Below are 70,279 nucleotides of genomic sequence, written 5' to 3'. Positions count from 1 at the left end.
AGGTTGTGGAGAGGAGGGAGCTGGGCTCTTCTCCCAAGGGACAGGGGACAGGACGAGAGGGAATGGCCTCAAGCTCCACCAGGGGAGATTCAGGCTGGGCATCAGGAAAAAATATTTCATGGAAATGGTCATTGGGCACTGGAACAGGCTGTGCAGGGAGGGCGTTGAGTCACCTTCCCTGGAGGGGTTTAAGGGATGGGTAGACGAGGTGCTGAGGGACATGGTTTAGTGATTGATGGGAATGGTTGGGCTCAATGATCCAGTGGGTCTTTTCCCACCTGGTGATTCTATGATTCTGTGATTCTATGATAAAGGACGTGAGCTACAGAGACCCAGCTCTGCCCTGAGCCAGGACCAGTAGGACTGGGATGAAATCCTCCCCCTGGGCATATTCTCCCTCCAGCGATGTGAGGCCTCTTAGAAAGAAGCCACTGAGAGAAACCAGGTGGTAAAACACACCTCCATGGTCCCTGCTTCCAAGCCCAGCACATGGATCCCCCACCCAGGGCTTGGTGGTAACCCTGGGGCACGTTCTGCTGGCAGGGGTCAGGAAAGTGAGGTGGATATACAGAAGATGCTCTCTCAGATGCTGGAAATCCAGTGGGAAGTCCCCCAGGAGCCGCTGGGAGACAGAAATCAGTTTCTTCCCAGACAAAAGAAGTTTTCAAGGTGTCCTTTAGGCTTCACAGCGCAAAGCGAGATTGATCTGTGCTCGGCCCCCCAGAGAAAATCACCAGGCTGTATTTTCTCTTTCCTCATACATAAACGGGCAGGAGCTGCCCACACCTCCTCGCCAGTGGAGCAGAAGGGAGCCCGGCAGGTCCAGCGAGGCTCCAGAGCATCCCTACCCCAAGCATCAGAGCCACATCCAGCCCTGCCCCAAAGTGAGGGGTTGATTTCCCCCTCTCCCTCGCTGCCTGTGGACTCCTGACACAGCCCTGGGGTGGAAGCAGAGGAGCAGGAGCATCCCTTCCAGAGACACAGCCCCAGATGGCCCCAAGGAGAGAACTGGGAAGAGGGAAAGCAGCTTTTTGCTGCTGAAGACCTGTACATGCTCCAGCGCTCATCGTGCACGCGTGACCACGCAGCCCTGATGGGCCATTCCCAGTTTGGAAACTGGGTTGGCAGCTCCTATGCCCCAGGGCGCTGGGTATCCAGGCAGGGCTGGATGAAAACTTCCATGGGTCACAGGGATGCTGCAAAAAGCCCTGTCTGGCATGAGCGATGCTGGAAGGAGCAGCTGGAGTGCATGGGCTCTGTACTCTTTCTGCTGAGGCAGGCCAATCCTAGAGTCCTTTTTAATCAAGCTGAGTGGAGCTTTCAGCCTTCCCGGGAAATACCTAGGCTTCCCCAGGCTGCATCAACAGCCCTGCCTGCCCTAGTTTTGTCCTGCTCACTGCCGAGCGCTGGCAGAGCTGCCTGTTCCCCGAGCACAGGCAGCTTGGCACAAGGCAGGGAAATTTCCCTCTTATTACAGCAGATGGAGTCCAAAGCCCGGTGAGCGAGAGGAGTGCACCCACCATCCTCTGCATCTCACCAGCCAGCCCAGCAGACCACACCAGAGGGCACAGAACATCTCTGGGCTGGCGATGATCCTTCTACGTAACTTCAGGGTCAATATTCTGCTCTGACAGCCTTGACATGGGCAGCCAGAGGTCTCAGTAACCATCCTATTGCACACATCAGCTTTAGAAATAAATCTGAGCGGCATCAGATTGTGCTTCCCCTTTGATTAAGATATTCCCAGTTCAAAAAGAAACCTGAATTTTCCATCTAGACTGGGCCCCCCAGAGCATCTCCTGCGCTTGGGTGGCCACGACTGGTGCTGCCTCATCGATGTGTCTCCTGTCCTCCCTCTCCAGTGCTTGTAGCATCTAGTGATGATCTGCTGTCGGAGCCACTCACGCTGCCCCTGAGGGACCCCATCCCTCTTCCCCTCTTCCGTGCAGCTTCGAATTGTAGAATCCCCAGGATGGAAAAGACCCACTGGATCATCAAGTCCTACCATTCCCATCAATCACTAACCCATGTCCCTCAGCACCTCGTCCACCCGTCCCTTAAACCCCTCCAGGGAAGGGGACTCAAGCCCCTCCCTGGGCAGCCTCTGCCAGTGCCCAAGGACCCTTTCCATGAAAAATATTTTACTGATGTCCAGCCTAAACCTCCCCTGGTGGAGCTTGAGGCCATTCCCTCTCGTCCTGTCCCCTGTCACTTGGGAGAAGAGCCCAGCTCCCTCCTCTCCACAACCTCCTTTTAGGGAGTTGGGGAGAGCAATGAGGTCTCCCCTCAGCCTCCTCTTCTCCAGGATAAACAACCCAACTGGTCTCCCACCAATGACTCCAGCCCAGTGGATGTTGTAGGGGCAAACCCCTCCCCATCTCCATCAAGGCTTCATCTTGTGTCAGGCCAGCAGGGAGTGGAAAGTCAGATGAAGGCAGAGCAAGGAGAGTGGAAGCAGAACGATGAACCTGCTCTGCTGCCATTCCCCTGGCCTCTGACAAGCAGAGACCCCTCACACTGCCAAAGCAGCACCTGGTGGCTTCGGTGCAATGGCTGGGACAAGGACAAACCTGAGGAGCTGCAGGGGAGAGCATGTGTGCCAGAGAAACCCCTGGCCGCTTGCTGTGTTGTGCCAACAATAGCGTGTAAAGCTCTGTCTGCACGAGAGGAATCGCGTGTCAAGTGCTCCCCGGGGCCACGGTATCGCTGCTTGCCTGCCTCCATCCCTGCTCTCCCTGCATGGGAGGCAAAGGCAGAGCGGCAGAAAGCGTCTGGAAGCAGCATCTCGGCAGGCAGCACACCTGCTGGGCAGGGAGGCAGCAAAGGCTTCTGCCAGGGAAGGGCTGCATCCCCAGGTGAGGTGCTCCCAAACACAGATGCCCCAGGGCAGCAGAGGTGATGGGATTCAGGGGTGAGAACTGGGTCAGCCCTTCGGAGTCTGAAGTGCTGAAGTCATAGAGTCATAGAATCACCAGGTTGGAAACGACCCACTGGATCATCGAGTCCAACCATTCCCATCAATCACTAAACCATGTCCCTCAGCATCTCGTCCACCCGTCCCTTAAACCCCTCCAGGGAAGGGGACTCAACCCCCTCCCTGGGCAGCCTCTGACAGGGACCAAGGACCCTTTCTGTGAAAAGATTTTTTCCTAATGTTCAGCCTAAACCTCCCCTGGTGGAGCTTGAGGCCATTCCCTCTCGTCCTGTCCCCTGTCCCTTGGGAGAAGAGCCCAGCTCCCTCCTCTCCACAACCTCCTTTCAGGGAGTTGGAGAGAGCAATGAGGTCTCCCCTCAGCCTCCTCTTCTCCAGGCTAAACACCCCCAGCTCTCTCAGACGCTCCGCTTGTTCTCCAGCCCCCTCACCAGCTTCGTTGCTCTTCTCTGGACTCGCTCCAGAGCCCCAACATCCTTCTTGTGGTGAGGGGCCCAGAACTGACCCCAGGATTCGAGGAGCGGTCTCACCAGTGCTGAGTCCAGGGGGAGAATAACCTCCCTGGACCTGCTGGTCACGCCGTTTCTGACCCAAGCCAAGATGCAGCATCCCCAAAAGCATCGCTCTACCTCTTCTTCACCTTCTTGCTGGCCACCCTGGTCTGTCCCTTTGGTCTGTTGGGGACAATGAGCAGGGTGGTGGAGCATCCTTGGTGGTGAGGGGATCTAACGATGCTCAGAACTGCAGGTTACACCAGGTTTCACCTCTTTGAGCAAGGCAGTGCCCGGGGAGGACAGGTATGATGGGGACAATGTGTTGTCTGCAAGAGGATGGCAACACAGAGCTCCTTTCTGGGAAGAGCAGCCTCTTTGATATTCTCTGCACGTGCATCCTGGGGCTCTGAGCTGGGGGGAGCTGGGTTCTTGTTTTCTCTCTGCAGAGTGCCTGTCAAAGATGCCCACCTTCGGGAGGACAGGATGGACAGATGGACGTGGCTGGGCTGAGCAATGCTCGTGGTGGGCTGTAGGGAGCTCCCTGTGCTTTGAAAGCCCTCTGACATCAGTGCTGACAGCCGCGGACCTGACTCTCTGCCCTTGCAGAGCAGCACCTGCAGTCTGATTGTCTCCCAGGACTGCTCCCACCACTGATGGACTGGGTTGCGTGGCACAGTTGGGGTGGTGGGGGGCTAAGGTTTGGCTCCTAGAAGCCTCTCCTGTGTCCAACAGAGCCAAAACCAGCTGGCTCCAAGACAGACCCGCTGCTGGCCAAGCCCAGCAGTAGTGGTGGTAGCGCCTCTGGGATTATGTCATTAAGAAGGGTTAAAACTACAGCATAACTGCAACTTCAGCCAGAGAGAGGCGTGTGACTATGGGAGAGAAACAACTCTGCACCACAGTCATGGAAGAAGGAGGGGCAGGAGGTATTCCAGGTGCCAGAGTGGAGATTCCCTTGCAGCCCACGGTGAAGAACACGATGAGGTAGGTTGTGCCCCCACAGCCCATGGAGAGATCGTCCTGCAGCCTGTGGAGGTTACCAGAAGAGCAGATGGATGCCCTACAGAGGCTGCGAGTCTGTGGGAAGCTGCCTCTAGGGTAGGGCCCTGGCAGGACTTGTGGCTCCATGGAGAGAGAACCCCACACTGGGGCAGGTTTTCTGGCAGGAATTATGACCCTGTGAGACCCATGCTGGGTTCGTTCCTGAACCCTTCCTGGGCTGGTAACTCCATCACCTCCCTGAGAAGCCTCTGACAGTGCCCAAGAACCCTTTTGGTGAAGAATTTTTTCCTAATGTCCAATTTAAACCTTCCCTGGTGCAACTTGAGGCCATTCCCTCTTGTTCCATCACCTGTCAGGCAGTTGTAGACAGTGATGAGGTCTCCTCTCAGCCTCCTTTTCTTCAGGCTAAACAAACTCAGTTCCCTCAGCTGCTCCCAGAACCCTTGGGCTTCAGACGCTTCCCCAGTTCCGTTCCCTTTCCTAGATGCACTCCAGGACCACAATGTCCTTCTTGGAGTGAGGGGCCCAACACTGAATACAATATTCACGGTGCAGCCTCACAATACAGGATGGAGTAAAGCCCCATGCACCCCATTGCTTTGCTGGCCTTATAGAATCATAGAATGATAGAATCACCACGTTGGAAAGGACCCACCGGATCATCGAGTCCAACCATTCCCATCAATCACTAAACCATGTCCCTTGTCCACCCGTCCCTTAAACCCCTCCAGGGAAGGGGACTCAACCCCTCCCTAGGCAGCCTGTTCCAGTGCCCAATGACCCTTTCCATGAAAAATTTTTTCATAATGTTCAGCCTGACCCTCTCCTGGTGGAGCTTGAGGCCATTCCCTCTTGTCCTGTCCCCTGTCCCTTGGGAGAAGAGCCCAGCTCCGTCCTCTCCACAACCTCCTTCAGAGGCCAGAACCTGAAAGCTGGTGAGCTCTGACTTTGAGCTTCCCTGAGACAACACTGCCCAGCTCCTGCACCCCAGCCCATGCACAGCTCAGCTCCTGGTTCTCCTCTCCCCTGCTCTTGTCCCGTGCTCCTGCGCTCACAGCCCCACCAGGCAGGGCTTGCCCACATTTTGCATCGGGCTTTATCTCGCTGAAGTGGAGCAAAGCATGAAATATGAATGAGCCACCGTGGCTTGTCGCGTGCTGCTAGGCTGGACCCTGATTCGATTAGCGCTGATGTTTCTTTCATGAGCGAGAGGTTTTCTCCTCTCCGTAGCTCTTTGCCGAGAACGCCCGAGCTCAGTCACGGAAGCAGACGGCTGATTAACCACCCGCTGCCCGCCGCTGCTCCTGCCTGCTGCTCCTGCCTGCCAGCCATCCTCTCCCTCCCTTCTGTCCCTGTCCCTGCCCATCGCTGTCCCCTGCCACCTCCTGCCACTCTGGAGCGAGCCTCGCTGCCTGCAGCCTGCTCTTGCCGCTGCTGCTGCCAACATCTGCCTTTCTCCCTTTTCCTAGGCTGGCATTTGCTTCCGATGCCAAAGGCAGAGTTGTTTCCATGATGCCATGGAACCAGACATGGAGAAGCTCTGCTAAGGGAAGAGGTGTCAGACCCTGCCTGATGTGGAGGCTACGGGTCAAGGTGTGCAGCCAGGTAACCCCTTGCATGAAGGATGCAGCTTCTGCTCTGGAGAAACAGGGCTGGCTGTCCAACAGGCTGATAAATGCTCTCTCTTCAGCAAGATCTTGATGATTTTCCTAATGACCAGGCCTACAGAATAAGCCTGGCTCCTGAGAATTCAGCTGGGCTATTTCAGACAGTTAATTGTACCTAGCAAGGACATTGCTACTGCTCAATTTTTTCAGTTATCTGGGACAATGTGAGCGCTAACAGGCTTCCCCAGAGCTGCTCTGTGGGGCATGGAGAAGGGGACGCAGCACAGATCGTATCGCATCTGTCTCCCTCTCCCCCTGTGTTTTTGTAAGGTAACCTTGAAGGCTGCATGTGCCATCAGCTTTAAAACTTTGCGGATCCCAACTTAGAATCATAGAATAGTTAGGGTTGGAAGGGACCTTAAAAACCATCCTGTTCCAACTGCCCTGTGCAAGGACATCCCACTAGATCAGACTATCCAAGGCCCCATAAAACCTGGCCTCAGCTTGCTTTGTGCGTGATTCTATGATTCTAAGAAACAATGTCAGGAGAGCAGGGGACAAGGGTAAGGGAGGTGGTTGAGTCACCTTCCCTGGAGGGGTTTAAGGCACGGGTGGTCGAGGCGCTGAGGGACGTGGTTTAGTGTTTGATAGGAATGGTTGGACTCGATGATCCGGTGGGTCTCTTCCAACCTGGTTATTCTATGATTCTATGATTCTATGATATGGAAAACCCTGGCACCTGAGCTACAAGTTGTCTTGGGGGCACTTTCCTTCAGTCTGGTGTCCCAAGGTTCATTCCAAGCTTGAAGCAAAGCTTTGCCTACAGGGAGCTGTCACGGGTCTCTCCTTCGTGCCTTCTGGTGGACGCACATAGACACAAGCTGAGGCTGCCACCGTCTTGTCTGCAGGGGCACTGCTACATCGCACGCCTTTTCTCCCGCTGTCATCTCTTTCCATAAAGCCTATGGAAACACGAGCTCCTCAGTGTGTACTGTCCCCTGTCATGTTTTGCTGAAACTCCTGTTCCAGGAGGGGGAAGGACAGGACTGATACAGGCTGAGGGGGATGCTGCCTGGGACTGCATCACTCAGCCCTTGCTGGTAAGAGGTGAAAGGCCTGGGAATGTCTTGGCACGGGGTTTTATAATATTTATTGAGAAGTTCTGATGCTCAGAGCTGTTTCACTCCCTAGGGATTTCACAGGATCCAGCAGGGCTGGTGGAAGGAACCACATGAGGAGCAGCTGCACCTGTAGTCAGGGAAGTGGCCAAACACCAGCAAGTCCTGTTTTCATTTCCAGCCAAAGCTGCAAAAATTTTGCTCAATATTTTTTTTCTTTGCAAAGCTTATCCCGAAGAAGAAATTGCCTCTCTTTATGGAAAGCCCTTTTCCACATCGAGCATGGCTCACCCAGGGCTGTCCTTTGACCTTCCTTGGCTCCTCTGTGCTCTCAGCTCTTCCCGGGTCTCTCAGCTACATTGTGGTTCATCCATATCTGTCCCAACCACATCCCATTCCCTCCTCACTGCCTCCTCCATTCTTTTGAAGGACCTTGTCTCTTGCATAAGATGCTCCTGAACGATGCTAACGCATCAGCGATGGACGAGCATCAACAGAGCTGGCAGAACACCCCTCCTCTGGAGCCCTTGGAGTCAAGGAGGCTGTTGCTCTGCTCCCTGAGACCCTGCAGCATCCAGAGATTCCCAGCTTCCCAGGTTCTCTCCTTCCTGCACCCCAGCACAGAGTCACATCAAAGAGCACAGCTTTTTGTTTAGGTCCTGTTTGAAGTTTGCTGCTAATTTTTGGTATGCATGCAGCGGTGTTGGGCTCATGCTCCTTCACAGAATAAACGCTCGTTGGGTCGCTCTTAAATGATTGGAGACCTCCGATTTTAATCTTTTATTCATCATCTTCTTCCAGCTCAGACACAGAAAAAAACATGTAAATTCAAAACCTGCGAGAATTGAAAATTTCATAAGTGCTACTGACCCTTCACTGGCAGCTCTGAATGTGAGAGAAATAAAGGAATTGTAATGAGGAACTTTATGTTTTGATAACAGGTTTAGAGGAGCCCAGCATTAAGTGGGGTTTCAGCCCTCCTTGCTGTGGGTCTCTGCGGGATGGGGTCAGGGAGGTGTGAGCCGGTGGCTCCTGCCTCTCCATCACCTCCTGCCTTTTCAACACCTCCTGCATCTCCACCCCTTCTCTTCTGCACTGAGAGGTTGGAGTTTACCCAGTGCCCTTGGAGTCTGCCCTGCACGTGTTGCAGCACACATTGGTCCCTAAACTCTTGCCCTACCAAGCCAGGTCCACCCAAAACGTTTTCTTGTGAGGGTGGGGAGGCCCTGGAACAGGTTGCACAAAGCAGTGGTAGCTGCGCCATCCCTGGAGGGATCCAAGGACAGGTTGGATGGAGTTGGAGACCCTCGATCGAGTAGGAGGTATCCCTTCCCTTTATAGGGGTGTGGAAATGGATGGGCTTTGAGGTCCCTTCCAACACAAATCATTCTGTGTTTACACCATACTAGGAAGAGGGAAAGGAATTGAAACAGATGATGAGTATTAAAACTGTGCAAGTGAAAGGCTCTGGGATCACAAAGACATCAGCGAGTGCGTGGAAACAATTTCACTTGCTTTCACTATCAGCAAAACGAAAATCTCTATTGTGCTGTGGCTGGAGCCTACATCAACAAGTGTAAATGCCTTTAACCTTTTCCCAGTGTGGTTTATTTTAACTTCCAAGCACAAGCAGCACGCTGCATTGATAAACAGGCACATGATATAGGGAAGAAGTTAGAAAAGGGCAGTTTTGCCAGCTTTGCCTATAGAAATCTTTCTGGCAGGTAAATATGATCAGTCCAGATTCCTTTTTACACCCAACGGAGAGAGAAAAGCACCTTCGCAAGGCAGAGGATGAAGCGCCATCCACTTCTTTCTTTTCCCACTCAAGGCAACAGATGACTGCTCAGAGGGAGACCTCATAATCCCAGAGACCTGTGTTTCTTCTCTGAAGCCTGTCCCATATTCCCAGCCCCTGTGTCAGAAGATAGGGTTCCTCCCTCCCCAAGCCCAGCTTGCTTGAGGTGGGAAGACCCTGTTCTGCTTGCAGAGCAAGCAGTTCTATCAAACTGTTCATTCTGCGACGAGCTGTGCTGCTATCTCACTCCTTGATGGTGTTTTCCAACAGGTGACCTATGGGATACTTCAAAACCCACGCGGAACTTAACCCATAACCCTTCCAAGGGTTAAGCCAGCAGCTGTGGATGATATTTCTATCTCACATCAGGTTATCTGGAGTAATTTGCTTGGACACGATACTAAACGACTGTGCTAAAAGCGGAGAGAGAAGGAGGTTTGGGAATACAGCTTTCCTTGGCAGACTAAGCTGGTATGTGATCAGACAGGAATCAGATCAGTAAATAGAAAGCAGAGTTCACCATCTGTTAACACCATCCACGGAGCACATCTGACCCCTGCAACCTGCAGAAAGTTGGCACCAACGGAGCAAGGGTGCAGAGCTAAGACGGGTGGCTCCACGCAGGGCTCTGCAGGTGCTCTGCAAGTCCAGACTGCCACCTCCAGGCACACAAAGCTCACAGAGCCTCGCTTGCTAATGACACAGCCAAATCTTGCCTGGACAGCTGTAGAGGAAAAGATTTAGAGATGACTTACGGGTAGCTTGGGGTGTTATTGGGTGTGACTACAAAAGAAAACCTGTTTTATCAGGGCAAGGGCAGCTCTCAACAGTGGAATGAAAGTCATTTGGAGGGCACTTAAGAAGGTATGAAAATCCTGAGATCTGTTTTGAAAAAAGAAGGGGTTATTTGATGTCATACATAAGCCAGAGGTTCCATTACCTCTCCTGAGATGGAAGAGCCTGCCTCTTGACCAGCCTCTTCCCTGCACGGGTTCCCTAAGTCCTGTCCTCTCTGGGGTTGCTACAGTGCCAGTTCCTCTCTCTGACATTAGGGCCCCTCGCTACAAGAAGGATGTTGAGGCTCTGGAGCGAGTCCAGAGAAGAGCAACGAAGCTGGTGAGGGGGCTGGAGAACAAGAGGAGCGGCTGAGAGAGCTGGGGGTGTTTAGCCTGGAGAAGAGGAGGCTGAGGGGAGACCTCATTGCTCTCTCCAACTCCCTGAAAGGAGGTTGTGGAGAGGAGGGAGCTGGGCTCTTCTCCCAAGGGACAGGGGACAGGACGAGAGGGAATGGCCTCAAGCTCCACCAGGGGAGGTTCAGGCTGGACATCAGGAGAAAATGTTTCATGGAAAGGGTCCTTGGGCACTGTCAGAGGCTGCCCAGGGAGAGGGTTGAGTCCCCTTCCCTGGAGGGGTTTAAGGGACGGGTGGACGAGGTGCTGAGGGACATGGTTTAGTGTTTGATAGGAATGGTTGGACTCAATGAGCTGGTGGGTCTTTTCCAACCTGGTGATTCTATGATTCTGTGATGGAGAGAGAGGTGTTCAGGCCCAGGTTGGATGGGGCTTGGAGCAAAGTCATCAAGTGGGAGGTGTCCCTTCCCATGGCAGGGGAGGTGGAACTGGATGGGCTTTGAGGTCCTTTCCAGCCCAAACCATTCCGTGATTTTGTGATTCCATGATCCCTGAGCCAGCCCTGTCCCCAGCCTAGCTGGACCAGCAAGCACTGCCTGTAGTGGGGCTCAGCATTGGGAACACGAAGCAGTGCACAAGGCCCAGACTTGAGGCTCTGTGCCCTGGGCAGGAACCACAGTGGTTGGCCCTTGCCATGACTGCACTTTCATGGCAATTTCTTCCAGAAGAGGAAGAAATGACGTGTTAAAATGTCACAACCCTGGCCTCAAACTCTGCCAGGGGAGGTTTTGGCTGGACACTAGGAAAAAATAACAGGCAAGGAGGTGGAAGAAGGAGTTTTATTATCCAGGAGGAGGTGCACGCTCTGAACATAAAAGACAAACCCTGATCCCCCATCCCCACAGCTGGGAGCAGCCCAGTGACCCCATTCTGCGGGATCTGACCCATGGACCAGCTGGAAACGGAACAGCTCCAACCTCAGATCCTGCAGCCCACGTTACCAGGGTTGTCCAGCAAACCCCAGAGATGCAGATCTGTGGCGCTGACTTTACCTCCACTCTCCCCAGTTTGTCCAGGACGGACTCAACCTGTGTGGAGTTTCAAATGTTGGGAAGAGAGGACGCGGCCAGCAGCCACCCTCCCGTGCTGCAGGGCTTGGATTGACCTTCATCACGAAGCTGACCGCAGGGTGGGGGTACGAGAGGTCATAGTGCAGGACAAAGGGTGCAGTAGAAATTAAACAACACATTGCATCTGTCCCCGGTTACAAAGAGCTTCCATAGGAAGAATTAAAGTGCCCGCCACAGTCAGAGAATCCACCAGGACGTAAGCACCCTGGATGCAAAGCTAATCCAGCCCCTAAAGGCCAGTTTAGCCAGGATTATTGCAGCTGAGAAATGGCTTTAACCCTCCCTCCACCCCCTTGTGCCCAAGCAGCCCTGGCAGGAACAGACCTGGGGCCAGATCTTACCAGTACCTGCATCTGCGTGATGCTGGACTGACTGTGCCAGTGGGAAGGACAGGGTGCTGTGTGCCAGACTTGTCCCAAGTGGTCAGCGTGGCTCCCCCCAACCCTGCTCCCCCTCCAGCAGCCCCCGCTCCCCAGCCATGCTTTCATTAGGTTTATTTTTGCAGTGAGTTCAGCCCCACATCTGAGGCTTCTGTGCTTCGACACCACTTTTTTTTTGTGTACTTAACATCATATTTCAGTAAAACAGCCCCCAAACCCATAGAAAATTGTATTTACACCCCAAAGAAACCTTCCCAGCTCCCACCCTGCCCCTGCCCCAGCCCAGCTGCACCTCTGCAGCCAGCTCCACCTCTCAGAGCGGCTCCACAGCTTTGGAAGCCACTTCTCTAGCACCAGGCAAGCTCACCAAGAGATGCTCATGTGGAAGAGAAAGGAGAGCTGGGGAGGAAAAGCCAGTCACTGGTCTCACCAGCTGGGTCGTGCTGAAGATCCTCTTTGCTCACAGCCCCTGTCCCCAGTCACAGACCTGTGTGCTTGCAGCTGGAAATGTCCCCTCCTCTGTAGATGGCACGGCAGCCCTGGGCATCAGCAGGTGGTGGAGCAGTGGACCAGCTCTTGGGTTTCTGTAGGGCAGTGTGAGAACAAAGTAGAGTTTGGCAGAAGTCTCTCTGTCCCTCCACCATGTGAGGTGGGAGCAAACTCTCCCTCTCCTCTCCGCTCTGGTGCAGCTTTGGGGGAGAGCAGCACGGTTGTTCTGATGGGGGAGAAACCTTAGCTAGTGGCCCTAGAAAACAAGCCTGGGCTGGATCCAGGAGCAGTGCTGGTGGGTTGAAGATGTAGAGAGCTTTCTGCAGCACCCTGGGCCTTCTTGAGGCTCCAGATGGCAGCCACTGATCACCTCTTGTTAATGCTCCATGTCAGCTTGTACCATCCAGAGCCTGGTAGACGTGGACCGTGAAGTTACCTGTAGGCTGGTGTAGTTCAGAAAGTCCAGACTGGAACTGGGAGCATTTGGAGCAAGGTTGTCTCTGCCGTGGGGCAGCCCTGCTCAGCTCAGAGATCCACCTTGTCAAGTCCAAAGGAGCCTTGTGCCATGGCAAGCCCAGTCCTGCTGCCTCTGGTATTGCTGTTGTGCCTGATGCCCCTCCATCTGCAGGTGCAGCTGAGGCCACGCTGTTCTGTGAAGGTGTTTCCACCTGCATAGTTGTGTTGGGAACCCCAGTCCCATTGGGACGCAGTAGAGGATGGAGAGAGGCATGGCAAGTCCCTAGCCTGCTTGGAAGGCTGTTCCCCCTTCAGATGAAGGAAGGTGGTAGCAGGACCATCACGTTTTCTTGAAAGCTACCTTTCCACCGATGCTGAAATCAAAGAGATGCTGTTGGGGCTCCTGGTCCTGCTCTGGTGCCCCTTTTCCTGCTCACCACCCTGCTGCCCCTTTTCCAGGGTAAGTGTTAAGGAATTCCCAGCGTGGGTCGGCGAGGCCAGTGATCAGAGATGTCTCCTAGGGCCGTTTGTGTTCAGCGTCTGGGATCTCATGGCCTGAATGCTGCTCAAGATCTTCTTCTGGTGGCCCATCATGGTGATGCCCAAACTCCGAACGTCCCTGAGAGCAAAGATACTGCCAGATACCTCATGGGCTGGACCTGTGCACATCCCACTTCCCCGTGTGCACATCCCATGGACCAGCCCATTGGCACAAAGCTGCTGCTGCCGAGGCTGTCACTCCCTTTTTCTCATCCTCCCGACGGGGTTGCTGTGACAGCCCCAGCAGGGAGCAGGAGCAGGAGGGGATCATTCCTGACATGCTAGCAGGTGACAAGATCAATGGTCTGAAAATGGATTCAGTTTTAGCAAGATGCCCTCAGATAACCCTCAGTCAGAGAGACAGATGGATGATGAGCCTTCCCCACTCAAAATCTTCCCTGATGTGCATGAGAAACAACGATCAGTATCAGCTCAATCCCTCAGCAAAGATCCCAAGTACAACCCCTGATCGATGCACATGACAGCCCTCTGCCTGCATCTCTCCATCTTCCCTTTCACTGCCTCCTTCTCTACCTGCTGCGCCTCCACCAAGGCATGGACTGTCACATCCTTTACAAGTCGTGGGCGCTACTGTCTGGCAGCTTTACACCTTTTGACAGGGAACAAGTCTCCTCAGAGGCGGGGGAATGTAAGCTCAGGGCAGGAGCAGGTACAGTTGCTGCCTTTTCTAGTATCGCTTGGAAAATCAGCCACCTTGGAGACCCCCTAGGCCAGTGGCAGATCAAGCTCCTTACAGCAGGAGGAGGAGGATGGGTGGTGGGACACGTCTTCCCCAACTCTCCTTACCTAGCCCAGCCTTGGTCACTTCACTAGTAGTGGGCAGGTGCGGTTGGATCTCAAAGGTCTTTTTCAACCAAACAATTTAGTATTTCACAGGAATGGTTGGACTTGATGATCCAATGGGTCTTTTCCAACCTGGTGATTCTATGATTCTATGACTCTAATTCTATGATTCTATGACCTTCTGCTCTCACAGAGGCCCTGGATGGTGTCGCCCTCCCTAAGCAGGGAGCCAGTCCAGTGCACTGAGGTCTGAAGGAGCTCTGAGATGTCCCCCACCTCCACTTGTTTCCCAGTGATCACAGAGAGGGTCCACAGTATGGCACAGCCATGCTAGGGCCCAGATCTCTCTTTTGCAGGGAAAACAAAGGGAAGAAGTACAAGGAGACAGGAACCTCATCTCTGCCTCTGCTTTGATCAGGAGGTTGTATCGCATGACCTCCTGAAGAACCTTGCAATGCAAATCACCTATGAACCTATGGTGACATTGGAGAGCCATCACAGATTGTGAGAGTTGACTTGAGTACTCTCACTCTCTCAGTACACCTGCCACACCTTCTCTCAAAGGTCAGCACAGCCTTGGACGCTGCCTCATGTCTCAACATCATGTTCTTAGGGATGTGCATCTGGCATTAGGAACCAAATAGATTGAGCAAGCCATGGCAGGGCAGTCACTGTTTGCGGTTGATGCAAGACAACCCAAGTGGTCCTGTCCATTCTCCGGTACTCACTCGATGTTCATGCGCATCACCATGCCCAGGGAGGAGTACCCAGCCATGGCAAAGTTGTCCCGGTAGTGCCCCAGCCGGATGGAGTCCAGCCAGTCCTCCACTGTCAAGCAGTTGCCCAGGTCAAGGAGGCTCCTGTTGAAGGGTGTTTGGGTGAACCTGGGAGCAGGATGGAAGGGGTTAGTCCAGGAAGGGTTGATCCTAGGTGTCCAAACTGCGAGGTCCACCTCGAGGTGTTTAAGGGACTGGTGGACGAGGTGCTGAGGGACGTGGTTTAGTATTTGATAGGAATAGTTGGACTCAATGATCCGATGGGTCTTTTCCAACCTGGTGATTTTATGATTCTATGATTCTATGAAAGGGCATCTCACCCTGCGCAGAACAGGGTGGTGGCCATGGTGGGAGCAAGGCAGAGCAATGCAGGACGCTTCACGACACCCACCACGACCTGTGCCCGTGGGCTCCATCCATGGTTTGAGGGGAAGGCACTGCTGCTTGAGCTGGATAGACACATCCCCTCCTAGACGAGGCGGCTGAGGGGAGATCTCATTGCTCTCTCCAACTCCCTGAAAGGAGGTTGTGGAGAGGAGGGAGCTGGGCTCTTCTCCCAAGGGACAGGGGGCAGGACGAGAGGGAATGGCTTCAAGCTCCACCAGGGGAGGTTTAGACTGGACATTAGGAAAATATTTTTCACAGAAAGAGTCCTAGGGCAGTGGCAGAGGCTGCCCAGGGAGGGGGTTGAGTCGCCTTCCCTGGAGGGGTTTAAGGGACAGGTGGACGAGGTGCTGAGGGACATGGGTTAGTGATTGATGGGAATGGTTGGACTCGATGATCCGGTGGGTCTTTTCCAATCTGGTGATTCTATGATTCTACTCGCTGCTGCCCACACGTACCAGCTGTCACCCTCTGCTCCTGGTGGCAGCTTGAGGAGCCCTTACCGGTTCACGGTTGCCGTGCACTTTAAGTGCTCAGGGTTGCGGATGAGCTTGTCCAGGATGCCGACGATCTGCGAGAAGCGCGGCCTCTCACTGCGGTCCTTCTGCCAGCAATCCAGCATGAGCTGGTGCAGGGCGGTGGGGCAGCCCATGGGCGCAGGCAGGCGGTAGCCTTCCTCCACTGAATTAATGACCTGGAAGGGAGACACAAGCCGAAGTGGAGCTCCACTCCTGCCCGACCTCGAGCAACCCAGACAGCGGCGCACAGGGAAGATCTGCGGTGCACAAGCTGCTGGGGCCATCAGATGGGCAAGCAGGGCAGGTGCACACAGGATTCGTGCTAAATGACAAGCACGTTTTCAGTGAGCTCTGTGCAGGGTGGATGCCAGATACATACAAGAAATCACTGCAGTGACAGCAGATTTAGTCAGTGGCCCAACAGGGCAGCCACGAGGGCTGCACTCACAGTCAGTTGCTTTATAAGCAGGGTTCAGCAAGGCTGGAGAAAGCCCTGGTCAAAGGAGCAGCAGAGCAGCGGAGGCAGCGTAACCACTGTGTCTGTGCTCTATTGTCACCAAAGCCACTTTGGAAAATAATAGAAGCATTTGGGAGAGAGGCCCCTTGGGACCCTCTGAGCAGGGAGGAGGCAGACAGGTTTATGGTACCTGTCGGTGAAAAAGAAAAAAAAAGAGTCCTGTGGTTCTACAGAGTCAAAATACTCATTTTATTGCCCTCTTTTGGAGACCTTGCTCCCAGGTTGTAGTTGGGGTATAACTTATATTTTCCTACTGTTTTGATGCTACTTTTTAGGTGAGAGTGGGTCCCCATAACAAGCCCAAAGCCACTGCCAGGGGCGCAAGCCTCATGTAGGCAGTGGAAGGGTCAGACCCCCAGCACCGGGCGCAGGAGGGACTGGTGGGAAAACACAGTGGGGTTGCTCTGATCCTAGGGAAGCCCTGACCTCTTGCAGGGAATGGGAAAGGTGGCACAACACACGCTGAAGCTCTCAGTGAGCAGAAAGGTTTGTACAGAGCTGCTGATAGGGATGGGGAGACCCATAGTGCACACAGCCCGGCGCAGCCAGGAGTCAGCGTGCTGTGAAGGGAAAGGCTGCGTGGTGCAACGATGTCCCCATGGTGGGGACAAGAACACCGTGCACAGCCCTGTGAGGCTGTGGGAAGAGGCCAGGGCTGCCCTTCGGGTTCTTTTTCCCCAGCTCCCCAGACTAGGCTGGCTTAAGGGAGGGCAGGAGGAGAGGCAGACTGGCCCGCATCCACTCACGTCCCGGTTGGTCATGTTCCAGTACGGGCGCTCGCCAAAGGCCAGCACCTCCCACATGACGATGCCGTAGCTCCACACATCACTGGCTGAGGAGAACTTGCGGTATGCGATGGCCTCTGGAGCCGTCCAGCGAATGGGGATCTTCCCTCCCTGAGAAAGGGAGCAACAGTGGAGGCTCAGAGCATGCAGGGCTTGGGCATCTCTACATCTCTGCAGCTGGGATGGTAGATTAGACAAAGGATATGGTGGGGTGGCATCTTCTGGATAGGACCAAGGATGCAGTCCTGGATAGACACATCCACTCCTAGAAGAGGAGGCTGAGAGGAGACCTCATTGCTCTCTACAACTACCTGAAAGGAGGCTGTGGAGTGGAGGGTGCCTAGAGGCAGCCTAGAGGTGTACCTTCAAATTATTTCCAGTAGAGCAAGGAAAAAGCTATGCTGCTCTACAACATCTTCTTCATGCATAGTTCTGGCCCTCAGTGTTCAAGAGAGAGGAATTCGGAGTGATGAGGTGGAGTCAAAGCCTTGCTTCACGACTTGGCTGAAGCCAGTCAACAACATGAAGACCATGTTTTCCAAGCTGGGCAACTGTGTGCTGACCCCTCAGAGCCGCAACAGTTTTGGGCCCTGCTCTGCATTGCTGTGAGCTCTCCCAAACTAGCCCAGATCTCTTTCTGCATCTCTAGCCCTGGTCCTTTTGTAAAGTGATGCTCAAACTCCACAGCTACAGCTCCAAACTGGCCCCCATTAAGAACTGCCTGTCTCCCTTATCTCCCAGCCAGAGGAGCACAGTAACACTTTTTGTGGCTACAGAAGTGCAAAAAGAGCACACTCCCTCGATGTATTTCATTTCCTATCTGGTGACCTCTAGCAGAGAAGCAGCTAAAACTCCAGAGTTGTCAGGTTGGCCAGAAAATCTTAAAATAACCTCACAGATAAAAGTGCCCTATGTAAAAAAAAAATCATCTGGAATGTAAAGCCAATTCCCACCCTTGCAACCCTTCCCGAATGAGGCAGAGTCGCATGGGAAGAGTACAACTGAAGAGCGTGCTGGGACACTGATGGCTGTAGGACAAATGAAGGAGTGGATGGAGCTACACAGTCTAGGGAAGGGCTCCAACAGGGACATGGGAGTGTCACTGTCAGGTGAGCCATGCGTGAGCACAGGAGCTGCTGGCTGGACAGGTTTGGTCATCTTGCTGCTCTCCCACCCTCCTTCTCATTTTTATTTCCTGCACACTTCAGTTCTGAGGTTGAAGGACAATGCATTAAAGTTCAGAAGCACTTTGGACTCGTGCCCCTGATCCAGATAACATTAGTGAGGTGACTATTTCCACTCCTTTCCTACCTATTTTGACTTGACCTGAAAGGAGGTTTTGGTGAGGTGGGTGCTGGCCTCTTCTCCCAAGTAACAAGCGGTAGGATGAGAGGAAATGGCCTCAAGTTGCACCAGGGGAGATTTATATTGGATATTAGGAAACATTTCTTTACTGACAGAGTGGTGAAGCCCTAGCAGAGGCTGCCCAGGGGCAGTGGTGGAGTCTCCATCCCTGGAGGGGTTCAAAAATCGTGAAGTTTGTGGCACTTGGGGACGTGGTTTAGCAGGCGCAGTGGGGTTGGGCTGATGATTGGACTGGATGAGCTTTTCAACCTCAGTGGTTCCACAATTCTATGACAGTGTCTGCCTTTTTTACCTGTCAGTAGTGTGGGGTAATCGCTGTCAGTAAGGATCAGTGAGACTGGGACACTAGGAGCCACGCACCGTGGTGGTGTACGCAGCGTCGGGGTCATCCTCCAGGATGCGAGAGAGGCCGAAGTCGGACACTTTGCAGACCAGGTTGCTGTTCACCAGGATGTTGCGGGCAGCCAGATCTCGATGCACGTAGCCCAGGTCGGACAGGTACCTCATACCTGCTCCAATGCCACGCAACATGCCCACCAGCTGGATGATGGTGAACTGCCCATCATGTTTCTGGAGAGGAAGTAACCCAGAGTTCATTCATGTTTTCACCAGCATCTTGTTGTTGTTGCTTTCGTTAAAATGACCCCCTAACGACCTGCTTCTTTGGCTTAGTGTCTCCTCTAACCCCAGTGGTTCCCTCTTATGCCCCAGCCCTCCTCCCAACACCTTGGATCTGCTGCTTAGGTGGGTGCTCCTGCCTTCACAGCCCTGCTCCAGGAAGCTGGCTGGGATGCCCTGGAGCTGGTGTCTGCTGGACAAGGGTTGCAGTGGCCGTGAGGTTGAGGAGCAGGACCCAGCTTCACCAGCTTCACTCCCTCATTTCTGCGCAAGAAATAAAAACACAATAGCGCTCCTTACCCTGAGGAAGGTGTCTAGCGAGCCGTTCTCCATGTATTCAGTAACAATCATCACCAATTTGCCTGCAGAAGACAAGGGAGGTCAAGTTAGAAGAGAAGTCACCTTCCTCCAAGAAGCCTACTGCTAGGCTTTTACTGGGAGAGACATGAATCTGAACCTATGGATCTCCTGCAGTCACACAGACCCCTCTTACCCCCGCATGGTGGGGATGTGGCAATAACCCCAACACTTACCCCTCCCTCCAGGTGCTATTGATGTGGTTGGGTCAGTTTTGTTATCCCACTGAAGTTTGCATGTCATTAGCATAAGACTTTGCATCCCAATGAGCTTTTTTTGAAGGAAGACTTCAAATTATGATTCAATACAAGGAGCCTTTAAAGCAAACACTAATGGGTAGGACATCTCCTAACTCAATAATCCTGACCTGGAGCACATGTGGTGCAAGGTAGGGAACAAGCACATGGGAAGTTTCTCCTGTATGAGAATGCAAGGGCGTGTGGTGGAATGGACCCCAAGCAACTGGGCATCTGATAAGGTGCTGAAGGATCCCAGATCGCTGACCCCGATCTCCCAGGGTGCCCACAGGGAGATATGCCCCAGCTCTGCCCCACCACAGGGTCCCAGCTCTGCTAGCCACATACTCCTGGTCACCACCCCCTCCAGGTGGATGATGTTGGGGTGATCAAACTGTGCCATGATGCTGGCTTCACTCAAGAAGTCCCGTCTCTGTTTCTCTGTGTAGCCTGCTTTCAGTGCCTTGATGGCCACAGGAATCTCTCTCTTCCCTGGCAGCTTCAGGCGGCCGTAGCACACCTCTCCAGACTCCCCTGCAAGGCAAGGGAAGGTGAAGGAATTGGGAGCTCCTCAGCTTAATGCACCAGCCCACCAGCACCGTGGATCACCCTGACTGCCAGTACACCCACAGCGCGCTCCAGCATTTAGGGCATCACTCTGGGAACGGGGCAGAAATGTCAGAAACAACCTCTGTGATGGCTTTTAACTACAGTGATGGGCCAAGAGCAGTGATTACAACGGCTCTTAATTTACTGCTTCCAATTTACACCTCCAACCTGGCCTTGGACACCCCCAGGGATGGGGCAACCACCACTGCTCTGGGCCTCCTCACCCTTACAGCAAAGCATTTCTCGCTAAGATCTCATCTCAATCTCCCCTCTTTCAGCTGAAAACTCTTCCCCCTTGTCCTATTCCTGCACTCCCTGATCAAGAGCCCCCCTCCCCAGCTTTCCTGTAGACCTTTTGGATCTCATCTGGACACTGTTATGGACCTGTATTTGCCTTTGTAAACCTGGACCCCATTCTGTTATGACCCATGGTAATTCCTGAACTGTAGCCATTCCATACTGTACAATTCCATACTGTAACCATAAATTTGGGAGTCTGAGAGCAGCAAAGATGTCATTCAGCCAGGCTGGCCTGCAATGAGCCCTTGGGGTGCTCCTGGTGAACTTCCAGCTCTGTCTCTGCCTTGTGGTTTCATGCAAGCACGTGTTCCTATGCAAAAAATCCCATTTGTTCTGAAATTTTATCATTTTTCTTGCAATTTCATTTGCATCTTGTCACCCAGACACTTGTTCCAAGGTCTGAAAGCAGGGTAGCTGCATCGGAGCGCCCATGTGGGACAGGCTGAGCCATCTGCTGTGTCAGCCTGAGCCATCGCTGCCACGCCAGCTGAACAGCATATCTGCAGCAAGCTGCCTCCAAAGAGTTTATTTCATGCTCAGGGACTCACCGGACCCAATGACCTTCTCAATCTTGATCCTGGAGGCCTCGATTTCACGGGTGAATTCATGCACGGCTTGGCAGGGGTCCTCGTACGTGTGGGGGTCCACATAGAACTTGGATTCGGGGAATTTCACTGCCAGGTTCCAAAGGAGAGAGAGGAGATAAAATCTTCAGGCAGTCCTGCTGAGATTTAGGGCAGCAGTGGATGCACAGGGGCAGGACTTGCTGGGGTAATAAGCAGAGGAGCTACAGGGTTCGCAGCCCCAGGGAAACCCAAGGCACTCTTTGGCCCAGTGGTGTCCTCTGAGCAGTCCAAGACCTTGCTACCCAAGTGCCCTCCATGTAATTTTCCCCCTCCAACACACTCCACCCACCTCAAAACCCCTGGCCTGCAGTTAATGTTCTGTTCTTCTGGCCTGCTGCTGTCTGAGATGAATGTGCTGCAGCCTCATCCCAACTCTGCAGCCCTTCAAGCCCATTACCAGGAGGCCCCTGGGATCAGAGCCTCTCAGCTTTCCTAGATACCTCCTCGGGAGAAGTCAGTGATTGAAATCTTTCCCCTTGCAGTGTCAGAGTGGGTAACGGCCCAAGTCCTTGCTTATCCACAGGGCTGAGGTTCTTCTCACCCCAGGGGCAGCAGCAGGGAGGCTCCTACCTTGCCCGTTCTGATAATGCATCTTCTCCTCGTCGGAATCCTGGAAAGCCTTGCTGTACCCGCAATGCCTGCCATGGGGACACAAGGGTTGGAAGAGGTGCTCGTGAGCCTTGCTCTCACAAGCAGCATTCCTGTGTCTTGGTAGGCTCACACCCTGGAGCAAGGCACTTTCCAGATGCTCTTCAGGGCTTGGCAGTACTAAAAGCTGCAGCCCTTTTGTTTCCTCTGGGCAGTGACACTTGTGCTCCACATGCCTGGCTTGCCCATGCTGAGATGCAGCAGCACATCTTCCCTGTTGGACCTCTCATAGAACGGTTTGGATTGGAAGGAACCTTAAAGCCCATACAATTCCACCCCCTGCCATGGGCAGGGACACTTCCCACTGGATCAGGTTGCTCCAAGCTCCATCCAACCCAGCCTTGAACCCCTCCAGGGATGGGGCAGCCACCCCTGCTCCTGGGCCAGGGCCTCCCCACCCTCACAGCAAAACATTTCTCACTAAGATCTCATCTCAATCTTCCCTCTTTCAGCTCAAAACCATTCCCCTCATTCTATCCCTACACTCCTTGATCAGGAGCACCTCTGCAGCTTTCCTGGAGCCCCTTACAGTACTGGAAGATGCTCTAAGGTCTCCCTGCAGCCTTCTCTTCTCCAGGCTGTACATTTTCTGAAGAAGAAGGACTCTCTCCACTCCTGACCCCTAGCCTCTCCAGTCAGCCCACGTACTGGTGCTGGCAGTGGTACTGGTGTTGCTGTGGCTCTCATTGCTATCACTGTTGATGTTTCTACGCAGCCTGCCAGCGTGAAAGAATGATAGAATCATAGAATCACCAGGTTGGAAGAGACCCACTGGATCATCAAGTCCATTCCCATCAATCACTAACCCATGTCCCTCAGTGCCTCGTCCACCCGTCCCTTAAACCCCTCCAGGGTTCTGGCTCTGCCTTGGGGAAGGTGAAGTCACGGTGACTCCCAAATGATGTCTTGGGGTTGCTTATTAGCTCCTCACCTATGGCTGCTCTGGACAAAACTGAGAGGAGAAAAGTTGTGAGCCGGTTCTCCCATTTCTCCTGCCCTGGTTGTTGGGAAACCACACCAACCTCTGTAAAACACTCACCTCTTCTTGCAGATTAGGACCACCAGCAGCGCAACAAGGCCAGTAATGAGTGTCAGACAGATCCAGACAATTGTCATTGTGTCATACCGAAGAGAGACTGTAAGAAGCAGAGTAAAAAGGAGGTAAGCTGGAGTGAGGAGCACTCTGCTGGGCTCACAAAGTCACCTGCCCTACTGAGATGATATTTTTCCATCTAGCCCCAGCTTTGGGGACCATTTACACATGGGAAACCAAGAATGGATTTGGGAAAGCCAGTATGGAGAGGAGTCTGGAGACTCAGGACCTCCACCAGGTATTCCCTTCCCTAACTGCTATGTCCTTCCTCCCTTTTCTTTCTGCTGTGTCAGCACAAACGAGGAGGGCTACCTCAAGCAAATCATGCAGGTTGAAACCCCAGAAGATGTGCCTCCAGCCTTGCTTCCCAGATGGCAGAGGAACAATGGCCACAGCTGAAGACATCGCCACCTCCAGACCCCACACACCCTGTCCCACACTTCCCACATTCCACAGCTGCACACACACACCTGGCTTCCCTGTTTCCACCTCCACAGCCTGACTGAACTTCCCGCAGCCAGCGGAGGTGCGAGCTCGAACCTGGAAAATGTACCGGGTTGCGGGTTTGAGCCCAGAGATGGTGGCGGTGGTGCCCTTGGATTTCAGAGTAGAATAGCTCTGCATTTCCTTGTCCTGGGATAGAAACAACACCAAAAACTTTGCTGCATCAGCACAGAAACCACAAAGACCTTTCATAGAATCATAGAATCACCAGGTTGGAAGAGACCCACCGGATCATCGAGTCCAACCATTCCCATCAATCACTAACCCATGTCCCTCAGCACCTCATCCACCCGTCCCTTAAACCCCTCCAGGGAAGGCGACTCAACCCCCTCCCTGGGCAGCCTGTTCCAGTGCCCGATGACCCTTTCTGTGAAAAATTTTCCTAATGTTCAGCCTTTGTGCAAGGCTTTCTCACAGCAGGATGTAACAGAGTGGTGCCTCTGCCTAAACCTCATGCTGGGACAGGTTTGTAGCAGCAAGTTCAGTGTTACCTTCTCGTAGTACTTGATCTCGTACTCCAGGATGATGCCGTTGGGCTGGTCTGGCTCTTGCCACAGCAAGGTGACGCTGTTATGACCCGTGCTCTCCTGGCGGACCACGACCACCTGGGACGGGGCTGGGGATGCAGAAGGCAGCATATTAGATTCCTGCAGGTATTGGGGCAGCAGAACACAGCAGAAGGGAAGGGGAGATCCGGAGTCCCATGCAGGACCTCCAGTTTAAACCGTATTTCTCTTTTAATTAAAGCCGTGCTGAGATGAGTGCTGTGAAGGGGCTTGCAAACAGGGTTTTGTTTGCTTCAGTAGCCTCAATTTCTTTCTCGTGGAGTGAGCAGGTTCTGAGGGGATGAGAAAGGAGGGTACTGTCCAAACGCAGGCAGGAGAGGACACTAGGGCTTTCCCGGGATCTGTAGCCAGAAAGGAGAAGGGGCTGTGGGGCTGGAGGCCACAGAGATCCTGGTCAGAGAAAGGGGTCAGGCACCCCTTCTGACCCTAATGGCTGGATAAAAAATGGGATGTGATGGCTCTAGGGAACATGGAGCTGGTGTCTGGGCAGCTGCAGCACAGGAGGTCACTGGAGCACCACGGGAGGTCACTGAAGCCTTGAACACATCCAGGGATGAGGAAGCCACCACCTCTCTCTGGGCAACCTGGGCCAGGGCTTTCCCACCCTCACAGGAACATATTTCTATCTTAGTTCTCATCTTGATCTCTCCTCTTTAAAGTGGAAACCATTCTCCCCCATCCTATCTCTGCACTCCCTGATCAGGAGTTCATCCCCAGCTTTCCTGGAGTCCCTTTCAGTACTGGAAGGATGGAGGGGAACAGCTAAATCCCATGGGCCCATGCATCTCCCCTGCCTTCTCCTCTGCTCAGCCACCCCGGGCTGGGGGGAGACAAGAGTGACCTGCATCCAGAATGCACCTGCCACCCCAGGTGTGCCTCAGCCCCTCCTGGTAGGCAGGGATGCTCTGAGCTCTGCAGCAGCTGGAGCACCACACACACAGAGCAGCGAAACTTCAATCACTACCCTGCTTTCTTTGCAGCACCTGCTCAGCATCCATTTCCCAGCAGGGAGGTTGGATGGGAATATTCAGCACTTCCTGAGAATGTCACCCTATGAAGCATCAGCCTGAGGCTGCTCATCAGCACTTGGGGGGATCTTGCAGGGGGACTGAGCCTTGGAGGGGTGAAGAGGTGCCTCGGGCAGGCAATAGTAACAAAGGGGCCTTGTTCTCCTGCCAGCCATGAGCTAACCCAGTGAGGCTTCCAGCGTTTCTCCTGCTGGCACCACCACCAGGAGAGCAGAAGGGGTTCAGGATCATGGGAAGTTCCTGTGGGCTCGTTTCCAGCTGGCAGGATTAAGAAGCAGGGTCTGTTCCTGCCCTGGCCCCTCTGCATGCTCCATGGCAAGGGGCTGAGCTGGGCTCTGCTCTGGGGAGATGCCCAGGTGGGGCAGGACGTTGCTCTGAGCATTGCTGAGAAGACTGGGGAAAGAACATCTTGCAGCAAGGGATTTGCAAAGATGAACACGCATGAGAGAGATGTTTTCCAGCAAAGGTTGCTGTCACCTTCCAGGGCCTGGCATCGGTGTGAGCTAAGAGAAGAGCATGAACTGCTGCTTGGCCCTTTGGGAAGGGACAGAAGGCTGGAAGAACAGCCTGAAAGATTCATGCTCCACTTAGTGTTCCTGTCAATAAACAAGTGTTCTCCGTGCCCCCTGTCTCCTGCAGAAAAGGAGCCTCCATCAGTGGCTGCAAGGTAAGGTGAGGGGAAAGAGGATGGTAGAGGATACCATGAACCAGAGAAGGAGTTGCCTTGGGCAGCAGCTTCTCTCCGGTCCATCCCAGCTCCCTAAACCCACCTCCAGCAGCAGAAAGAATAGGGGCTACGTCTCCTGGGGGTCCCACATCCATCACCAAACCAGCCCTTGGCTGCTAAGGTGGGTTCTGACTCCTGCAGATACTGGCTGGAGCAACATCAGCATCAACTGTGGGCATAAATATTCCAGTATTGCATGTACACTGGGGCAAACGGCCGGTGCCTTAGTGTACCTGTGATATTAGCAGCAAGCACGGAACAAATGGCTGATGTTCTCATGCTTGCTAGCTTGTTGAGACCTTGGAATCTTAATTAAGACCTGTGGGTTAATAGGAGAGGAACGCACTAGGCAGAAAACATAAAGATAAGGGGCACATCTGTGGAAAACAGGGGAGTTGCACTTTGTCGCTGCACTGTGGGATTCTCACGGGTGGAAATTCACTGGGATAGCTGTTACTGGATACAGGGGCACTATATAAGGTTTCCATTCTCTAAATAATGTTGATCTCGATTGTCGCCCCCAATGACGAGGTCCGTGCCTTAATTGCTACAATCAACCACACAGGCAAAGCCTGGATGGGGGTGTCTGCTCCTCCTACCTGCCTGGTTTGTTGTGATGTTGGCAACTGCAGCTCTCCTGGACTCTAGACTGAGGTCAGATACGCCGTTGATGGCCTCGACCCAAAAGGAGTAGTTGGTGTGGGCCAGGAGGTTGGTCACGGTCAGCGGTCCCTGCACCAGGCTCATCTGCTGGGGCATGAAGCGGATGCCGCTGCCGCACGCCTCGCACTGGCCGGTGTCCCCCGCGCAGCGCCTGCAGACCACGTTGTACACGATGTCGGCGCGTCCCCCCTTGTCCAGGGGTGGGCCCCACTCCAGCGTCACCGAGGTGCCATTTACACTGGAGATCAGGTTCACGGGAGCAGAGGGAGGCCCTGGAAAAGAAGCAGAGAGGCAGGCAAAGCCAGAGCATCGCGTGAGTGGGAGATGCACCTCAGGCTGTGGGTACCTGCTGTGCAAAGGATGCTACAAGGGAGGCAGAGCTGCCCAGAGTGGGAAATGCTCCAAACAGAAGACAGCAAAGGCACAGGCAGGTCTGGAAGCGAAATGCCGTGGAGGTGAGGTGTTGTGGATCAGGGTGCCAAGCACCAGAGCTGATGTTTGCTCTGGGGGAAAAGCAGGATGTGGGGCTGCTTTGTGATTAGAGCCAAGTTGTCAGTGGGCTGGAGGGTGCAGAGAGCACCTGCTCATCTGAAGGGAAGGGTAAACTCGCATCTCCTGTGGAGATTATTGATGCTGGGGAGATGTGCCAAGGGAAGACAAGTCAGATGCAGCTCAGCTTTCACTCTGGCTTCTGCTAGCAGCCTTTCTGCCCTCCCAGACCAATCACAGACAGCAGGCCTCCTCCTTGGATGATTTTGTTCCCTTTTAATAGCCCCCTCGAAGCAGCCTATTGCAGCAAGCTGAGTAGAAACCAGAGAATGAGACTGGTGCCGCCATCCACCCACAGCAAGGGAGGGGTCAGGAGCACTTGAGCTGCCCCGTGGCCTCCCAGGGGTCTGAGCAGCCCGGACATTTCTGCAAACTAAGCAGCCAGCAAGTGGCTGGTGCACTGGCTGGTGTGTGAGAAGCGAGCTTGCTGGTAGAGCCAGGGTCCCATCCTGCTCCATGGCAGGAGGGAGTTCTTGGAGAGGACCTGACTCTGACCAGGGATGTTTGGAGAGCAGCAGGATGAGGATGAGACAGAGGGAAGTGAGGGAGTACAGCTAAGGAGGTCTCAGCCTGTGTGCCAAAGGGAGACCCAGCACTGAAAGGCTGCTAGAGTGCCTTGGGCAGCAAGCACGGTGGCCAGGGTGCAGGATGGGTGCAGATCGGCTGCGTGTGAGGCTGTGACCCCAGCCCCGCTGCAGCGCAGGTGGGAGCTGGGGCAGCTGGGGTACTCACGCGTGCAGGCGGCTGAGGGGGGGTCCTGCACTGCCCTGTAGAAGCCTCCGTTGCAGTGGCACACGCGGGCTGCCCGGCTCTCCGAGTGGCTGTGCAAGGGGCACTTTGCACACAGCTGGTCCCCAGGGGCTGACTTGTAAAATCCCAGCTGGCAGGCTGCAGAGGAGGGAATGGGCAGAGGTCAGAGGGATGTGCCTGGATGAGATGCACCCCGCGGCTTGGAGAGTGCAATGCTGGACCCCACTGTTACCCCCATCCCAGCCCATGGGAAACCAGCCCTTCTCCCCAACATCTAGGTGAGTTCCACTGCAGCTGGAAACAGAGCTCTGTGAAAACTGCTTTTGTCTTTGCCCCAGGCTGCACTTACTGCCATCCCGGTACCTGTTCCCCACTGTTTCATCAGCAGACTTGGGTGTCTCTGCTCTTTGCGAGCTGCCTGCAAAGCTCAAGGTGCTCTCCTTGCACCCGTGCCTGCTGCCCAGCGCTCTCCCCAGTGCATCCACCTGGTCCCGGGGCAGAGAGTGCTGCAAAGATCAAACCAAGCAGCACTGGAAGTTGCCTTGTGTGCTGTTCTAGGAACCCTCATTTACAGGGCAAATTTACAGCACAATCCTCACATCATAGCAGTTGCCTCTGCTCATGCCGGCTGTGCCCAGGTGCCTGAGAGCTTCCATGTGGGAAGTATCTAGAATTAAAAGCTCCACACCTGGGACTTGCTGGTGTCCCTCTGTGAGCCCCTGGGGGGCTGCGGTGTGAAGCACCAACCTTCCTTGCACAAAACAAGGGGAAACACCCTCTGTTTTTTTCGTGTTGCAGCAATCCAGCTCTCTACAGAGGGACAGCATGGCCAGATGAGCCAGCCGGAGGTTTTTCTGACAGTATAAACTACCTTCCGTTGCTCCATCTCCTCTTCATCCCAGAGGCTGTGTGGCAGGAGCACCCGCTCATCCCACCCTGGGGCTGGCATCACTCTGCTCTGTCCCAGCCCCCATCTCCCGGCAGCCCCTCGCGTGAATCATTTGTCACACAAACAAACAACTCGTCTCTCTTTAGGAAAATCGATATTAGCTCCAGAGTGACATGTAACATGGCAGGGATCTGTCTGGGGGTGGAAGGAGCCAGCATCTCTTGCAGATTTTGAATCCAAGTAAGGAAAATCAGTCTCTGTCTGGGTCCCCCTACTCACCAAGTATTTCTAGGACCAGTTCTAGTGATTCAAGTATCATTCCTGGCTCTGATTTGTTTCTATTTTTCCCTACTGAGGCAGTAACACCTTCATTTTCCCATCTTTACCCCCAGTAGCTAGCTCTGCATTCAGCCTCAATTTTTGCTTCCAAGCAAGTAGAAGGGTTTTGTTTATGATCCAGCAGCCCTGGTGGTCTGAGTCCCTCCATGCTGTCTGCTTTGCTTCAAGGTGCCAATTTGTTTTCTTATTAATACCACTCCTTTCCTCACCGCAGATGTCCCTGGGCTGATTGCTACCAACATAGTTCACGTATCACGTGCTGCACAGTAATGCAACCGCCTCTTTATAAAATCATAGAACCACCAGGTTGGAAAAGACCCACTGGGTCATCGAATCCAACCATTCCCATCAATCACTAAACCATGTCCCTCAGCACCTCGTCCACCCGTCCCTTAAACCCCTCCAGGGAAGGTGACTCAACCCCCTCCCTGGGCAGCCTCTGACAGTGACCAATCACCCTTTCTGTGAAAAAATTTTTCCTAATGTTCAGCCTGAACCTCCCCTGGTGGAGCTTGAGGCCATTCCCTCTCGTCCTGTCCCCTGTCCCTTGGGAGAAGAGCCCAGCTCCCTCCTCTCCACAACCTCCTTTCAGGGAGTTGGAGAGAGCAATGAGGTCTCCCCTCAGCCTCCTCTTCTCCAGGCTAAACACCCCCAGCTCTCTCAGACGCTCCTCTTGTTCTCCAGCCCCTTCACCAGCTTCGTTGCTCTTCTCTGGACTCGCTCCAGAGCCTCAACATCCTTCTTGTGGTGAGGGGCCAGAACTGAACACAGGATTCGAGGAGGGGTCTCCCCAGTGCTGAGTACAGAGGGAGAAGAACCTCCGTGGACCTGCTGGCCACGCTGTTTCTGATCCAAGCCAAGATGCCATTGGCCTTCTTGGCCACCTGGGCCACTGCTGGCTCATGTTCAGCTGCTGTCAACCAATGTTGGGGAGCGCAAGCCTGGAGAGCAGCCCTGTGGAAAGGGATCTGGGGGTTCTGCCCGATGTCAAGTTGTACGCGAGCCCACAGCGCCCTGTCAGCCAAGAGGGCAATTTGTCCTGTGCATCCAGCACAGCATCGCCAGCCGGGTGAGGAAGGGGATTGTCCCACCCTGCTCTGCGCTGTGGTGGCCCCACCTTGAGCACTGGGGGCAGCTTTGGGCACCACAGGATAAAAAGGATTAAAAGATACTTGAGAGAGTCCAGAGGAGGGTGTGGAGATGGGGAAGGGTTTAGAGGGGAAGTGTGTGAGGAGCAGGTGAAGTCACTGGGTCTGTTCAGCCTGCAGAAGAGGAGACTGAGGGGAGACCTCATCATGCTCTGCAGCTTCATACATGGGCAGGAGGAGAAGCAGTCATTAGCTCTTCTTACAAGTGGTGTCCCCAGGGCTCAGTGCTGGGTCCAGCCCTGTTCAATGTCTTTATCAATGATCTGGATGAAGGCATCGAGTGCACCCTGAGCAAGTTTGCGCACAATACTAAGCTGGGTGGAAGCTGGATCTGCTGGAGGGTCGGGAGGCTCCAAAGGGATCTGAACAGGCCGGATCCATGGGCTGAGACCAACGGGATGAGGTTTAACAAGGCCAAATGCCAGGTCCTGCACTTGGGGCACAACAACCCTGAGCAGCTCCAGACTAGGAGAAGTCTGGCTGGAAAGCTGCCTGGAGGAGAAGGACCTTCTGATGTTTCCAGGCTTTACTCTGACCCTGTTCAGCCAGGGCTGTGCCCACTAGCACAGTGCAGGGGTGGTGGGGTGAGCTGGATGGAGTTTCCCCTCTGCTCACATCATACAGCTCTGCTCCCCGCTTACTCCACCAGCTGGAACATCAGTCTCCAACACCTTTCTTCATAAAGGTCTGTGGATGCCAAGCTGTATTCACAAGCACATAATTACCAAACTGGATGTTTTCTCCTCTTAATTAGCAATGCCGTGGTGCTTTAATTGCTGGATTTAAGTTGCCCATGAGGAAGGTTTAAGCTACATTAAATTTGTTGATTGGTTCATCAGCACGAATCCCACCAACTGGAAAAAATTAACTGGCTTCCAGATTGCTTACCAGCCTCTCCAGATCCATTTCCACCATCCATGTCCCACAGGAGACAGGAGAGAGCAAAGCAGCAAAGGGGCTTGGCTGTAAGAAGCCAACAGCCCTTCTCCTATTCCCATCTCTCCTTCAGTTTGGGAGCTGCAGGGGAAAGGGCCCTGGTGGTGACAACCACCCGCTCTTCTTGTCTGGAGGACACAGACCAATTTTTTTGGCTTAAGCAGAGTTGGGTAAAGTCTACTCAGAGGCAGATCCTTGCTCAACCACACATATCACCCCCTTGTTTGGTAGCCATTCCACTCAGCCCTGGCAGACTACACACACCCGTCCCCATGTGCAGATGGGCTGATGGAGCAGTAATTGCTTAATTGTTGCTCCTTCATCACTGTATTCCAGGCAAAGGAAACAGCCAAGCTGAAGACCCCGAGCCCTGCAGCAGGAAATCAGGAAACCTGGAGTATGACATGCCTGGTCCCAATCCTAAAAGCCACGGATATATCAAAAGATGCTCTTTGGGAACTGCATTTCTACCAAGGGCTCATCAACCTGCTCTGAGAGCAGGGAAGGGGGACTGTCCCTTCTGTTTTATCATTTTTCCTGTTCATTAAAGGAAAACCTTCCTGGGATTGCACTCCTGGAGGCCTCTGTGGCTGGCAACTGGCTGGCTGGGATTGTGTGTTCTCCCAGAGAGCAGCACCGTGACCCATAGCCATGGCACTGCTCCCGATGGTCCCAGCCGACTCTGCATGTGTACATCCCACAATCAGCTTTATAGATTTTAGCCCAGCTTTCCAGTTTTGCTCGCTGACCATCGGTGCCAGGCACAGCCCAAGGAATAACTCAGATCCTCCCCAAAAGCCTGATCCTAATGCAAGGGCTCAGGGAGGTCAGCAGCCTAACAGTCCTCCCCAAGGAGAGGCTGGCCAAGGATAGTAGGAGGGGTGCAGGTGAAGAGCCACCATCCTCACCTGCCTGAGCCTCCCTGTCTACCTCTCCATCCATCCACATGATGTGGTAAGAGCGTCCCGACTCTCAGCCTCACAGCTGTTTGAGGAGGTGGCTTGTGGGTTTCTTCCCTTCCCACAGAAGCAGACTCAGGGTTAAAGTGCTGCCCTTTCTCATTTCTCTGATTGCACTGACCTGATTGGAATGTGTCGCTATTTGTCCTGTGCAGCAGCTGCATATAAATAAGGTGAATTATGCTGATTATGTTCTCATCTGATAAATCACTGGGACAGATCCTTTTCACTCATGGCATCTCTTCTGCTATTTAGGCAGAGTAGTTGCTATTTGCTGTGTAAGAGATACTAACGAGTCTTGCTGTGGACTAGGATGTTTCAAGGAGGGAAGAGCAGCAGATCTGATGCTGGCTGTGGAGAATGGATGATGGAGGAAGCCAAGTCCTTCTGAACCTTGAAATCAGAGGGGAAAAGCAAGTGGGGCAGCAGGGCTGTACTCCCCTGGGAGAGAAACCTCGACGTGCTTCATCCTTGGTGTGGCTGTGGCAGAAGATGCAATGGGATTAGAAGCTGCGAATTTTAGGAGCTGGCGCACCCCAGGACCTCAGCAGCAGCTGTGGAAATTCATGCTTAAAACATGATTCTTCCCAGCAAGGTGCTGCAGCACCTCTGCCCAGCACAGCTGGAGGAAGAGTCCTTTGAAGATAAATCTTCCCTCCCTTATGTTAAAACCATTGCTCCTTGTCCTGTCACAACAGGCCTTGCTATAAATAGTGTCCCCATCTTTCCTGTATCCCCTTTCAACACTGGAAGCTGCTCTAAGGTCTCCCCAGAGCCTCCTCTTCTCCAGAAGCAAACACCGGGACATCACAAGATGAAGCCCATGGATCCCACTAGGTACAAGGGGTCAGAGATCCCAGCCACAGCCCTCCTGCCCAAGGAAAGGGGCATCCAAAGTGACATCCAAAACCAAAGGGGATGAGAAGTAGAGATGTTCCCCAGGTTCCTATGCATCATTCCTCAGGTTCCTTCATCCTTCATCCTTCCCAGCTCTTCGGAAGGGCTGGGAACAGCTCTGTCCATGATCTGGTTTCCCAAGCTGTCTTTTATCTCTCCGTCAAGTCCTCAGAAAAATGAACGTTAAAGAGGAGGGGGAGAAACCTCCACTGTTCAAACATCTTTAGCTTTGACAAATAAGGCGTCTGGCTGTGAAAGGCGAAAGGAAATTAATTTGGAATCACATTTTAAACACTGCCATAAAGCCAAAGTATCTTCTCTCTAATTTTTTTTCCCCCCAAGCAAAAAATGAATCTCCTTGATATTTATAGAAAGATTATTAGGGCCACAAGGAGTGATTTATATCATCTCATCCCTGTGACGGAGAATGAAAAATTGCTGGGGCGACAGTCACTGGAATCCTGCTTTTGTCCGCCTGACAATTAAAACAGCTAATTTCCAACTCCGACAGATCCTCTGGGGTTATAAATCATTCCGGAAAGGCACTTTTCACCGTGAAAAATGAACTCTGCCCCAGTCAAGCACAAGAAGCTTAGATCAGAGATTTGCATCTGTTTGCTTTCGTGTTTAAATGTATGTCCTCCTGCTCTACACCCACTCGCCGGAGGAGAAGCTGGGAAGGAGGTGCTGGCCCTGCTTGCATGATATCAGGCTATCAAACTCCTCATGCTGGGAGCTGCTGAGGATAAATGGGACAAAATCATAGAATCATAGAATCATAGAATCATAGAATGTCCTGAGTTGGAAGGGACCCACAAGGATCATTGAGTCCAACTCCTGTCCCTGCTCAGGACACCCCAACATTCACACCGTGGGGCTGAGGATCTTGGCCAAATGTTTCTGGAATATTGTCAGGCTGCAACTGCTTCCCTGGGAGCTGTTCCAGGGCTCCATCAACCTCTGGGGGAAGAACCTTCTCCTAATGTCCAACCTAACCCTCCTCTACCATCTTCCTGTCATTCCCTTGGGACGTGTCAGCACCTGCTCCTCCTCCTCCCCACATGAGGAAGCTGCAGAGCACAGCGAGGTTTCCCCTCAGTCTCCTGTTCTTCAAGCTGGACAGACCAAGTGACTTCAGCTGCTCCTCACACTCCTCCCCTCTAAACCCTTCACCAACTCCGTAGCCTCCTCTAGATGCTCTCCAGCATCTTTAGATCCTTTTTATCCAATGGTGTCTGGGAAGGAAGGAGGTTGAGATGACACTGAACCTTTTCTGCTGAGGCTGGAGAAAGGCTGGTGACATTTCTTTCCTCTTGCTGATGCCACAAGACCTGGAGAGCTTCACCAGAGAGCATTGCTGGTTGAGTAGTGAGGGTCTGAGTCTGTCTGTGTGCAGAAGAGCCAGCTCCTACCTGTGTCCATCCCTGGATGGGATGGACCACACCTCTTCCTGAGCTGTGTCTATAAGTAGGGACAATTCCACCAGAAAAAGGCAGAGGAGGAGTTCTCCCACAGCTTTGCTGTCAAGAGAGAGATAAATACGTCCGAGGAAACACAGGAAAATAATAAAGTGGGTGCGCACAGCACCAATGCCAGGGCTTCCCTCCATCTCCAGGCTTTAGGGTGGTGATGTCCTGGGGAAGATTCTGCTCTTCAGAACTGCAGGAGTGGGAATAGAAGGAAGGAGGGTTTGGCCCTTCTGAACCAATCTCCAACTCAACAGCTTCACGCAGTCATAGGGCTGGGACACAGCTGTTCCAGCAGCCCACGCCAGTGCCTCCTCCCACACCAGCACACCCCTGGCCCCATGCACGCGTCACCCCTATCCTTTAACTTGGGAGAAGACAATCCTAACTGAACTATCAGATCTATTCCAAGCTGACTTTCAAATTAATGGTTGCAGGAAGGCGGAGTCTTGGACAGAAGCATTTACTCTGCCTGTCCTTCCCACTCTGCTCAACTGGGGATGCGCAGGTCCCAACGGCACCTGAATCTCTTCCAGTCCAGCCTCGGACGTCCTAACCTTGAGTCAAGTCTCCCTAAGACAAATGTTCCACTTGACGTTTCCATGAAACTCAAACAAAAGCCCTTCACTTTTATTTGCGGAGGCGGTGAGCTGCTCCCCTAAACGCCTCCCAAAAAGAAACTCAGAGCAAATAAATCTGTGTGGCGGGCTCTCCTGGGGAGCCCCGAGTGCTGTGCTCTGTACACACACATCCCCGTGCCTGCTGCACGGCTGCTGCTGGTCACCCCGCTTCCTTATCACAGTTTGTACAGTTGGCAGCTTGAAGTCACCCCATTGGCACAAAGAGCCCCTGGGAAGGCTCCCTGCACCCCCAGATCGCTGGGCTCTGTGGCAGCCCTGGGGAGGGGTGATGGATGGATGTGATAACCTTGTTTTATAAAAGCTCAGTGTTTTTCTTTATGCATTCCTTGCTTTCAAACCACCTCCCCCCCCCCCCAATACACCTTCCCCCACCAAAGGGAGGCAAGCGTTTTGGAGAGGCCAAGCTGGAGTGCATCAAGCAGAGTTGCCGGGGGTACCAGGCTGGGATGTCTGGGTCAAACGCGTCTTGGTAGGGGATGGTGGAACCAGGGCAGCCCTCATCTCAAAGGCAGATCCCATCCCAAAGCCATGGCCTGTGCACCAGGAGCTTCCCAAGGAGCTTGCCAGTGGTAGCAGTAATACATATTGGAAGCATGAAGCTGGCCAACAAAGACTTAGGCAGTGCTGACCTAAAGAGAGGATGGTTTCCCACATATTTTTGAACAGGCTTCTCTTCTCAGCCTCTCCCCCACAAGGCAAAATTCTCTTGCAGCCATTCCTCCCCTCCAGGGACCCACCTGTGCAGGAATCCCGTTGCTCTTCATAGCCAGCGCTGCACACACACTTCCCGATGGGCACCAACCATTCTCCCTCGGCACTGCAGTACATTTTGGGGGTGTCCCTCTCCTCCGAGTGGCCCACACACTCTCCTCGCACTTCCACCAAGGAGGACGAGTCCGCTCCAGTTACTGCCTCAGAGAAGGACGCCAGGTTCCTCACCATTGCTGGGCACTTCTTGTAGTAAACCCGCACGGAGACAATGGCTATGCAAGCGCCGATGTCCTGGAAGGCCAAGTAGAAACCTCTCTTGCTCAAGGGCCCCACGCCTCGCACCTCCGTGTTCAGCTTCAGGCGCCTCACCCCCAGGTCCACGTTGGTGAAGCTCTCATCAGCTGCGATGGTGTCGATCTTCAGAAACTGGCTCTCCCGGGTGCTGGAGCCCAGGTCCCGGTCAGACTCCAGGTAGTAGAGGTTGAAAGTCTCCTTGCAGGTGCCCAGCACACCCGGCATGCTGTTACAGTCCCGCAGCGTGAATTTAATCTCTGCGTAGACCCGCCGCGCACCATCACGTTGAACCCAGTTGGTCCGTAGCCAGTTGTTCTGGTTGGGGGTCATGACATTACAGACCTGGTAGGTGTGGATGGGGCTGAAAAACTCATCCATTTCATTGATCGAATCCCACTGCAGAACAGAGAGAGAACCGATCAGTCCAGATGTCCCTGAACACCAGGCGAGCACGGGGCATTGCAAGAGTCTGCGCCTCCCCACCCCATGAAAAACTGCCTCTGGAAGAGAGCTCGCTGCTGCCAAAGAGAAATGAGGAGGAGAAGACTTCACCCAACACTAATTTAGGCAGAAACTTTCACATCTCACCCTGATGCAGAGCTGAATGAGGTTTGCATCCCTGCACACACCAGGAGCCAACCAGCTCCCTCCTCCTGCACTGGAGGGTGCACGTACCTGACTGCAGAGGGTGTGGAAGTGGTTGTTGCAATTAATCGAGCACAAATTAACATGACATCTGTTTCCTGTCTTTTCCCTGCTGAGTTCCCCTGGGGAAAGCGAGGCAGAGCTGTGCACAGGAGGAAACATGGGGGGGTGAGGGCAGAGATGAGGGTGCAAGCAGGGACCCCCCCCTGCAATGTACAGGCAGCTCTGCTCTGCCACGCCTGTGGCACTTGGGGCTCATCAGAGGTGTCCATCAAGGAAAAGAGGAGGTCACAGTGTGCTCCAAAATGCCTCAGCCTCCAGCTAATGTGGTTGCTTTGGGTCTCCAGTGACACAAGACATTCAGTTCTCTCCCACATCTGGCAGAGGAGCCAGGCCTCACGACTGTGGTGTCTCCACACACCTGTGGCACAGCCAGAGCTTGCAGAGAGCAGGGGGCTAAATGTCCATCTTCAAGCTCTGGTGATCTTCAGCATCCACTACAGGGCAGTGCTGGGAGGGTTTCCATTCATAGCATCTCTCTCTCAAACCTGGTGCACAAAAGTGCAGCAGTTGGACTGTCAGCTCTTCCTCTACATCATACACAGCACTGTGTAATGCCAGTCCGAGACTGGTCCAAACCACCACGTTGGCATGAAGGCTCTGCCATTGGTGGAAACGTGGTGGGAAGCTGGACCACCTGGAAGCTAGACCACCTGAACTGGTGGCTTGGATGACATAGGTGCATCTTCCTAGTGTGCCACAAGGCTGGGGCACCTCCCATACAAGGACAGGCAGAGAGAGTTGGGGTTGTTAAGCCTGGAGGGAAATCTTAGAGCAGCTTCCAGTACTGAAAAGGGCTGCAGGAAAGCTGGGGAGGGGCTCTGGATCAGGGAGGGCAGGGACAGGGCGAGGAGAATGGATTTCAGCTGAAAGAGGGGAGGTTGAGATGAGATCTTAGGGAGAAATGTTTTGCTGTGAGGGTGGGGAGGCCCTGGCCCAGGTTGCCCAGAGCAGTAGTGGCTGCCCCATCCCTGGAGGTGTTCAAGGCCAGGTTGGATGGGGCTTGGAGCCCCTGATCCAACGGGAGGTGTCCCTGCCTGTGGCGTCGGGCTGGAACTGGATGGGCTTTTTGATCCCTTTCAACCCAAAACATTCCAGGATTCTATGATCGTATGACTATAGATCCCTCAACTTCTGCAGGTCCTAGAACCTGCCAGGTGATTGGGATGGAAGGATCTGCATCAGGAATCCTCATATCTTGAAAGATTTTCCTGTTTCACCATAATTATGAGCTTCTATGGCCACGGAATGGAAGCTCTGACCATCTGCAGCTGTGGTGCTGGGCAGCACTGGTCGAAGAGCGCTGGCACCACGCATGCACCCAGCCTCCCAGCATCACCTACTCGCAGCTGACAGTTAGAAGTGGCTTTTATTAAATGAAGCTCAGCCTGGCCCCCATTATTGCGATAAGATTCCCTAGCGAGACGGAAATGAGGACATCATAATTAACGTGGTAAGCACACACGTTGTGGGGGACATGATTGCATCTGTATTCCGGGGTTTGCCTAATGGTTTAAATTAAAGTCAACACTAGTCATCAAAAAAAAATTTGCCAGATTAAGAAAGGCAAAAGATGCAAACAGGAGATATCTAGGCGGCTGAGCAAGGTCTCAGAAGTCTCCCAGGACCTGCGCAGTGCAGCAAAGTGAGGAGGAGGAGCTGGGGGCACAAATGCAGGAGAAGGGACCACGTTCCAGCTTCCCACAACTGAAGAAACCCAGGGGTGAGGTTTCCTCAGCCTTGGGACAGCTTTCAGGAGGGATCAGGGTCTGCCTGGCATAACAAAGCTTTTGCTGCTGCTGGAACATCCAACACTTTCCTTCCTCCCAGAACAAGTGCCTCTCCCACCGTCACTGGGTGAGGAAAAAAAAAGAAGAGAACATCACTGCAGCTCTAAATCATTAGGTGGGAGGCGTTAATGGAGATAATCCCCATGAAATCAGTCCCTGCTATGGCTAAGGAGGGATTTGTCAGGCAGTTAACGACCCTGAGCTGCACTGCGGGTGATTAACTCCTGGTAGTGACCAGCATCTGGGGAATTAGCACTAACCCAGCATTTACTGAACAAGCACTAGGAGATGAGCTTTTATCTCAATTACTAGTCTAAATCTTTATTTTCCAGTGTTCCATTCCTACTCATCATTTTTTTTTTTTCAATGAAAATGAGTTTCACCACAGTTTGCCCTGTAACTTGCTGCTGTTCCTGGATCCAAGCAGAGATGCTCCAGGCTGGAGGAGAAACTCAAGAAATGGAGCAAGGACATCAAAGTGACAGAGGGCAGAAGACAAGAGGGCAGATGGAAGAACCCCAACATCTTTTGGTGCTCTGAGGAGCAAGACGGGATGCTGAAGGGGGTGGAAATGGCCAGGACACCACACAGCCTGGGCTGGGGACAGGGAGGTTGCAGCGAGATCCTGGGGCAAAGGCAGATTCTCATCTGGTGTGGCAGGCAGGGTTCATCCAAGCCATGAACTTGGCTGCAGGACCAGACCCAGGCAAAGAAAAGCCCCCCTGCTGCTTAGGATTTGCTCTGCAAACAGCTGGGTCCTGAGGCGTTTGCAGCAGCGCCACACGCCAGCGTGAAATCCCTGTCCTTGATGCGCAAACACTGCTGAGAGAGCATCCTAGGAGCAGAAATGCATCGTCTGTGCTCTCAGCTGGGTGTTGGAGCAAATCTGGTGCCTTTTTTAGCCAGCTCTCCCTCTGAGCTACTGCGGGACAAGGGGAGAGCACTCAACTAATCGTGGCCAGGGGCCTCAGGATAAGAGGAGCAGAGATGGGGAGGTGCAAACCACCTCTGAAAGCCTTTCCTGGTGCTGCCTCCACCATGGAGCTTACCAGGCATCAGGGAAGCTGCCTGGGAGGGAGATGTCCCCCAGACCATGCAGCAAGGATGATGCTGAGAGGTCAGAGCACGGAGGTGCTGATGGGGGGCAGCGTGGGGGGTCTTCCCCTGGCAGTCAAGGTGCTCCCATCGTAATTAGCTTCTGCGAGGCATCATTCAAGCTCCTCAGATACCCTGCGTCTGAACAAAATCATTTCCTGTTTGACTTTGTAAATCAAAGTAGACGATCCAATAATTATTAATAATATGTTGACTTATCTCATCAGCGTTTTAATTAGTCAGTAGAAAAGCAATTTGCAAAGGGGCCGATCAGGCTCCCTCTGATACAGCGAGTCACGTGCCGGGCAAGGAGAGGGGCGAGAAGGGCACTGGGGCATTTTACTGGGGAGACTGGAGGCACAGAAGGGGAAGGGACAGCCTCTTTGACGATACTGATAAGAGTTTAATTTTCAATGCAAAGGGAATTGTTCAGGGGATGGAGCTAGCTGCAAAGCTCCTGGGAGCCCTTTGAAGTTATAATTGAGAGGAGCCGCAGCCTGTGGGACAGGGATGCTCCCAGTGACCCTGTCGCTTGCTGCACGTGTCTCTGGGGTGGAGGTGAGGGGGGGGACCAATTAAACCCCTGAGCAGCAATTACAGCCAATTACCCCTCAGTTAATTGTCTGGCAAGAGGAAATGTCTAAACAGGCCAAGCGTGCCTCCCTGATGTCCTGACACTCCCCAGGCTCAACGGTGCTGCTGACCCTCACTGTGACGATTGCTCCCAGCCTCCTGCTCCACCACACAGTAAACCCAGAGAGAAAAATACCTTCCTGATCGTAAAGGTCTTTTCCAACCTAAACTAGTCTATGATTCTGTAAGTTCTCCTTGACCACAGGTGTAATGAAAACGTCAGGACTTTGCAAATGGTCCCCTTCCAGTTTTACACTGCTAATGATTTATAAATCATTGCCCTGGCTGTGTGGGCAGCTCTGGGATCTCCCAGTCCAGAAGAGAAAACCTCTGAGTCTGCCACCTTTCCTCTGGCATCCCCAGGAACCCCTGGAGAGGTCCGACAGAACCTGTAGGTGCTGGGAAAGCAAGCTGTAGGACACGAGGGGCTGGCTGCCCTCTCCCTGAAGGTGTTCAAGACCAGGTTGGATGGGGCTTTGAGGAACTTGATCCAGTGGGAGGTGTCCCTGCCTGTGGCAAGGGTGTGGAACTGGATGGGCTTTGAGATCCTTTCCAACCCAAACCAATCTATGATTCTACATTTCTGTGGTTCTTAAGCCCCTCAGGCCAGGGACTGGGGCTCTGTGATGTTTAGTAGCATACAAAGACCCAGCCAGAGCTCCCCACTCTGGAGGTGGTGACCAGCGAACTCAGTCCCTTTCCTGCACCAGAGATCACAGCAGGCTTCAATATTCAATATGTGTGGAGCCAAGCTACCATGCCTGCAGGTCACGCAGCCTCTCTCCCACCTGAAGGAGAACTCTGATCCATGGGGTGCCCAGGAGACATCTGGTCAGTGCCAAAGCATCGCACTGGGAGCAAATACCCTACAGCAGCTTCTCCAAGGCACCAGCACCCTTCTTTCTGATGATGGAAAGTGGGTCCAAGTGTAAACTCACTGCCCAAAAGGCATCTGCAGCTGAGGGACCACCAGGAGGGTAAAGAAATGAGATGCTTTTTCAGGATGATGCAACGGTCCATGGAGAAAGAACCACAGTCCAGACAAGGGGCTAGAGAAGCCGCTAAAACATCCATCTGGAAAAAGATCCACAAGGTTGTTTGTGCAAGTACATCACATTAAAACCCAGGCACCCTCCTTGAAGGTGTTTGAGGCAGTTCTTACACAGCTGCTTGGTTGTCCTCCCAAGTAACAAGGCCAGGATTTCTCCAGGACTTGGCTTCGCAGATGTGCAATATAGGGCGTTGCATCGTCACTGGGAGATGGAAGTCCTTGATGTGGAGAGAAAGAGGAGCCTGTAGGCTCAGTCCCTCTGGGAGGCATTTGCTTTGAGTGTATAAGGTTCTGCCCAGATGTGTCCTCAGGACAGCCAGCTCAGGTGGATTCATCTTTAGCCAAGCCATCTAGGAGATGTCATGGATCTAATCTAAGTGTTTGACAGCAAGCAATGGCCTTGGAGATGCGGGTTTATGGTGGAGTAGTCAGAGGAAGGAGGGTCTTGAGCAGTCTGTGAGCAGTGGAAGGTCTGACCACTGGTAGGAATGACTTAGGATGCGGTGAAGGTACAGCGGTGAAAGTGGAGAAAATAAAATACCTCTCACTCACAGAAACATCTCAGAAACCTCCTCCCTCCCAGGGGAACAGAGGAAGCCCTGGTCTCCAACCCCTTGAGCATGGATCAGCCCCTCCAGGATGCCAGGACTTGGCAGCAGGGCTGGGTTGAGCTGGCAGGACAGGGATCTACATGACCTACGTACAACCATGAAGAGGACAACATCTCCCTCATCCAGGCAGTGGCAGAAGAGGGCCCAGTGGCTGGAAAACAAAGCCAGACAAACCCTCATAGTGATGGGCTTTGAAGAGCGACCTGTTAACTGCAGCGCTTGAGGATTTAGCATCACTGGCAATTTTGTAGTCAAAGATGTTTTTTCCCTCAAAGCTGGGCTTTTCTGAACCACCAGTGAGCTGACAGGTCTGAAGGGCTGCATTTATGCAGGAGATCACATCACATTAACTCTATGGTCCCCTCTGACCTTGTACCTCGTATCTATTACATTCCAGGAAAGTCACCACTATGACAGCTCGCTGCTAAAATTAGAGCTGAGTTAATGATTTCATGTATTTACATATATGATAATGTCTGATAGAAATCTGATCAGGGTTATTGCTATGAATTCGCTGTTCTGATCACTCCTGCTCAAACAGTGCAGGGACTGAAAGTCTCAAGCAACAGATCAATGGAAATGATTAGAGGCCTGGGAAGATTCCTGTAGGAGGTGGAATTGAGAAGATTAAGGCTGTTTAGTTCAGAGAGGGGATGAAAAAGAGTGGACATGAAAAATCAACACAGCAGTGAAAGGCAGGCAGGCGCCCCAGTTCCACAGCCCTTGTGCCTGCACCACTGCGCCCCGTGGTTGGTCCTGTGTGTATTGATGGGGTTGATTCTACTCAGGAAATGAAGGAGCAAAATCCTCACAACCATCTAACCACTGCTGGCTGAAAATCACACTTTCCAGAAAGTTGCTGCGGCAGGAAAACCTGGACATGGAAATGCAAGTGAAGGGAGTGTGTGGAGAGGATCTAGGCAGCAGAGATGGTTGACTCGTCCCTACTGCAGGGCTGTGTATTTACAGCTCCATTCCCCATCAGAAATCATCTGCAGGGATGCTCCGCTGCCCTTCTTGCCCACCTCCCACAGCAAACTCCTCAGATTGCTGGCAGTTTGGAGCTTCCCACTCATTTTGGGCCATTCCTCCTGATGCTTACCCGGTGGAGTGAGGAATGAGATGATGCTTAGCAGGAGGCGCCATGGGGAGACCCAGATCTTGAGTCCTGTCAAAGCTCAGGACCTGGTGACAACCCGGTCCCAACCAGGGGACACAGAACAGTTAAACAACATTCCCAAACTAGCTGCATCCCACTGCTAGTCTTTCAGGCTGGTGCTGGCCAACCAGACCCGGTGTCTTTGCCCCATCAACAACTATCAAGGCACCAGCCTGAGACTGAGATGTCTATCCCCCTGCCCACGGGAACCCACCATGACCCATCCCACTGGGGTCTCCCCATCCACCAACAGCCGCTTCATACTTACCCCATGCGAGGGATAAGTCATCCAGCCCCAGTCCCCCAGGATTGTTGACGTGTCTAGCAAGTTCACTGGAAAACACAGGAGCAAAACGCTGCATTAGGAAGCTTTCTCTCCATGCCCAAGAGGCAAGGATCCAAGACACCACACGTGACCCATCGTTGCACCCCACTCTCGCTTGATTGTCCCCTCTGCTTATCACCCATGGAGCTGCTGTCAGGGACCTGGAGATGCAGTGAAGGGGGTAGCAACAAATGATGTTCCTCAGGGTTGTTGACTGGGGGTAGAATTGGTGCAGGCAGTAAGAATGAGAGAGACGTGTCCTATTGGAGGAGAGAGGGCTGCAAACAGCAGGTCAGAGGGGATGCAAAGCAAGGGGAATCTGGGGAAACAAACTCTGAGTGTCAGGTTGCCCACTAGTCCCATCTTAGGCCAAAACTGGTCCAACCAGGGTATTGTTCCTCGCTTGGACACTTCTCTGGAGGCTCCAACGCAGCCCTCCAGGCATCCCTCCCATGTCACTAGTTTGAAGTCTGCGCTCCACTAGCCTCTGTAATTACGCACTGCAGTGCCCAGCTCTGGCACAAAGTGGCCCCCCACTGTCTTGTCTGACACCCCACCAGGGCAGCCTGACCATGGGGGACAGGCTGCATGAGAAGCCCATCAAAGCCAACCTTTCAAAAGCTCTGCCACCCGCGGGAACCTGGCTTAATGAGCAGACACGGGCAAACCTGCAAGGAGAGGGGAGCAGCTTCTAGCAGGGGAGAAACAAGGATGACTTTGAACACGCTCAGGAGCTTCCTGCAGAAACCTGCGCAGAGCCAGCAGGAGAGGGGAAAGCTGGATGTCACAGTGCTGCTGCACACACAGAGTGAGCTGCCCCAGAGTATCACCTGCCTCCTGTGAGCCTCAGACCCCACAGCATAGAATCATAGAATCATAGAATCACCAGGTTGGAAAAGACCCACCAGATCATCGAGTCCAACCATTCCCATCAATCACTAAACCATGTCCCTCAGCACCTTGTCCACTCGTCCCTTAAACCCCTCCAGGGAACGTGACTCAACCCCCTCCCTGGGCAGCCTCTGACAGTGCCCAGTGACTCTTTCCATGATTTTTTTTTTCCTAATGTTCAGCCTAAACCTCTCCTGGTGGAGCCTGAGGCCATTCCCTCTCGTCCTGTCCCCTGTCACTTGGGAGAAGAGCCCAGTTCCCTCCTCTCCACAACCTCCTTTCAGGGAGTTGGAGAGAGCAATGAGGTCTCCCCTCAGCCTCCTCTTCTCCAGGATAAACATCCCCAGCTCTCTCAGACGCTCCTCTTGTTCTCCAGCCCCCTCACCAGCTTCGTTGCTCTTCTCTGGACTCGCTCCAGAGCCTCAACATCCTTCTTGTGGTGAGGGGCCCTCTGCAGCATCAGGCAGAAGAAAGCCTTGCCGCTACCTCAACACTCAGCCCCTCCTGGGCTCTGGAAGGCACGTCACTGCCTTGTCATGGCAGGGATGGGGCACGTTGGGACACAGAATCATAGAATCGCAGCAGCTCCATCCCCAGCAGAGGCTGAGCCCAGCATGGTGTTGGTCCCAGCAGCCGGAGGAACGGGTGCCACTTTCATTTACGATTACCAGGCAGGGAAGGAGGGGAGGGGAGAGAGGAGCAGAGACGTGAGCTGGCTGTGAAACACCCGGACGTCATGCTCCTGACAGAGCAGATTAGGAGCTTTTGAGGCATTTATTAATGTTAGCAGAACAATTTGAAAGAATTTCCAGGGTTTCTTGTGTGACTGCATTGGCCCAACAGCAGGCCGAGCCCCTCTCTCCCCGCACGGTGCTGCTCCCACTGCTAAAGAGGCCCCTTGCCCTCAGCACGGAGTAATTACCTCGGAGATCTCAAATCCATTTTTATTTGTTATTGTTAATCTGAAGATTTTCTGCCTATTTTCCCTGGGTAATTCACCCAGCAGGAGCCCGGGCTCAGGAGTTTCCCTGCTCACAGCGCAGGAGCGTGGTCCCGGTGACCCTCAGCAGGCAGGCAGCATGGAGGGGACCAGTTTCACGGAGCTTCTCTCCTCCCCCCTTGTGTTGTCTGCGCCCCCTTTCCCACGCTGAGATGCTCAGCCATGGGTGCAAATGCCTCTTGCTGCTCTCCAGGTGACGCAAGGAGCCTGAAGGGCCCAGGGTCCCACTGGAGCATAACATAATGGAGAATAATGCTGAGATCAGAGAAGACACCCCCACGACGGGACATCGCTCAGGCTTGGCTGAGCCGTGATGCGTGGGATCTGCAACTTGGCTTGGATCAGAAACGGCGTGGCCAGCAGGTCCAGGGAGGTTCTTCTCCCTCTGGACTCGGCACTGGTGAGACCGCTCCTCGAAACCTGGGGTCAGTTCTGGGCCCCTCACCACAAGAAGGATGTTGAGGCTCTGGAGCAAGTCCAGAGAAGAGCAACGAAGCTGGTGAGGGGGCTGGAGAACAAGAGGAGCGTCTGAGAGAGCTGGGGATGTTTATCCTGGAGAAGAGGAGGCTGAGGGGAGACCTCATTGCTCTCTCCAACTCCCTGCAAGGAGGTTGTGGAGAGGAGGGAGCTGGGCTCTTCTCCCAAGGGACAGGGGACAGGACGAGAGGGAATGGCCTCAAGCTCCACCAGGGGAGGTTCAGGCTGGACATTAGGAAAAAATTTTTCACAGAAAGGGTCCTTGGTCACTGTCAGAGGCTGCCCAGGGAGGGGGTTGAATCACCTTCCCTGGAGGGGTTTAAGGGACGGGTGGATGAGGTGTTGAGGAACATGGTTTAGTGTTTGATAAGAATGGTTAGACTCGATGATCCTGTGGGTCTTTTCCAACCTGGTGATTCTATGATTCTATGATTCACATGCCCTGTAACGTGTCCACAAAGCAGGAGCTCACGCCTCTTTGCAGGAGGAAAGAAAATAAAAATAAAAATAAATAAAAACTTCTTTTATTGCTTAGAAGCATTACAGCCCATTGCAAAGGAGTCCTACTCATTATGCCCACTGCGGTGGGAATAGTACAAATATTAAAGGATTGCATGTCCAAGAGCTCTTGTGTGAATTCGTGACATAGCACACGCGCCTGTGGATGTGAGCATCCATCCAGCAGTGCTATTACACGCTGTGCTCAGATCTGGGGAGGTCAATACTCTCCTGAAACCCAAATGTCCATTGTGGTGAAAGGCTACAGACCAACGCCAAGGAGAATCAGCCACGCCACTTGCGACAAGTGCCCCATCCAGCCCCTCGCAGGTGATGTCCTCTGTGTGTAGCTTCTCCAGGGGAGATGCTCCAAAAAATCCCACCCTTGATGCCAGAGGGTGAGTGAGGCCACCACAATGAGCCCCTTTCAACCAAAAAATGCTGGTTTTGGAAGACCTCTCTCCTACAGCTGGGCGATTCTGTTTGATGTTATGGACTGTCTGCACGTATCAGTCTCAAACCGCGAGCTCCATTTTGTTCCGCCGCGCACCATTTTGCGTTTCCCCTATTCTGTGCCTTGGCCTTGACTCGCCGCATTGAGCCAAAACACCAGGAGGTGTCAGGGGAAATTCTCACCCTGGTGGAAAAGCTGTCAGGCCTGATTGTCCGTTCAAACGGAAGCACCTAGGAGCAAGCAGGTCGCTTCCCCAACACTGTTTGGGGTCCTGAGACGGAGTCTCACGCAAGACCGACCTATGTGATCATTTATAAAGTTGCATCGTATAAAGTTGCATCGTATAATGCTGCACGAGGAGCACACATTGCGATCTCGTTCGTGCAGAATGTGGAGAGGCCGAAGACTGGGTGCATGGATATGAAAATGGGTATGTAATATATGTTTCTGTACAATTTATACCTGCATTTTTATTTGTATTTGTATTTGTATTTGTATTTGTATTTGTATTTGTATTTGTAATTTATTTATATTTTGATTTGTATTTGTATTCGTATTCATATCTGTAATTTATTTACATTTTTATTTTTATATCTTCATCGCTGTCGGTATCTGTATCGCTATCTATCTCAGCATCCACGACTGAATCCATACCCATATCTCTACCCATATCCTCCAAATTCCAAACACCACTCGGGATGAGCGAGGATGCCGAGGATGCAGCCAGTGATGTATATTTTGCCTGAGTCCACGGAGCTTTTGTGCTGCATAAAGGGTGAGTCCTCAGAAACCCTTCCCAGCCAGGGAGGGGGTTGAGTCCCCTTCCCTGGAGGTGTTTAAGGGATTGGGTGGACAAGGTGCTGAGGGACATGGTTTAGTGATTGATGGGAATGGTTGGACTCGATGATCCGGTGGGTCTCTTCCAACCTGGTGATTCTATGATTCTATGAATCCTTGTGTGGTGACAGCAGCTCCTGCAGAAATGTCTTGCATCCCTACAAAGAGATGTGCAGGTGCCTTGGTGTCCCACATCCAAGCATCCCAGGATCAGGGGAGCCTGTGTACCCTCAGCCCACCTGGGCTGCATGGTGGGGTAGTGGGACAAGCCATGGGGTGGCACGGATGCAATGAGCCTTTAGAAGAGCAGTGGGGGACCTAAAAGGGCTCTGAGCTTCCTCGCTAATTGTTAACCCACCGTCGTCTTCACTCTAATTACTCCACCATCTCCCTCCCAGGCAGGGGCTTTGTAGCGCAGGCGTGGGGAGGAAGGGTCAGTGGGAGCAGCCCTGTTCCCTTGGGCTTCAGTTCCTCTCCATCACAACTTCAAAGGCCTCCCAAGATTCACAGCAAGGCTCCCCCCATGTGACAACGCTTTTTGCATTGATAATTAAACTCTTATCTGTGGGCTCAGGCACTCCTGCTCCCTGCCACCCCAGCACCAGTGGACTCTGTGCATCCCAGCCCCACAGCCCCAGCCCTACTCCGTACAGGACCAACCTGGGGAGGGTTATCCACGGTGGGAAGAGAGTTCCCGGCTATGAGAAAGGGGCAGGGAGAGGAGAGGAACAAGAACCAGCAGCATTTATTTCCCATAATCTGGGGCAGGGCTTTGAAGGGGCAGGTGGGGCCGGGGCGGGTCAGCTATTTGTGTCCCACCGTTTAATCCAGGGCTGTGCTGAATAGCTTGCCGCGACCTTTCCAACTCAGGAGGCAAAGCCGAGCAACAAAGCTGCGTTTTGCTGGCCTCGGAATATTGTGGGGGACGGGACGGGATGCTTCACTTTTAGCTTAGAATCATAGAATCACCAGGTTGGAAAAGACCCACCGGATCATCGAGTCCAACCATTCCTAACAATCACTAAACCATATTTCCCCTACCCGAGGCCAATATTTAGGTTTAAAGAAAGAAAGTAATTTATTCACCAACAAAAAAGGCCAGTTTGGGGGGGCTTTGAGGTAAAAGCAGCAAGCCTGGAGGGTGGAACAAATCTTGGTATTGGGGATGTGCCCCATGGATCGGGGTCGGCACCGCAGTGGTGGGGGCTGCCACACCAGCAGAGCATCCAGGATTTGTTGAGCCACTGCGGTGTGTGTGAGGCTGTACAGACTACGGACACAGAGGAAACAATGCTCGCATCGGCTGCCCAGAGAGGAGATTAAAAAAGCATTACAGGTGGTTCTAAAAGGTGGCCCACCTGACCCAGTGGGAGGTGTCCCTGGCCATAGCAGAGGGTTGGAACTGCATGGGATTTGAGGTCCTTTCCAACCCAAACGATTCTGTGATGCTGTGTCGCCAAAGCCAGCCGGAATGTGGGTTTTCCACATTTCTGGAAATGCTGTGGCTGAAATGGCTGAAAAAAAGAAAATATATATATTTGAAAAAAAAAAAATTAAAAAGAAACCGTTTCAAACAATAGTGCAAAAGCAGCACTGCTGTTTGGCTGTGCCCTAATTCCCATTTCAGGATTTCTTCTCAGGCCTCTGGATTGTTGCTGTGAACTTGTATTTCATTTTATATCATTTTGTGATGCATCGGGAGCGGCAATGCCCGTAAGGACTGCCCAGAGGGTCACCCCTTTTCAGCATACCAGGAGCAGGAGATGCTTTGATGGAAGAAGAAAGCTTGTTTGTTCAATCAGTGCTAACAAAAAGCTGCAGTTCAGGCTTTAAAAATAAAATGATCAACCTGATCCTTCCAGACCCTGCGTGATATCGCGTAAGATAACGTGCAGCACAAGAGCATAACCTGTGGTAGGACTGAGGCGTCGTGAAATAATGTACAAAATGAAACAAAACAAAACCAAAACACCCTGAATAAAGTATTTCCAAGGATGAAAAACCTTGAAATTACAGGGCAGCCGTTTTTACCCCAAGAAATAGAAAAACACATCAAAAGCCAAACAACACAAAAATGTTCCCTCTCAGAAATATAAGGGGAAAAATATAGATGTAAAATGCTCCTGTTTCCTACTCGGTTTGAGACTCTGATGCTCATGTGCAGGGGAACAGCCAGGGTGAATTCTTTGCACTGGCTTTGGAAACTGAGATGGAAGCACATACGGCATCCACCGTACGGTAGGGTGACACTGGGCTGGCAAGCACCCACCACTGTGTCACGCGCTGGTTTTGTGGTTAGAGCTGGACATTGATAACGGACTGGGAAGGTGAGAAAGCTTTAGGGATGGGGGGCCAGTGAGAAAGGTCAGGGAGGGAAGAAATTCAATGGAAGCATCTGATGTGAGCCGGGGAATCACAGAATCAGAATCACCAGGTTGGAAAAGACCCACCCGATCATCGAGTCCAACCATTCCTATCAAATACTAAACCATGTCCCTCAGCACCTCATCCACACGTCCCTTAAACCCCTCCAGGGAAGGGGACTCAACCCCCTCCCTGGGCAGCTTCTGCCAGTGACCAATGACCCTTTCTGTGGAAAATTTTTTCCTAATGTCCAGCCTGACCCTCCCCTGGTGGAGCTTGAGGCCATTCCCTCTCGTCCTGTCCCCTGTCCCCTGGGAGAAGAGCCCAGCTCCCTCCTCTCCACAACCTCCTCTCAGGTAGTTATAGAAATCAATGAGGTCTCCCCTCAGCCTTCTCTTCTCCAGGCTAAACACCCCCAGCTCTCTCAGTCGCTCCTCATGAGCCTTGTTCTCCAGCCCCTTCCCCAGCTTCATTACTCAAGGAAGGAAGGAGCAGGATGGCAGCAAGGCTGGGGAGGGAGCAGGAACAGGGGAGCAGTGAGGACAGCTGAAGGGTCCTTGCAGACCCGGAGGAGGGTTCTGCAGGCCTGGTGTCCCAGGGCTGGAACTGGCTGTCTGGGAGTCGTTTGAGTCCTTTCCATCACGACATCCAAGCCTAAGGGACAGCAGGACAACATGGATCCCTCCATCAGCAGAGAGGAGCCTGTACACAATCACCCTTTGGCATCTCATTTGACCACAGCTCTACAAGAGCTCATCCTTCACCCCACACACCACTAAAGGACGGCTCCTCGCATCCCTGACCTGAGCCCTCAAGCCCAGAAACCTGCACCCAGACCAAGACTTTCCATCAAGCTGCAGTCCCAGGGTCAGTGGCTGAAAGTCTCGTGCCACCAGGAACATGGTGTCGTGACAGCCTTTCCAAATCGTACAGGAGTGTGACACAAATTGCAACTCTTCAGCTTGCAGTATGTAAAACGTGTGTGCTACAGGCTCAGAGCAATGCGAGTTCTCTCCAGAGGGGTCTGTGCCAGCGTCCCTGCATCAGTCCGGATTCCCTCCTCTCTATTTTCTATTTATTCGTTTAGCAAAACAGACACGAATGCATTTTCAGCTTTAGCCACTGAGGTTGCTGACTTCTGGGAGCCGAAGCTCACATCAGGCAAGCCCCTAATGCCGTGTGATGTCCTTATCCCACAGCATCTCTGTGCTCCCACTCCCTTTAAGCCCCATGCCTGCTCGGTTTTCTCCTGCTTGCTTGGGACTTTGCAGATTTCTTACCCCAATCAGCAAGACAAGCCCTGCATTACCCCAAAAAGACACCCTGCCTTTCCCACTGACTCTTGCAACCCTGAGGTGCTGGTAAAGGTTTATCCTCTCTGGAGGATTCACTGGGGAAATGTGGATTTTTGCAAATGTTCTCACTTATCTGGATTATCTGAAGGGCTTTGGACGGCAGCTTTTCAGGCTGTCAGATGCTTTTTCCCTAATTTCTCTGAGCACATCTCTTGCTTTTACATGACTTGGCCACCCTAAGCCATGCTCAGCTGTTTGCACTCCACAGATATTTTTAAAGCAAGTTAATTTCTTTTAAAGGCAATTCCTTTTCTCTCTTAAAAATAGCTTTGGAAAACAGAATGTTTTTTCTAAAATGGACAAAAATGCCAATACTAAAAATGTTTGTGGGGACAGGAGGAATATTTCATGCCACCGGTAATGAAATACCCCAGCGGGATGCATGGGACGTGCCGTTCTCCATCCTCCATGGTTGAGCATTTCAGGGGGCTGAGGGTCATTTTGGGTTTTATTTTTCTGTTGGGTAAAGTATTTTTCCCATCAGCAATCGAAAAAAGAGGGAAATGTTTCCTCGTTGTAGTAATTCATCAGGTTTTCAGTCCTTAACAATTGCATGGGAGGTACCTACGCAAAAGATATTTCATCCAAGAAGGACTTGGTGACCTGTGTGAACCTTCGGTGCTGGGACAGAGCTGAGCTGCCTACTCGCTTCCATGGTTGAGGCATTTTAAATGTGAGAAATTGGGGACAGAGCAAATACCATGGCAAAGCCCTGATACCAGGGCTGGAGAAAGAAACTAGGAGAGAGGAAAACCTGCCAAGCTCAACGTGCTTGTGCTCACAAGGGTGCAGGGCACCTGGTTGTACTCTGTACTTTCACGGCAGATGAACGGCGGCTCTTTATTCCAGCAAGAAATGCCGAACAAGAACAAACGGCTGGAAAGTGAAGCCTGGCAAATTGTATTAGGGAAAAGAGAAGTCCAATATTTTTAAGGCTGAGGCTGATGAGCCATTGGAAGGAATTATTAAAGGCAGGGATGCGTCTGCCTTTGTCAATGCCTTCAGAGAAATGTTGGGTACCTCTCTGGATGCTATCCCTGGGCCAAACACAATTGATGAGGCTTTATTAGTGGGGCTGGACCTGACCTATAATAGAATTACATCCTTTGTGTGGTTATTTACAACCCTAAGTACCTCACATCTACATAGGCAGGACATGGGGTTATTTCTGTGTGTTTTTGAAAGGAATAGGACTGCCTGATCCTGATCCTCACTTTTGAACTGCCAGGGCCGAAGGGGTTAATTGCTTCTCTGTGCCAGAGGAATAATTTTGAAGTGTCGTTCATGCAAACACACGGGGGTTTAGGAGAATGAACTATCAAAAACTGTCAGAGTATGAATAGAGTTATCATATGAATGGCTTTGCCCCTGGAGATAAAGGCAGCACCGAAAGCTGCCAGCGGGGTGAGCAGGGATGCTGGAAACACAGGACCCAACCGAAACAAAGAGTGGAGGTGTCAGAGAGTCTGGATGAGCCCAGTGCTCCCTGGAATCTCACTCACCGGGACCCACGCGTGCTGATCCCAGTGGGCTGCGTGGGACGAGCCGCTCTCCATCCCTCCCTGGCTGAGCATCTTGGAGGCGCTGGGAGTTGTCATTTTGCATTTTATTTTTCTGTAGGGCAAAATACTTTTCCGATCGTTTTTCAGCAATCAAAAAAAAAGAGGGAATTCTTTCATCCCAGTAGTAATTCATTGGCTTTTCAGTTGTACTTAAATTTGTACTCCTCAGATCTATTTCTACTGTCCCTAAAATGAGTGCCCATTTATTTCCACTGTGAATAAAGCCCTCGCAATTCGAGGAAACAAGAATTCAAGGAGAATGAGAAAAACCTCGCAGAGTCGGTGTGTATTTTGTGCACTGTTGTGTTATTTTTTCTGCAGATTTGGGGGTTGATTTTTCCGAAGTTTTATAAGCTATCAATACAAGAAGGCTGGAAATGAAGCTGAGATCAGAAACTCATTCCCCATGAGCCTACTGAAAATTATGCAAGGATTTGCTTTACAGCAGCGTTTTGGGAGAAATCGAAAAAATCACACCCCCCAAAATTACGGGTTGTTGTTTTGTGTTTTTGGGTTTTTTTGCAAACATAGACGAAATCCACTCCCTGTTTACACAAATGCTTCTCCATCCCCTATCACCAAAAGTCTATGTACCTAAAACCTCCTTTCCTGCTCCTGTGGAGGAACACGGCATCTTTGCAGCCCTTTTACCACCAAAAAAGCTGTTTCCTCTCCCTTTCCAAGATTTACTTCTCCCGCATTCCCAACTCTGCTGTGGAAGAGGTAGAGAAGTGGCATTGAATAAATGCGTGGATGAGTTTTACCTTTTTTTCTGTTTGTGCAGAGGGGTAATTAACGGGATTACAGTCTTGAGATTAGTGGGGGGAAATCACTGCAAACCCTTCCTCTGGCCCCCGCAAGCCGCTGGGTTTTCCCGAGGCCCCCGATGCTCTCCCACGACCCAGCCTTGTCGCAAGGAGGAAGAAAATGTCTCCATCACCGACCCCGCGGTGCTGGGAAAGGATGAGCATCCCTGTGTCCGCAGCTCTGCATCCTCCCCATGCATCGCCCTGTCCCCATTGCCTGCTGCGTGCCTTGGAAAGCCAGCGGAGAAGTCTCCAGGTCCCCTGTTCCCCACCGAGGTGCCATCCCAGCTCACCCGTGGGCCACAGAGTCCGTGCTGCGATGCGGAGAATGGTCGCCTACCTCATAGGGGCATCAACTGGGAGGGTGCAAACTGCAGCAGCACCATTTGAAATGCCATTTTCTGGCAGAAAAGCTAATTTTTTCACCCCTGCCTAAGCCTCAAATTCCTGCTTATCTGATTTTCTTTCAATATAACCAAGATTATAATTCATTATTTATTATTTATTATTTTCCTTCAATTTTTTTGCTTATTTTACTTTCTTATTTATCTCCAATCCATATAAAATATCCAATTTAATATTTTTGCTTATGCAACTCAATGCGCAATACTGCAAACATTTTACTCGATCACACTACCCTTATATTATTACAAAGAACTTTTTCTATCTCCCTGCTCTAAAGGAATTTCATGATTTCAGACAAAACGTTTTCAGTGCTCCAAATGAAAATCTAATGTATCCTGCAAATTTTCACCCATCTAGAAAATATCCGAGTTTTAGATTTCAATGTATTTTGCAGCGGCTGCCGTGCTGAGACGTGGGAGTTTCCCATGGAATGGTGGTTCCGTTTGCCTCCCATTTCCAGGGTAAGACTAAAAGGAATAAAAAATATAAGCTCCAAACTTCTCTGAACAATTTTTTTCAGAAAAAGAAAGGCACCGGGAGCTCTTGGAAGGGGAAGAAAACAAGACTAGCGCTATTTCTCCAGGTTAATGCACGTCTTTAGATGCCAATTGCCTCCCAACACGCAGAGCGCGGCGCGCGCTGGCCTCAAATTTGCTTTGTGGCTGTAATTTTCTACCCAGCAGCTCTAAACCAAGCATGGGGCCAGCTGGGTCGCTCGGCCAGGGCTGTGGTGGGTAGTTGGGATGAGAGGCAGCAGCTACACCGTGCTGCACCCTCACACCCTGCCTGCATGTGCCACGGAAACGGGATAGCAAAGCCCTGCACGACTGGAGAGCCCGAGGTTCCTGCGCTGTGCTGCATTTTACAGTATCTCCCACACCAGAGCGCTCCACGTTAGAATCATGGAATCATAGAATCACCAGGTTGGAAAAGACCCTCCGGATCATCGAGTCCAACCATTCCATTAAGCACCGCAACCATCTCAGCGCGGATATTGACCCCAGCCCATCCCTGCGCTGTTGGGTGCTGGCATCGCATTCCCAGCTCTGCCCGTGTCGCTGGCACTGAGCTGCCCCATGCCACGCAGAGATGTGCCCCGGTACCCACGGAGGCATCAGCGTCCTTGAGGGGAGCACACAGAACACCGCCAGCGTTCTACAGGGTCCCACACATTGTCCTGATGCCACCCAGCACCTTCTACCTGGTCTAACCCAGAGCCAGCCCACTTGCTCTGCCCCAGAGCCCAGCTCGCTCCCAGCCACACAGGCTCCCTAGTTATAGAAACTAGCTTTCCTTACCAAAAAGTTGCGGAAACCAAGGTTTCCCAGCTGGACACCAGCCTGGCTGTCCACACAGATGCCGTAAAACGCACCGCAACATCCAGCAATCTCCTCTGCAGAGGAAAACCTTGCTTGCAGATGCCCAGGGTTCGCAGAGTTCAGGCAGGGCGGCAGCACCAAGAGCCTGGGGCAGGGTGGGCAGCATCTGCTGCGCCACGGGGTGGAGGGTGGGCGAAGGCTGGGGGTGTTGAGGTGCTTGGGTCCCATTCTGCACCCCCACAGGCCGTTCCCAGCAGAAAGATCATAAAATCATAGAATCACCAGGTTGGAAAAGACCCATCGGATCATCGAGTCCAACCATTCCCATCAATCACTAACCCATGTCCCTCAGCACCTCGTCCACCCGTCCTTTAAACCCCTCCAGGGAAGGTGACTCAACCCCCTCCCTGGGCAGCCTCTGCCAGCGCCCAATGACCCTTTCTGTGAAAATTTTTTTCTTAATGTCCAGCCTGAATTACCCAGATAACCCAACACAGCCCCCTGCAAGGGCAGTGGGGAAAGGAGAAAGGCAGGAAGCCGACAGCAGGCAGAAGAAGAGGGTTTGGACCAGCAAATAACTGGAAAAGAGTAATATAGGTGAGAAAGGGAGGGGAGGTGCAGGTGGGTGTCAGAAGATGGCTGGAAGCACAAGGTGCTGGCCTGGCTGGGTGCCGCAAAGGGCATGAGGCATCACAGTGCCAGCCCCTGGCCCACAGCGTTCCACAGGGATGGCAAGGATGCAGGGATGGGATAAGGCAGGGATCACCACCACCACTGTGTAGGGACGCTGGCACCAGGGTTCGCTGCAGAGGGCTGTGCCGTGCCGGCCGCGGCTCTCAGGCACAGCAGAAGGGAGGAAGGCTGCTGCTTGCCAGTGCCAAGGACATGCCGGGGAAGTAGGAACAGCAGATCTCCAGGTGATGAAAATCAGCAGACCTGGGAAGCAGCCACGCCGCTGCTGCCAGTGCAGAAGGGAAGCAGGCGAGCGGGTGGGTGGCAGGCAGCGGGAGCAGCGCTGCCGAAGCCGAGGGGGGCCCAAGATGCCGGCGCAGGGTTGCATGGCTGACAAGGACCAGGGATGAGCACAGCCAGCACAGCGTCTAGGTGGCAGGAGCAGGCCTGACACCGAGATGCTGGGAGAGGATCCCTGGCTGCATCCCTGCTTCCCACTTTGGAAGTTTCCAGCCCTTTCCCTGGTGACAAGTTTCCCACCTGAGTGCCCATCTAGCTCCTGGAGCTCTCCACGCACCATCCCGTGCCCACCCACTGTCTCCATCGCAGCCCATGCCACCCAACCAGTGTGCTCGGCCAGCTCTGGTGAGGGCATCGTTACGGCTGCGCTGGTGCCGATGTCCCTGTCCCCTCTGCAGCCAACCCAAGCGCTGCAGCAGAGCCTGTGCAGGGGAGGCCGGGCAGCGCTGGCAGGCAATGCTGCAGAAATCAAGTCCTCCTGCCCAGCTCTGAAGTTTACCCTCTGATGCAAAAGCAAAACTCAGGCAGGCAGGAACCCAGAGCTGAGCTCCTCTGGGAGCACCTAAGCCCAGCAAACTGAGCGAGCCCGTGCGGGTGCAAGCAAAGAGCTGCAGCAATTCTGCAGGTCCCCCCAACGCTGCCCTGTCGCACCAGGACCACCCCAGTTCCTACCTTCACTGGTGGTGGCAGACAGAGAGGCAGCCAAAGCGATGAGGACGGAGAGCGAGGATGTCAGGTCCCTTCGTGCCCAGGCCATGGTCCAGCGGGGCCACCGGGTGTGGGACGGGACCACCTCGGTCGTCCCAGCACCTCTGCAAAGTGAGCACCGGAGCTACGACACACACCGGCTAATGCAAAGGCACTTTGAGCACATTGCTCGCATCCACACAAGCCAGCGGCAAGGCAGGGAGGGAGCAGCCTGCCTGTCACCGCTCGCAAGCCAATGGGCTGGGTGGGCTCTGCAGCGAGCCCCCCTTCCCGCGCCACACACGCACGCTGTACCCAGCCTGGCCATCCGGACAGCAGAGTCCTGCTCCCCGCTGCCACCCGTTCTCCCTCCCTTGGGATGCTTGAGCAGCCTCCACTGCTTCTTGCGCTCCCCATCCCTCTTTCACTGCTGTTGTCCGGCTGCTGCAAGGGACAAACTTGCAGGCTGAGCCATGGTCTGGCTGAGAGCTCCAGGGTCAGGAATGAAGGGGATGGGGTTACCCTTTGATCCTGGAGAATAAAACCCCTTGCACAGGCTCCCCTTGCATGTGTGGGTCTGGGGAAGACTAGAAGAACCACCCCCCAGCTTGATGCTTTTCATCTCGCCTTGCCCTGGAACAGACACCCACCGCTCGCCCTTGAGCTGGGGCAGTGGAGCAGGGGACAAGGTGGCCAGGGCTGACAACACCCAGCTTAGTTACAGGCTGAGGTGGGGCCAACCCCTTCAAAAGCAGAGGAGGGAGGACAGAGCAGTCATCCCTGGCTGGGCAGGCCAGGAACCAGGCAAGGGCACCCTGTGAGAGAGCCTGAGCTGCCTCAGGAGCACTGAGCATCCTCTGCACGGCCCATTCAAGGCAGCCTCTGAGCCCCTTTTGCTTGGAGCTGCCAGAATTGTCGAGCTGGGCGAGTACCTTGCTCAGCATTAAACACTCGGCATCTGTCAACAGACCCCCTACAGCGGCCACGACTGTTTCCCCATCTAAATGCTGAATGATCGCTAATACCTGCTCGTGATAACTGCAGGCGCTGGTTCCCACCTGTGCCAAGTGGGGTGGGGTTTTTCGCTCTTCCATGAGCTCCCAGCCTGTGATATCCACCCTCTTCTGCCCCCAGCAACTCACCCATGGAAAGAAAGATGAGGGAGGAAAACGAGGCTGAATGCTGACTGTCAGGCCCCTTTATCCCTTGGAAAAAGCTCACCCCAGCCTTGTTTGGTGAGGTTAGGGCAGGGAGGAAAGTGTTGCACCCCCTTCATCTGCCCCTGGATCCCCACATCCCCAGAGATGCTGGACCCCAAGGCTCTACCAGCAGCTTCCCACATGCTGGGGCGAGAGGGGCTCCCTGCCTGTCTCATAGTTTGGTTTAGTATTTGATAGGAATGGTTGAACTCGATGATCCGGTGGGTCTTTTCCAACCCGGTGATTCTATGATTCTGTAGCATGTGGTGGCAATAATTCCCCATTTAGAGCAGCTGTGGCTTGTGCCTGCAGGGACACATCTGAACCTTTCATCACCAGGACCTGGGAATGGCTCCGGGTGTCAGGTCCCTCCAAGTTTTTTGCTCTGCCTGCCTGGGAAGCTGTCTGCCTGGAGACAGCACTGGAGAGATTCTGTCATCAGTGGTATCACAGGATGGGCTTGCAGAGCAGCTCCAGCATAGACAGGGTTGTTGGCACGGGAGTTATTCCAGCAGTTCCCAAGGCAGCGAGTAGAGGATGAATGGTGCTGTCAGGTCAGGGGTGAGCTCTCAGCGAAGAAGCAGTCTTTGTGATGGGCCTTGGAGCAAAGAGGTCCAGGATGATGATTTTCTGACCAGCACCAAGCCACCAGGAAGCCCCAGAGCAGTGCTGATGCCATGGTGGCTGCACCCCTGCAGTGGTGGGCAAGCTGCTGTTCTGCCAGCTATCACATTGCTGCCCCAACCCAGTAATCTCCTCGTGTCCAAAGGGCTTGGAACAGCTTGGTGCTGGATCCCTCAACTCCTTGTCACCTAGTGCCTGAGCAGAGACAGGCATGCTGGAGGGACACCATCCACACTGCCACTGTCCCAGCCCCAAGCTCTGGAAATGAACCTCTGGGGAAACAAAGCCAGGTTTGGGCTCTCAGTGCTGAGAGATGCCTGTTCCCAGTGCGATGCTCTAATGCAAGGAGTCAACCTGCAGACCACGAGCACAACCTGGGCACCCACAGTGACTCTCAAGTTCCCTGGTGCCATCCCAGACCAGGAATTTGGGTCCCCCAGGTGTTGCAGACGTGCCAGATATTGCACCTCCCCACAGTTTTTGGCTTTGCTGTGACCCAGGATCCTAGAGAAGCTGCAGTGGTCGGGCAGTGCTACAGAGTGCAAAGTGGCTTTGAAGGAGCTAGGACATGGTGATTCCAGACTAGGGTGCCCCAGATACCTCCCAGGGAATGGGAGAACTCTGGATACTCAGCTTTGGGGAGAGAGGGTGATGATGCACTGAGGCACCTACATGCAGTGGTGGGTGCAGCAGGGTGAGGTGCCTTGGTGGAGGACAGTGGTGGCTCAGTGGGAACTGCATACAGTAATGTAGTGAGTGCATGCTGAACACTGAAGGGATGTAGGGGCCAGGATAGGCATCCTGGTTTCACTGGACACTTGCTTTTGTGGTCAGTATATGCCTTCTGTGCAAAGATGTGCCTGGATTCTGGGTGCTGCTGAGAGTGTGTGAGCTGCTACAGATGCCAAGAGTCTGTGATGCTCCTGTCTGGAAATGTGGACCCTTTCCATACATGTGCAGCCATGGACACGCTCACAGGAATCTCAAACATCCCAGAAACCAGATCAAGTCAGGTCTCCCAGCTCTTCTCCCCACCGGCATCCCTTCCCAGGCTTCCAATCGCCTCTCTGTGGTCTGGACTGGATCGGGTACAGTGTGTGCTCTACGACTGCCTTCCTCGTCTCGCTGCACGCTGCTGCCTCTGCTCCTTGGTGAGTCTCTTGCCATTGCCACGTTCCTCAGACGTGGTCCCGCACCTGGCTGTCACGGAGATGGGGAGGATATTTATAGATGCAGCAGGGAGAGGAAAGTGCAGCTCAGACAGGGAGGATCAGTGAGGAAGAGGAGCCAAGGCTGCCTATACCCCTTTTACACTACTCAGGGTTATTGTGCATTTACAGGGAGACCGCAGCCCCTCGCTGATTCATCCATCAGCTCAAACCCAAGTGCCTGTTGCCCTTTTCACGCAGCTTTGCACCCAGGGAACCCTGCACAGCCCATCGCAGCCCTGCAAAAGCTGTCAGGGAGCGCTGTCCTGCCTGTTTCTGGTGTCCCTGCTCCTCCTGGGTCAGGAAAACAATGCCCAGGCACTTTTGGCTCCTCTTTGCAGGGTCAGGAGCCTCTGAGTCAGGGCTGTTTTGGGCATCGTGGGTGGCAGAGTCATTCAGGGAACAGCATCGTGTCCAGGATCACTCTATGATGGGCCACAAAGAGCCAGAACCCCACCTCCTACCCTTGCAGAGAAGAGGCTGCGCAGAGCAGGGAGCAGAGCCACACTGCAGCTCTCAGCAACCCCCTGGTGTCTGTCCATCCATCTGTCCCCTATAGCACACCCCTCTGTCAGGTGGAGGGCACAGGCAACAGCCCTGAATCTGAGGGTCTTTTAAAACTAGGATTGATTAAACAAGTCAGAGTCCTACCCTTCCTCTCCCACCCGATCTCTTTGTCCTGGACTCCCCAGTAAAGCTCCAGGGGAATGGTTTCCAGCTGAAAGAGAAGAGGCTGAGATGGGATATTATGAAGAAATGTTCTGCTGTGAGGGTGGGGAGGCCCTGGAACAGGTTGCCCAGAGCAGGGGTGGCTGCCCCATCCCTGGAGGGATTCAAGGCCAGGTTGGATGGGGCTTGGAGCCCCTGATCCAGTGGGAGGTGTCCCTGCCCATGACAGGGGTTGGAACTGGATGGGCTTTGAGGTCCCTTCCAACCCAAACCATTCCATGATTCCATTTATGCCAGCAGTGAGGGTCCCTTGGTATCAGTTGTGACGAGGTAGAACTGTGGGAGGCCCTTGGCCAGCTGAGCAATCAACACCCAATTAATTCAGGTCAAGGCTGGGTAGGCCTGGCATTCCTTTCTTCCTTGTTGTTATCAGAAATGCTGTGTATTAATATCCTTTATATTAAAAAAAATCTTATCATAATTTTTCCTCATTGAAGGAGATGGTTTGCAATTGGAATTGAGACAAACACAAGCCGGGAGCACCGGCTGCAGAAGGGGAGAGTTTAAGAAAGGCCTTTTGGTAATATCCATCGTTCCCTTATCAGTGAGGATATTAAACGTATTGAAATGCTAAGCAGCTCTTTAATGGCTGCCTCTGATTTTCATTAAACAAGCAGGGGATGAGCACGAGCGAAGGGGATGCAGCACTGTTCTCTCTTTAAGAAATTCTGATTGCTGGATATCAACAGCATTAATGTTCTTTCATCCCAGAGCACTAGGGTTGTGCTTGCCTTCTTGCCTATTTTCTGTCTTGCTGAAGTGGAACTAAGTCCCTGCTCCCCAAGGTGGGTGCATGGTTGCTCTGAAGCTCTTAGGGTTGTATAATGATGCAGAGCAAGGTCCTCCCAGGGACCTATTTTCGGTACCAGCAACTCCAAGCTGGTACCAAAAGGACACAGAGGCTCATGCCTTGATGGGGCAACCTGGTCTGGAGCAGCAGAGGAGATAAGCAATGAGAAGAAGTTTAGTCCAAGTGGAATCACCACAATGGCCCCGAGCCCAGGCTGGAAGCTTCACTTGCAAACATGGTAATAACTTAGTCCTTATCCCAGGGCTTGGTGAGAGATGGGCTTTGAAATGCATCTGTGCCCTGTCTGAAGGGAGGTCTGAGGAACATCTCTGCCCACTTCTGACGTGTCTCTCTGCATCCAGTGCTGTGATGGCCTCAGGGACCACCCCTTGTGGGGAGCATTGTTGGAAACTCTCACAGGAGGCAGTGCACTTGCAGGAGCTCCAACCTACGCTCACAGCTCTAGCACCCAGGCAGTGCTGTGACAGCTCCAGATTCCTCTGCAGATAAGCCCAAGCATTGATGCTTTGCTGGCTGAAGAAGCAGAGGTGCAGCACAGTCAAGTCCAAGCCCTTCAAAGACACGTGAGGAAATAAACCCCACAAATAGGGCATTAAAAAGTCACAAGAGCCACAAACACCCCTCACTACTCTCCATACCCGTCTTTGCCTCCCAGTTTCCAATCTAGGCACCAAAATTGTTCCATTCTGATTGGTCACAGAGGCCAAAGGCTTTGCTGTTATAATCCTCCAGGAACTGGGGCTTGAAAACATTCAAAAATAATACAAGGCTGCCTGTGCTATTGTGAGAATTGGCAGCCAGGGAGGAAAGCAGTGGACCAGCCGGCTGAAATCCTCTCTACCTATCCAGCATCCTTTCTGTGCACGTGGAAAAGACAGGGACACAGGGGCAGCCTCATCACTCTCTCAGGAAGGGCTGGTACAAACAAACAGAAATTAGCCGGAGCTAATAAACCAGGGGCCGTCATCAGCCCAAGCAGTGCTGCATGTATTTAATCCCAGTCTCCAGAGCCCAGCAGCTCTGATATTGCTGGAGGGAATGGCTTTGTGGGCTAAGCAGGTGGTTTGAAACACTTAGACTTCAGGAAAACACAGGGCCTCTGCAGGACAGCTGAGCACGGAAACCAGTTCCTACCTCTCTGCCATGTGGGACCCCAGCATCATCCTGCTCTGGGGCATCCCTTGCATTTCTTGAACCTGGCTCGTGCTTCTCTCCTCCCAATTCATTCCACATCTTTTTCTTCCCTCCCCTCTGTTCTTGCCGTTTCCTTTCTTGTGCATGGCTTGTTTTCTCTTGTCTCCGGGGCTTTATCCCACATGGACAGATGAATTGCTTTTCGTCTGCCAGATGGTGGTGGCATCTCAGTCCCCAGCCCCTGCCACCCACAGACAGCTCCTCTGTTTTCTTTGCTCCCTGGTACCAGCTTTGTCTTTACTCTACCTCCACCATTAGGTTTCTCCAGTAGAAACCAAGTGCCATCCAAGGCACCCCAATCCTCGTTAGCTGTGCTATGGGACAGAAATCCTCCTAGCATCAGAGATAAAAGACTAGGAGTCACCTGTCTCTGGACACTGATGGTGAGATGAAGCAAAAAGTGGAATCATAGAGTCATAGAATTGTGGAATCACAGAGTCATAGAATCATGGATTCATTAAGTTGAAAAAGCCCTCTCAGCTCATCTATTCTATCAACCCAACCCCACTGTGCCTGCTGAACCGTGTCCCCATGTGCCATGGTTACATGGGTTTTGAATGCTTCCAAGGATGAAGAATCCACCACTGCCCTGGGCAGCCTCTGCCAGGGCTTCACCACTCTGTCAGGGAAGAAGTTTTTCCTGATATCCAGTCTAAACCTCTCCTTGCACAGCCTGAGGCCACTTCCTCTCATCCCATCATGTGTTGCTTAGGAGAAGAGCCTAGCATCCACCTCACCACAACTTTCTTTCCAGAAGCTGCAGGGCAATGAGGTCTCCCCTCAGCCTCCTCTTCTCCAGGCTGAACAGCCCCAGTGTCCTCATCTGCTCCCACAACCCCTGGTCCCCAGACCCTTCCCCAGCTCTGTTCCCCTTCTCCAGAAGGACTCCAATCCCTCAATGTCCTTCTTGGAGTGAGGAGCCCAAACCTGAACCAAGGATCAAGGTGTGGCCTCACCAGCACTGAATATAAGGGCACAATCATTTCCCTGTTCCCTGAACAAGGCACACCAGCCACCTCCAGGTCCTGCAGCCTCCCTGAGAAGCATGTTACAGCATCTTAACGCCCTCTGGCATCCCCGACCTCTGTCATCCCAAGCAAAAGATCCCTGCTTGGCCCCAGCTCCCTTGTGCTGAAAGCACGGCCACAAAACAGACTGAAAAGACTTCCAGCCCCATCTTAAACACCCTTTGCGCCGCCGACAAAATGTGCTGATAGATGCCTAAGCTGCCGGCTTTATTTCAAGAGCTTTGTTTCAGCTGGAAGTGGAAATCTCAAAGAGACTTAATTATAGAGCCAGGCAGACACAGGCGTAATCCTTTTGAAAGCTTACAATGAGGCACTCTCCAAAATTAATTTTGATGCTGCAAAAATAACCAAACAAAGCCCGGTTTCAAATAGGGTGAGCAATCAGGGAACAATAGCGAAACGAAAGGCAACACTCGAGAGCACAGCCAGGGTTGCCCCTTCACTGAGAGGGGCTCCAGTTGGGCATGAGTTGCACCTCCCACTGCATCAGGTTGTTCCAAGCCCCATCCAACCTGGCCTTGAACCCCTCCAGGGATGGGGCAGCCACCACTGCTCTGGGAAACCTGGGCCAGCGCCTCCCCACCCTCACAATAAACTATTTCAACCAAAGATCTCATCTCAATCTCCCCTCTTTCAGCTGAAAACCATTCCCCCTCATCCTCTCCCTGCACCCCCAGACCAAGAGCCCCTCCACAGCTTTCTTGTGTCTTCTCCTCCAGTTTGGGTTGCACGTCCCAGGATCCCCAACCTGCAGTTTGTAGATTTAGTATTTGCTCTTTCTGCTGATGAAGTCCTGCCGTATCACAGACCTGGCCACTAGCTGGAACTATTTATTACCCAGCACAGGTCTCTGTGTATGCAGCTTGGAGCCTGCCTCCTGCCCAGGAGCCACGTTCCTTCGTGTAGGATGTTGGATGTAGGACTATTTAGGAAGAACCAGAGCTACCCACCCAGCCCTGGCTGTTATCCAAAATCATAAATAACTTAGTTACCTTGGATAACCTTGTAGAATTGCAGCTGAATTTCTTCAACTATCCACCTCTCCACCTTATTTCACTGAGATTTAACTCCCTGGGGGCTGCAAGGGGTCATGAAAAGCCCTTCATTGGTTCAAGGGGCAGCAGAAGATGAACAAACAAATTGAAATTTCTTAAAGAGCGTGTATTTAATTAAAACTATCTCAGGAACTCATTAACAGATTCACTTGGAAATTGTCAGAAATATAATCTATGTTACAAGTGTGGGCAGCGAAGGGTCAGGGAGGATGTTCCACATGAAGAGAAGGGCATGTATCCAGTAATCAGCTGTAGCCAAATCCTAGACTTTGGCCAGGAGCTGAGGCATTGCTGCAGGAAGGACCAAGAATGACCATCCCATTGTTGTGGCCAGGAGCCAAGGAGAAGCCAGAGCCTCCCTTGCTCAGCCTCAGCAGGAGGCTGTTTGCTGCTCCCAAAGCTCAATGCAAGCAAGTTCTTGATGCACAGAGGAGCTGCTGTGCTTTAGAGAAGCCAAGGCTGCCAGCACACAGCATCACCAGGTAGCTCTGCCTGCCAACCAGAGCCTCTTTACAGCTAAACCAGCCACGATGCTCCTGTGTCATCTCACAGCTCTGGGTTCTGATCTCAACTTTACCCCTGGATGATCTTCAAGGGCCTCTCCAAAACAGGTTATGCTGCTACCTAATCTTCTGAAGACAGTGACATCTGGAACTGGAACTGGAACTGGATGTGCTTTGAGGTCTCTTCTGACCCAAAATATTCTATGATTCTATGATCTTTCTCTTGCTCTCACTGTCAAGCTGTCTCTAATTTTTAATTAGTCATTTTTCCGATTATACCCTTGGAAATATTGTCTCCGTAAGGTGAAAAGAGCCCCAAGAGGAGCAGATTTAATCACTCCAGCTCCCCCATGGGTTGTTCTCTCCAGTATCCTATCCTGAGGATTACAAGCAAAGCTCCTTACCCATTGCAGCACGTCCACCATGGGCTCTGTTGTGTTGTCTGAAGTCCCATGGGGCACCAAGTGACCACCCAAGGCTTTGGTTTGCCTGCAATGCAAGACACTGTCTCACCCTTGGGCATCTCACCTACCAAGGCACAGCCCCTAGGACCATATCTTCTTTCAAACTATCTTGAGAAATGCTTCTCAACAAGCTAGTCATTCTTAGAATCATGGAATGTGTTGGAAAGGACCTCAAAGCCCATCTAGTTACAATCCTTCTGTCATGATCAGGGACACCTCCCACGGGATCAGGGGCTCCAAGCCCCATCCAACCTGGCCTTGAACCCCTCCAGGGATGGGGCAGCCACCCCTGCTCTGGGCAACCTGGGCCTCCCCAACATCATCGTAAAAACTTCTTCCTTGTATCCAGTCCCCCTTAGTTTAAAACCATTAATCCTTGTCTGTCTCCAGCTTTCCTGGAGCCCCTTTCAGTACCAGAAGCTGCTCAAGCTGCGCTTGTCCTCACTGTGCCATGTGGGTCTCTCATCGCACTCTACCCACCGAAAGCTGTGTGGGGACTCTGTGCCCCTTGTTTCTCCAATCTGGCCATGCAGCAGGACACCCCCTAACATCTTCCACTCCTTCAGCCCTCCAGTTTCAGCTCTCATCACTTGGGATGCTTGCCTGGTTGATGATGCTAGCAGAAACAGAAATTTTGATCTGGCAGGGCACACTCAGTTGGTGTCCAGGCGTAGCAGAGAGGTCTCTTCACCACTATCAGACTCAACTCCTTTTGTAGAAATACTTTCACGGTAAAGCAGCTTGCTTTGGCCTGGAGATTTACGGTCCCTTTGCCTTCTGCTGAAGCACTGTCCTTCGCTCCTTTGAAAAAATCATCAGAGCTAATAGCGTGGTTGCCTTCTTCTTTATCCTTCCTGTGCATCTGCTGGTGCTTGCAGACTCCTGCATCCGCTGCCTCTCCTCAATGCGGAGGGCACTTTGCTTTCACTGCTTATCACAGCCCATGCAGCATCCAGGTGCTGCGCTGGCTTCATTCCTGCTTTCAGATCTCCTCTCATCTCTGCCGCGGGTCACTCTGGTGGTGTCAAGTGTTTTCAACCGTGTCTATGAAGGCTCCGCGCTGCTCACCCTTCAAAGTTGTCACTCTGGACAGGGTGGCCTGGCCGATTCTAATTGCCCTGCTTGGCTTTAGCTCTGCAACCAGAGCTCTCTCGCTGCCTCTGTTGCCTGGTCTCCAGCCACAGATCAGTCACTGACTCTTCTGAGATTTCTCTTTCTTACAGTCCTCTCTGATTAAACTGTGCCTTTTATATGTTCCATTTTTTTTTTCCCACAGTGTTCCCACGTGCCTCGGGTTTCTGTGCCGCACTTCCGTAATTAGCTTCCTTGGCCTCGCTCAACTGAAAGCTACCAGAGAAATCAAATGCTTCAAAACCTGCCGGTGTCAAACATAAGGCTATTGCCTCCACACCTTCTTTTTTACTGCAACCTATTGCTTACAGCGGTGGTGAGAAAAGATGCTTGAAGCTCCTTCATCACGAATTCCAGCAATTGGCTGAGGGGCTGGGCTCAAAGGGTCACTGTAAATGGGGTCACATCGGGCTGCAGGGATCCATCCTCTGGCCAGCGCTCTTTAACATCTTCGTAAATGACCTGGAGGCAGGACTTGAAGGTTTAATAACTAAGTTTGTGAACAACACAAAATTACGGGGAGATGCTGATGCTCCTGAGGGCAGCGAGGCCCTGCACAGGGGTCTGGATGGATTGGAGAGCTGGGTAATCACCAGCTGCATGAGGTTTAATAAGGGAAAATGCTGAGTTTTCCACTGTGGTTGTCGACGCAGCCTGGGGAGAGAGGCTGGAGGGCAGCCCTATGGAAAAGGATCTGGGGGTTCTGACTGGAAGTGGAACACGAGCCAGCAGGGCCCTGGGTAGCCAAGAGGGCAACCGTGTCCTGGGTGCATCCAGCATGCCATCAGCAGCTGGGTGAGGGAGGGGGTTGTCCCACCCTCTTCTGCACTGGGGCAGTTTTGAACACCGAAGGATTAAAAGGATCTAAAGGTGCTGGAGAGCATCCAGAGGAGGGCATGGAGCTGGGGAAGGGTTTGGAGGGGAAGAGTGCGAGGAGTGACTGAAGTCGCTGGGTCTGTCCAGCCTGGAGAAGAGGAGACTGAGGGGAGACCTCATCATCCTCTGCAGCTTCCTCACACAGGCGTTCCTTGTAGTGAGGGGCCCAAAACTGAACCCAGGATTCATGGTGCAGCATAACAAGGGCATAATCACTTCCCTGCTCCTGCTGGCCACGCCATTTCTGATCCAAGCCAGGATGCTATTGGTCTTCTTGGCCACCTGGGCCACTGCTGGCTCATATTCAACCACTGTCAACCAACATCCCAAGGTCCTGGGCCAGGCAGCTCTCCAGCCACCCTTCACCAAGCCTGACATGCTGTGTGGGGTTGTTGTGTCACAAGTGCAGGACCTGGCACTTCATCTTGTTGACCCTCATCCCATTGGCAATGGCAATGCTTGAGGAGATAGATCCTGAAGCTAAGCAGGACTTTCCTCCTGTCTAAACGATATAGTGAATGAGCAGAACACACGCGTATCATCAAAGGAAAGGCTCAGAAATCAATGGGTGAAGTCAAGGACTGGCCCAGGAATGATCTGCATGGGCCTGATGGATCCACTGATCACATCTCCTTCCCTCCAGAAGGTCTGATGCCAGCTTCCCCCAAGCCCTGCTGTTGTCATCCTGGCTCAGCAGGAATGCACAACAGCGGGTGTCACTGTGGGTGGGAACGGTGACAGAAAACAAAAAGCTTTAGGCTGAAATCAGAATTGTGTTTTGGGATCGGGAGGAATATCTCTGCAGCCCTGGGATTATCTTCAGCCTGCCCCACTTAGGCAAAAATCTGCTGACCTTCCCATGAAGGCTTTTGCTGCTCCAACAGGCAGAGGGGAGCAAGGACAAGGGCAGCTGGGGCTCTTTGGAGATGCCCCAAGAGGTTTTTGGAGACCTCCGGAAAGAGGAGTAGCTTGCCCACCATTCAGAGCAAAGTAGTTTCAGAAACCCAAGGTTTCCAGTGAGCAGAGGAGGTGATGTTGGGAGGAGAGAGCAGCACACCAGGTGGGGAACAGTGAGCCGTGCCATGGGTGCTGATCTCAGCTCACAGCATCCCCAGGCACCCAGCAGGGGAGGGAGGGGGTCAGGGACCCAAGCGGGACGAGGACAAGCATTTCAAGCAAAGCAGCAAGATGCCACAGCCCCCTCCACAGCCCCTTTCCCTCAAATGGACTGTCAGATCTCCACTGGAAAGGCTTGTCAAAGGCAATGAGCTTCAGCAGCAGGTCGGGGCGGCAAAGCCCCCCGGGGCTGGCCTGATAGACAGATGCTGGGGAGGGTGCTGGGGGCAGAGCTCCTGGAGCGTGGGCTAAGTCCGTGCCGGGGCTGTGAGCCTGCCCTTGCTCGCCCCGTGGCCTGGGAGCTCCTTCCCAGGGCTGTCAGCAGCCCGTCAAGACAGAAAATGGGTTGGGGGCGATGACAACAACCCCATCCAGACCCCATCTTGCAAGGCAAGATCCATTTGGTCCCACGGAGGTCCTGCACAGGGGTACCTGGGATACTCCTGACCCCATCTGTGGTTGGTGCCAGCTGCATCTGCTGCTCCTCTCACTCTCTTTCTCTTCCACAGATGCTGAAGGTCCAGCGTAGCCTTGACCCATCATGGGGTTCCCCCAAGGCATTCCTTGATGGGGCAAGCCCAGGAGCTGGGAGGTTTCCATGGCATGCTCCCTCAAAGATCCAGCTCAGTTTCGGGGTTATCCCTTGCACTCTTGGCTGCTCCAGCCAACACGAGCAATAATTTATTCATTATGGGTTAACCTGTTTAGTCTGTCTAGGCCTGCTGCTAATTAGAAAAAAATTACCAGGCCAGCTCTTCCCCCGAAGAGTCTTCTCTGTCTGCAATGCCCACTGCTAAGCAGAAAGGGAGATGGCAGGACCAGTGCAGACCAGTGATCTAGCACTGGCAAGCTGGGAGAGAGGGGTATCTGTCTGATTCAGAGGAACCACAAGCAGGGCTGGAGCGCTGTGCGCTGTGGCAGAGGGGGGCACTGGAGGTGCTGAATTACACAGAATCACACAATCGCCAGGTTCGAAAAGACCCATGGGATCATTGAGTCCAACCATTCTTATCAAATACTAAACCATGTCCCTCAGCACCTCACCCACCCGTCCCTTAAACCCCTCCAGGGAACGGGACTCAACCCCCTCCCTGGGCAGCCTCTGACAGGGACCAATCACCCTTTCTGTGAAGAATTTTTTCCTAATGTCCAGCCTGAACCTCCCCTGGCGGAGCTTGAGGCCATTCCCTCTCATCCTGTCCCCTGTCACTTGGGAGAAGAGCCCAGCTCCCTCCTCTCCACAACCTCCTTTTAGGTAGTTGGAGAGAGAAATGAGGTCTCCCCTCAGCCTCCTCTTCTCCAGGATAAACACCCCCAGCTCTCTCAGACGCTCCCCTTGTTCTCCAGCCCCTTCCCTAGCTTCGTTGCTCTTCTCTGGACTCGCTCCAGAGCCTCAACATCCTTCTTGTGGTGAGGGGCCAGAACTGACCCCAGGATTCGAGGAGTGGTCTCACCAGTGCCGAGTACAGAGGGAGAAGAACCTCCCTGGCCCTGCTGGCCACGCCGTTTCTGATCCAAGCCAAGATGCCATTGGCCTTCTTGGCCACCTGGGCCACTGCTGGCTCA

At 52.9% G+C, this 70,279-nt stretch overlaps 1 protein-coding gene across 1 annotated transcript; it reads right to left on the bottom strand.

The window, feature by feature from the left end:
* Positions 1 to 12,592: 12,592 nt before the first annotated feature.
* Positions 12,593 to 56,962, bottom strand: EPHA8 (EPH receptor A8). The gene is made up of 17 exons (XM_069874536.1): positions 56,761 to 56,962; positions 43,092 to 43,156; positions 35,512 to 36,175; positions 27,482 to 27,637; positions 26,137 to 26,472; positions 23,708 to 23,832; positions 23,183 to 23,345; positions 22,659 to 22,755; positions 21,542 to 21,609; positions 20,894 to 21,019; positions 19,785 to 19,970; positions 19,144 to 19,205; positions 18,586 to 18,795; positions 16,822 to 16,971; positions 15,544 to 15,734; positions 14,609 to 14,764; positions 12,593 to 13,155 (listed from the first exon to the last, which is right to left on the bottom strand). Exons 1-17 carry the CDS (start codon positions 56,843 to 56,845, stop codon positions 13,041 to 13,043), a joined length of 2,955 nt encoding a protein of 984 aa, XP_069730637.1. The 5' UTR covers positions 56,846 to 56,962; the 3' UTR covers positions 12,593 to 13,040.
* Between the last annotated feature and the right edge of the window lie 13,317 nt (positions 56,963 to 70,279).

Source organism: Phaenicophaeus curvirostris, chromosome 22, assembly GCF_032191515.1.
Source record: "Phaenicophaeus curvirostris isolate KB17595 chromosome 22, BPBGC_Pcur_1.0, whole genome shotgun sequence".
In the NCBI taxonomy this organism is placed as follows: domain Eukaryota; kingdom Metazoa; phylum Chordata; class Aves; order Cuculiformes; family Cuculidae; genus Phaenicophaeus; species Phaenicophaeus curvirostris.
This window is presented reverse-complemented; position numbering and strand designations above follow the sequence as displayed.

Coding starts and splice junctions, on each gene's coding strand:
- EPHA8 (XM_069874536.1), bottom strand. CDS start 56,845: ATGGCCTGGGCACGAAGGGACCTGACATCCTCGCTCTCCGTCCTCATC. Junction 23,346..23,707: donor AGATCAAGTACTACGAGAAG/GTAACACTGAAC, acceptor TTTCTATCCCAG/GACAAGGAAATGCAGAGCTA. Junction 15,735..16,821: donor GGAACATGACCAACCGGGAC/GTGAGTGGATGC, acceptor TCTCCCTTCCAG/GTCATTAATTCAGTGGAGGA.